The sequence below is a fragment of the Oratosquilla oratoria genome, chromosome 40 (genome assembly GCF_046742065.1).
Source record: "Oratosquilla oratoria isolate Oo_2021 chromosome 40, ASM4674206v1, whole genome shotgun sequence".
Lineage (NCBI taxonomy): Eukaryota > Metazoa > Arthropoda > Malacostraca > Stomatopoda > Squillidae > Oratosquilla > Oratosquilla oratoria.
This window is the reverse complement of record NC_134816.1, coordinates 41,462,190-41,534,278: the sequence shown is the minus strand read 5'-3', so window position 1 is coordinate 41,534,278 and position 72,089 is coordinate 41,462,190. Positions and strand designations below refer to the sequence as shown.

Sequence of the window (72,089 nt, the reverse complement as noted above, 5' to 3'; positions counted from 1 at the left end):
GGGATTGAATACAAGAGGAATGTCTGTTGAGCAAGGAAGAAAGAGTGCAAATGACAGGTACATACATATACCAAGGGCTCTTTCCCCCTTACAAGGGAGGTAGCCAAAGTCAAAGGCATAAATCCACTCCCACCCATTTCATCCCCACATACTCCACTCCCATCCACCACCTGTCCCTTCCTCCTTTCTTGGCTCCTCCTGGATGACAGGTCATTCCTGCATCTCGCTCACTGCCTTGGGTCAAATGAAATGATAGGTAAGAATGTAAAATGGTGATCCATGTAATTCATGTGTGGATAAGGAAGGGGAAGGGGGGGGGGATAAACCAGCTCCCACTGTCGGACTTGCTGTGAAGATACTGTGGGTTAACCCCTTTGGTAATTTTGAGGGTCATTTTGGCCAATTGTCCCGATTAGGTCACCACCTTAGCTACAGGTCGAGGGCCACCAGGGCTCTTGCGGATCGCACTTAGATACTGCTCAGGCTAAAAGTACGGGCGGCAACAGGCGGAAATGAGAGGGGAAAATTACACACAGACAAACAAATTTGGCTAGTCGCCACAACCTCGTCCTTGGGTCCAGGTTCCCCACGTCTACCTCGCTGTGGACGATTCTCTCCTTCTGGAGTAGGTTTGGGTCACCACCTCAGCTACAGGTCAAGGGCCACCAGGGCTCTTGCGGATCGCACTTAGATACTGCTCAGGCTAAAAGTACGGGCGCCAACAGGCGGAAATGAGAGGGGAAAATTACACAAAGACAAACAAATTTGGCTGGTCGCCACAACCTCGCCCTTGGGTCCAGGTTGCCCACGTCTACCTCGCTGTGCCCTGTGGACGACTCTCTCCCTCTGGAGTAAGTTTGGGCCAAATCGGAGACATGACGGTTTATGGCCAAATCCGTGGGTTAACCCCTTTGGTAATTTTGAGGGTCATTTTGGCCACTTGTCCCGATTGGGTCACCACCTCAGCTACAGGTCGAGGGCCACCAGGGCTCTTGCGGATCGGACTTAGATACTGCTCAGGCTAAAAGTACAAGAGGAATGTCTGTTGAGCAAGGAAGAAAGAGTGCAAATGACAGGCTCTTTCCCCCTTACAATGGAGGTAGCCAAAGTTAAAGACATAAATCCACTCCCACCCATTTCATCCCCACATACTCCACTCCCATCCACCACCTGTCCCTTCCTCCTTTCTTGGCTCCTCCTGGATGACAGGTCGTCCCTGTATCTTGCCCACTGCCTTGGGTCAAATGAAATAATAGGTAAGAATGTAAAATGGTGATCCATGTATTTCATGTGTTGATAAGGAAGGGGAAGGTGGGGGGATAAACCAGCTCCCACTGTCGGACTTTCTGTGAAGATACTGTTTAACATACAGTAAACCCTCGATATAACGGACAGTATGGGGACGGGTCTGTCGTTATATCCGAAGACCCGTTATAACCGAGGATCCCTTGCTATAACGGATGAAAATCTGTTATAGCGAGGGTTTGTCAGGTTGGATTTTTTTTTTGTCCATTATATGCGATATATCTAGATCCGTTATATCGAGGGTTTACATATATACATATACCAAGGCTTTTTTCCCCCTTACCATGGAGGTAGCCAAAAAGGACAAGGCATAAAATCATTCCCACCCATTCCATCCCCCGAAAACACTCCACACCCCTCCACCCTCCCTCCCATCTTAGCACCTCCTAGATGACGGGTCATCCCTGCACCCTGTCCACTGCCCTGGGTCAGAAGCAGTGTCAGGACACAACACATCCACAGCAAGGCCGCTTCATTATATCGGCGACCCCCCCTCTCTGTCCCCCCATATAAAGGAGAGGACGGGGAGAAATCCCTTCGGGCTGCGTCAAAACTTTTGCTCACACACACACTACCTCACCCCCCATTCCCCCGTCCAATCCACCTCATGCATCACAACATTTTCCATATACAACCATTCTCCATTCACCCGTCTTCTGTCCTCTCCCGTCCTTCCTCAACAGACATTCCCCTCTTCCCCAAAGCCCCCTTCACCCCATCCATCCACCTCATCCTAGGACGTCCCCTCATGTTCACTCCCTCCACATCTGCCTTCCATACCTCCTTTACTAGTCTTTCTTCACTCATTCTTTCCATGTGTCCAAACCATCCTAATACTCTTTCATCAACCCTATCTCCCAGCTCCCTTTCCACCCCTGTTCTCCTCCTCACCTCCTCATTTCTCACTATATCCAGCCTAGTAACCCCCATCATACTTCTCAGACACCTCATCTCAAACACATTCAAGTTCCTTCTCTCTTCCTCTCTTATGTTCCATGTTTCTGCTCCATACAGTGCTGTTGACATAATCACTCCTTCATACATTCTCCTCTTAGCATCCATTCCCAAATTTCTATTCCTCATTACACTTTTTAATCTCTCAATCTACATTCTACCTCCACCTTCACTCCACCCTTTCCTGCCACATTTGCACCCAAATATCTAAAACTATCCACTTCCTCCAGTTGCTCTCCCTTAACCCCTTCCATACGGTGCCGCATACGTAGGCGGCATGAGGAGTAACTGGATACGCGAGGCTGCCATATCGGCGTCTTGATTATATTTATTGTAGTTGCCCCTGCGTAATGACATACTCTCTAAACCAGTGGTTCCCAAACTTTTTTCTGTCATTTCCCCCTGCACCCAGGTCAACTATCCAGATTTCCCCCTTCATGTGTAGCAGGGAAAGAGTAGTTAAAATACACTGTGACTATTTACTAATTTATTTTTCAAATGTACAAATATACTGATAAACAGGCATTCTCTCTCTCTCTCTCTCTCTCTCTCTCTCTCTCTCTCTCTCTCTCTCTCTCAGACATGAGAAAATCCATCAGAGTTTTTTTTTAGTTAGTAGGTAGTGTAATTATTTCCCCCTGGTAGCTTCAAATTTCCCCCAGTTTGGGAACCACTGCTCTAAACTGTCTTCATCACATTTTCTATGGTTATCAATATTCACGGGTGAAAGAGAGAACGATCGATATAAGCGGTGACTATACTTTATGATGCGAGTATTATTACGACACATCGTACGTCTGGCAGGTAATGCTGCCCGTGAAATTTTGGTCTGTACTGAAGAGGTCACCTCAACCAACAAAGTTAGGAAAGGAGTTGGAGATTTAGTTATAGAGATATCTTTATAATATTTTCATGTTTGAGTATTTTTTTTAGAACAAGACAAAGTTTATGTAAATTTTGTCCAAGTAGTAGATGAACAAAAGGATGGCCCTAAGGTGGGTAACCAAGCAAGATTGCATTTTAGCTACATTGGTTTTAAGTAATATAGTGTTTGATGCAATAATTTAAAGTACAATTACTAATGAATGGGGAAGATTGGAATGGTAGGTTCTAAGGAGAAAGCAGAAGGAAGGAAAGATACTTGCTCTAAGATTTAACTAGTGGAGAATTTGGTAAATGGTTTGGTTACAAGTTTAGACTTGAAATATGTATTAGGATGGTTGATTTATGAAAATACAGCCTTCAGCAAATGTTATGGATCTGTGCTCTGTGCAAGTTAAATAACCTAAGATGGTAGATGATCTGCAGGAGGCAGTGAATAGTTGAATTTGCCCCATATTAAATTGACTGAGCTTTCTAGTACGAGTACTGATGAGAATCACAATACAAAGGTATTGAAAGACATTCCCATTATTGATACAAGGATTTCACAGATTGGCAACCTTGTGGTTGATTTTCCAAATGAGAAGTATACTGGTAGTGACATGTTTATATGCTTATGCATGCCTAAACATGTGTAGTGAAGTAATAAGATCAAATTGATAACTGATTAAACTGTAATAAGATACTGGTTCTATTCTAGTAGCACACTAATAAGTTTTTTTCATTAGTATCTTTTTTATTTTTTATTTTTTTTGAAAGATTATTTTTTTGTATGGAATTTCTTTTCAATATAATATTACCAATTATATATGATAATGATGCCATTTTATTCTAAAAATAGGTTAGGTTAAATATCTGCACTTGTGTGTTTCTGAAATTTTACAGCACATCCCTAGAAGAGCCACTTTTTTACATGGCAACCCCTCCCCTCCCTCCCTGTCCCCTCATGCAGAAAATAGAGAAAACAGGGCGAAATCCCTTAGGTTGCATAAAAAAAATCATTCATACACAACCATCCTCCACTCACCCATATACCTGCCTCCATCCTCCCTTGCTCAACAGCCATTCCTATCTTGCTCAAAGACCCTTTCATCCCATCCATTGATCTCATCCTTGGATGGGGTGAAAGGGTCATGAATGAAAAGATGATGAAATTAAAGATGATGTGATTTTAGGTATTTGTGGTAGCAACAAAATAAATAATTTTCGACACATAAATACATCAAGTGTATTTGAAGAGAGAAGTGTCACTTAATATATGCCAAATATTGTTAGTGTTTTCTAACAAACTAAAATCTAAAGTAGAGTCTAATTTATAAGTACTGTTAACAACAGAACTCCTGTAGACATGACCACAACCAATACATTCATCAATCAATCAATCTGTTGCTCCAGGTCTCTTGCAGGAGACACACAGCTCCTAGGTATCTGGCTTGGGTCACCAGGAAGGCCCATAATTCACTCAGGGAAGAAATATTGTGTTGTTGTTTAGGAATTGTTATTGTGGGGTGAGGTGCTCTGTGTCTTTTGTGTGGTGGATGCACATAGGACAATGGAAATAAGCTTACATGCTTTTTTGTGTTATCCTCTGCATTTGTAATTGTTACTTCGAACTATGTGTTCTTTTCATTATCTGCATTTCATGTATATTGATTCATTGCCAAATAAACTTTATTAATTATTACTATCATCATCAATTATCATTATCATTATCATTAATTATCATTATCATTAATTATCATTATCATCGTTATCTTTATCATCTTTATCTTTATCATGGAGGTAGCCAAAAAGGACAAGGCATAAAATCATTCCCACCCATTCCATCCCCCGAAAACACTCCACACCCCTCCACCCTCCCTCCCATCTTAGCACCTCCTAGATGACGGGTCATCCCTGCACCCTGTCCACTGCCCTGGGTCAGAAGCAGTGTCAGGACACAACACATCCACAGCAAGGCCGCTTCATTATATCGGCGACCCCCCCTCTCTGTCCCCCCATATAAAGGAGAGGACGGGGAGAAATCCCTTCGGGCTGCGTCAAAATTTTTGCTCACACACACTACCTCACCCCCCATTCCCCCGTCCAATCCACCTCATGCATCACAACATTTTCCATATACAACCATTCTCCATTCACCCGTCTTCTGTCCTCTCCCGTCCTTCCTCAACAGACATTCCCCTCTTCCCCAAAGCCCCCTTCACCCCATCCATCCACCTCATCCTAGGACGTCCCCTCATGTTCACTCCCTCCACATCTGCCTTCCATACCTCCTTTACTAGTCTTTCTTCACTCATTCTTTCCATGTGTCCAAACCATCCTAATACTCTTTCATCAACCCTATCTCCCAGCTCCCTTTCCACCCCTGTTCTCCTCCTCACCTCCTCATTTCTCACTATATCCAGCCTAGTAATCCCCATCATACTTCTCAGACACCTCATCTCAAACACATTCAAGTTCCTTCTCTCTTCCTCTCTTATGTTCCATGTTTCTGCTCCATACAGTGCTGTTGGCATAATCACTCCTTCATACATTCTCCTCTTAGCATCCATTCCCAAATTTCTATTCCTCATTACACTTTTTAATCTCTCAATCTACATTCTACCTCCACCTTCACTCCACCCTTTCCTGCCACATTTGCACCCAAATATCTAAAACTATCCACTTCCTCCAGTTGCTCTCCCTTAACCCCTTCCATACGGTGCCGCATACGTAGGCGACATGAGGAGTAAGTGGATACGCGAGGCTGCCATATCGGCGTCTTGATTATATTTATTGTAGTTGCCCCTGCGTAATGACATACTCTCTAAACCAGTGGTTCCCAAACTTTTTTCTGTCATTTCCCCCTGCACCCAGGTCAACTATCCAGATTTCCCCCTTCATGTGTAGCAGGGAAAGAGTAGTTAAAATACACTGTGACTATTTACTAATTTATTTTTCAAATGTACAAATATACTGATAAACAGGCATTCTCTCTCTCTTTCTCTCTTTCTCTCTCTCTCTCTCTCTCTCTCTCTCTCTCTCAGACATGAGAAAATCCATCAGAGTTTTTTTTTACTTAGTAGGTAGTGTAATTATTTCCCCCTGGTAGCTTCAAATTTCCCCCAGTTTGGGAACCACTGCTCTAAACTGTCTTCATCACATTTTCTATGGTTATCAATATTCACGGGTGAAAGAGAGAACGATCGATATAAGCGGTGACTATACTTTATGATGCGAGTATTATTACGACACATCGTACGTCTGGCAGGTAATGCTGCCCGTGAAATTTTGGTCTGTACTGAAGAGGTCACCTCAACCAACAAAGTTAGGAAAGGAGTTGGAGATTTAGTTATAGAGATATCTTTATAATATTTTCATGTTTGAGTATTTTTTTTAGAACAAGACAAAGTTTATGTAAATTTTGTCCAAGTAGTAGATGAACAAAAGGATGGCCCTAAGGTGGGTAACCAAGCAAGATTGCATTTTAGCTACATTGGTTTTAAGTAATATAGTGTTTGATGCAATAATTTAAAGTACAATTACTAATGAATGGGGAAGATTGGAATGGTAGGTTCTAAGGAGAAAGCAGAAGGAAGGAAAGATACTTGCTCTAAGATTTAACTAGTGGAGAATTTGATAAATGGTTTGGTTACAAGTTTAGACTTGAAATATGTATTAGGATGGTTGATTTATGAAAATACAGCCTTCAGCAAATGTTATGGATCTGTGCTCTGTGCAAGTTAAATAACCTAAGATGGTAGATGATCTGCAGGAGGCAGTGAATAGTTGAATTTGCCCCATATTAAATTGACTGAGCTTTCTAGTACGAGTACTGATGAGAATCACAATACAAAGGTATTGAAAGACATTCCCATTATTGATACAAGGATTTCACAGATTGGCAACCTTGTGGTTGATTTTCCAAATGAGAAGTATACTGGTAGTGACATGTTTATATGCTTATGCATGCCTAAACATGTGTAGTGAAGTAATAAGATCAAATTGATAACTGATTAAACTGTAATAAGATACTGGTTCTATTCTAGTAGCACACTAATAAGTTTTTTTCATTAGTATCTTTTTTATTTTTTATTTTTTTTGAAAGATTATTTTTTTGTATGGAATTTCTTTTCAATATAATATTACCAATTATATATGATAATGATGCCATTTTATTCTAAAAATAGGTTAGGTTAAATATCTGCACTTGTGTGTTTCTGAAATTTTACAGCACATCCCTAGCAGAGCCACTTTTTTACATGGCAACCCCTCCCCACCCACCCAGTCCCCACAAGCAGAAAATAGAGAAAAAAAGGGAGAAATCCCGTTTGGTTGCATAAAAAAAATCATTCATACACAACCATCCTCCACTCACCCATATACCTGCCTCCATCCTCCCTTGCTCAACAGCCATTCCTATCTTGCTCAAAGACCCTTTCATCCCATCCATTGATCTCATCCTTGGATGGGGTGAAAGGGTCATGAATGAAAAGATGATGAAATTAAAGATGATGTGATTTTAGGTATTTGTGGTAGCAACAAAATAAATAATTTTCGACACATAAATACATCAAGTGTATTTGAAGAGAGAAGTGTCACTTAATATATGCCAAATATTGTTAGTGTTTTCTAACAAACTAAAATCTAAAGTAGAGTCTAATTTATAAGTACTGTTAACAACAGAACTCCTGTAGACATGACCACAACCAATACATTCATCAATCAATCAATCTGTTGCTCCAGGTCTCTTGCAGGAGACACACAGCTCCTAGGTATCTGGCTTGGGTCACCAGGAAGGCCCATAATTCACTCAGGGAAGAAATATGTTGTTGTTGTTTAGGAATTGTTATTGTGGGGTGAGGTGCTCTGTGTCTTTTGTGTGGTGGATGCACATAGGACAATGGAAATAAGCTTACATGCTTTTTTGTGTTATCCTCTGCATTTGTAATTGTTACTTCGAACTATGTGTTCTTTTCATTATCTGCATTTCATGTATATTGATTCATTGCCAAATAAACTTTATTAATTATTACTATCATCATCAATTATCATCATCAATTATTATTATCATCAATTATCATTATCATTAATTATCATTATCGTTATCATTATCATCGTTATCTTTATCATCGTTATCTTTATCATCTTTATCATTGTTATCTTTATCATCGTTATCTTTATCATCGTTATCATTATCATCGTTATCATTATCATTGTTATCATCATCGTTATCATCATCATCGTTATCATCATCGTCGTCATCATCATCATTGTCATCATCATCATCATCATCGTCATTGTCGTCGTCATCATCATCATTATTAGTATTGTTATTGTTATTATTATGTGTTAGTACTGTTTTAATACTAGAAGGTGTCCTAAATGCCATATTATTTCTGCAGAGGTCTGCCATATGCCCTGTCATTTTTTCTATTCTAATTGAATTTACCTCATCAATTACACAACCTCTTGTTGACTGAAGATCTTCCATAAAGGTATGCTTTTTCTGACAAAGTATTTTTTGGTTGCATAATGTGTGTATGCTCCCCTTTTTCACTATATATGGTCACTTAATGATGATGGAAAGATGAGTAGCTGAAGTAAGTGTAGTATATTAATTTTGTTATAAACTAGTGCTCTTATTATTTATGTGGCAATATCTTCTGAACAAAAAAAAAAGTTTATATGAAAAATATCTTTAAAAAACAAAAATTAAAAAGTGAAAATACACGCGAGTTTTTCATCTTTTACATAGATTATGTTAGGTTGGGTTTGATTAGGGTAATTTATTTCTTACCCAAAAATGAGAGGAATCAGTATTTTGATTTCATTCATGCAATTCTGGTGATATTTCACTCATTCTTTCTGCCAACCCTGGGGGTTGGGGTGCAGGGCTACACTGTGAGGACATAATGCAAAACTATAGGCACACAGTGAATGCTTTTAAGTCTAATGTGTTTTCCTGGGGGAACCCCTGGTCCTATAGTATTTCATGTGATTCCAGTGATGCTGATATTCATTAAGATTGCAAACCATTATCTGGACACTCCTCTCCCCGTAACCTGACCATGTTTGTTCTTTGGAGTCTACCCCAGCCTCTGTGGAGGTGTGGGGGGGAAACATAAGGGAGAGTCTTGTATTTATTTAATTGTAGTATACAGGAAAGGAGCAACGCTCATTGGGTCCCATCTCCTATTTTCTAATTTTCTAACATCCCTAGACTCAAATTCATGTACAGTTCCAACTTAATCTATATCTTTGATTTCCAACTATATTTAGCTTTGAATTCATGTACTGTTTGAGCTTGGGCTATATCACCTTCTAAGCTATTCCACATATATATACATCTCTCTTCACATCTTTTATTAATTTACTCCCATGACCTCTTGAAGCCCTCTCATCTTTAATCAGATATCTTCTATCTTCTTTAATGACCTGAACACTGTAATTATGTCATCTCTTTCTCTTCGATCTTTCAAAGTTGGTAGGCCCAGTACTTTTAGTCATTCCTCATGGCTTATCTACCAGACTGAGGACCAGTTTGGTTGCTGGTTGTGTTGCCTTCTCCTTGTCTTTCACTATCATTTTGAGGATATGTCTCATAAGTGTACTTTATGTGAATCTTATTTTTTCAATATGAAGAAGTGAATTGTCATACAAGAATTCACATGGATGGTAAGTTTGTATTATGGTCTTGAGTCTCCAGTTATTACTTGGCCCCTAACATTGAAGAGAACTTGCACAAATGATCTTCATTGGTTTTCCCTAAGATCATATTGGTTATAAGTCTCATAAATGCATCTCATGTGACTTCATTTTCTCAAGATGGTGATTTGACCTAACCTAGCAACCCCCAAAAGTTGTGCCTTTTAACCCAGTATTGACTTTTGGGCCTCTGGCACCCATACCGTCGGCCTAAGTGGTGTCAAATTGAACTCCACGGTAACCCTGGCCGCATTCAACCTGTGGGTGAGGTGGCGGGTAAATCGGAGAAGGTGACCAAAATAACCCAAAATCCAAAAAATCTCAAATGAATTTTGCCGAAAATCCGAAGGTGACCGATTTGATCCAAACTTGCCCCACAGGGAGAGAGTCGGACGAAGTGCAAAGCAAGATAGACATGAGCAGCCTGAACCCAAGGACGTGGCGGTAGCAACCCTCCAAAGTTGGGCCTTTTAACCCAGTATTGACTTTTGGGCCCAAAACCGTCATGTCTCCGATTTGGCCCAAACTTACTCCAGAGGGAGAGAGTCGTCCACAGGGCACAGCGAGGTAGATGTGGGCAACCTGGACCCAAGGGCGAGGTTGTGGCGACCAGCCAAATTTGTTTGTGTGTAATTTTCCCCTCTCATTTCCGCCTGTTGGCGCCTGTACTTTTAGCCTGAGCAGTATCTAAGTGCGATCCGCAAGAGCCCTGGTGGCCCTCGACCTGTAGCTGAGGTGGCGACCCAATCGGGACAAGTGGCCAAAATGACCCTCAAAATTACCCAAAACCGTCATGTCTCCGATTTGGCCCAAACTTACTCCACAGGGAGAGAGTCGTCCACAGGGCACAGCGAGATAGACGTGGGCAACCTGGACCCAAGGGCGAGGTTGTGGCGACCAGCCAAATTTGTTTGTCTGTGTGTAATTTACCCATCTCATTTCCGCCTGTTGGTGCCCGTACTTTTAGCCTGAGCAGTATCTAAGTGCGATCCCCAAGAGCCCTGGTGGCCCTCGACCTGTAGCTGAGGTGGTGACCCAATCGGGACAAGTGGCCAAAATGACCCTCAAAATTACCAAAGGGGTACCCACGGATTTGGCCCAAAACCGTCATGTCTCCGATTTGGCCCAAACTTACTCCAGAGGGAGAGAGTCGTCCACAGGGCACAGCGAGGTAGACGTGGGCAACCTGGACCCAAGGGCGAGGTTGTGGCGACCAGCCAAATTTGTTTGTTTGTAATTTTCCCCTCTCATGTACGCCTGTTGGCTCCTGAGCACTATCTAAGTGCGATCCGCAAGAGCCCTGATGGCCCTCGACCTGTAGCTGAGGTGGTGACCCAATCGGGACAAGTGGCCAAAATGACCCTCAAAATTACCAGCACTTGAGCATGTTAAAAGTAAGGAGGTGGGCCACTGTGACTGAGCTCAAAATGAACCTAACTTAGGGTGTTCAACCTAAGCTCCACCACAGTCATGAAAGTCAAGCCCTCTAGCATGTTAAAAGTGTGGGGACGGGTCACTGTGACTGAGTTCAAAATGAATCTGACTTAGGGTATTCAACATAAGTTCCACCACAGTCATGATGGTCAAGCACTCTAGCATGTTAAAAATTAGGCGACGGGTCACTGTGACTGAGTTCAAAATGAACCTGACTTAAGGTATTCAACCTAAGCTCCACCACAGTCATGATGGTCAAGCACTTCAGCATGTTAAAAGTTAGTCGACGGGTCACTGTAACTGAGTTAAAAATGAACCTGACTTAGGGTATTCAATCTAAGCTCCACCACAGTCATGATGGTCAAGCACTTGAGCATGTTAAAAGTTAGGGGACGGGTCACTGTGACCGAGTTCAAAATGAACCTGACTTTCGAGAAGCTCCACCACAGTCATGATGGCCAAGCACTTTATCATGGTAAAAGTAAGGAAATGGGTCACTGTGACTGAGTTCAAAATTAACCTCACTTAGGGTATTCAAGCTAAGCTTGTCAGGGGGGTACAAATAATTATGTATGCTAGGTATTATTGAGAATTGGACGTGAGAGAAAAGAAACACCAAGGTAACACTAACACGTGTTTTTATCGTGGATCAACACAGAGCACTATCCTATCTATCTCTCAAATCACATATAATATAAATATCACCAGCGTGATGTCTACAAGACTACAAGATATATAACATGTATAATACACAAACCACTCCTCGCACTGCGGGCGCGAGGATGAATTCTCCTCGAGCGTCAATTCCTTCTTCAGACGAGTCCCCTGCCGACGAGTCCCCTGTGTCCTCCTTGGATGGGCGTACGTCTCCTCCTTGGTCTCCTCCTCCGACGAGTCCCCTGTGTCCCTCTTGGACGGGCGCACGTCTCCTCTTTGGTCTCCTCCGACGAGTCCCCTGTGTCCTCCTTGGACGGCGCACGTCTCCTCCTTGGTCTCCTGCTCCGACGAGTCCCTTGTGTCCTCCTTGGACGGGCGCACGTCTCCTCCTTGGTCTCCTGCTCCGACGAGTCCCTTGTGTCCTCCTTGGACTGGCGCACGTCTCCTCGTGGTCTCCTGCGTCCTGGTGCCCTCCCTCCGTTGAACTGGGAGGGGAGGGGGGGGGTCCGCCCTCAACGGCGAGCGGCCGACAAGTGTGTCCTCTTCATCTCCATGTCCTTCCCTCTTATACATCCGGGAGGGTGAGGGAGAGTGGGTGGTGGCGATCTGCGCATGCGCACAGCAGTAGTGACCTCGTATAGGGACAGTTGGCAGCACTGGAAGCCAAGCATGACCTCACGTTGACATTCCTTCGGCCGGTCAGGTGTGCTCGCTGACCAGCACCAAGCTCCAAGCTCCATCACGGGCCGAATCACGTGGTCAGCGGGGGGACGAAACGTCCGCGCCGACAGTCCTCCAAGCTCGTCACGTGACCCACGTGACAAAGCTCAACCACAGTCATAATGGCCAAGTAATTTAGCATGGTAAAAGTAGGGAAGTGGGTCACTGTGACTTAGTTCAAAATGAACCTGACTCGGGGTATTCAACCTAAGTTCCATCACAGTCATGATAGCCAAGCACTTTAGTATGGTGAAAGTAAGGAAGTGGCCCACTGTGACTGAGTTTAAAATTAACCTGACTTAGGGTATTCAACATAAGCTCCACCACAGTCATGATGGTCAAGCACTTTAGCATGTTAAAAGTTATGGGACGGGTCATTGTGACTGAGTTCAAAATGAACCTGACACTTGAGAAGCTCCTCCACAGTCCTGATGGCCAAGAACTTTTGCATGGTAAAAGTGAGGAAATAGGTCACTGTGATTGAGTTCAAAATGAACCTCACCTAGGTTATTCAACCTAAGGTCCATCACAGTCATGACGCCCAAGCACTTTAGCATGGTAAAAGTAGGGACGTGGGTCACTGTGACTTAGTTCAAAATAAACCTGATTTAAGGCATTCAGCCTAAGCTCCACCACAGTCATGATGGCAAAGCACTTTACCATGGTAAAAGTAGGGAAGTGGGTCACTGTGACTTAGCTCAAAATAAACCAGACTTAGGGTGTTAAACCTAAGGTCCACCAAAGTAATGGTGGCCAAGCACTTGAGCATATTAAAAGGAAGGAGGTGGGCCACTGTGACTGAGTTCAAAATGAAACTAACTTAGGGTATTCAACATAAGCTCCACCACAGTCATGATGGTCAAGCACTCTAGCATGTTAAAAATTAGGCGACGGGCCACTGTGACTGAGTTCAAAATGAACCTGACTTAAGGTATTCAACCTAACCTCCACCACAGTCATGATGGTCAAGCACTTTAGCATGTTAAAAGTTAGGCGACGGATCATTGTGACTGAGTTCCAAATGAACAGGGCAAAGCGAGGTAGACGTGGGGGAACCTGGACCCAAGGGCAAGGTTGTGGCGACCAGCCAAATTGGTTTGTGTTTGTATAATTTTCCGGTCTCATTTCCGCCTGTTGGCGCCCGTATTTTTAGCCTGAGCAGTATCTAAGTGCTATCCGCAAGAGCCCTGGTGGCCCCCGAGCTGTAGCTGAGGTGGTGACCCAATCGGGAAAAGTGGCCAAAATGACCCTCAAAATTACCAGAGGGGAACCCATGGATTTGGACAAAAACCGTCATGTCTCCGATTTGGCCCAAACTTACTCCAGAGGGAGAGAGTCGTCCACAGGTCACAGCGAGGTAGACGTGGGGAACCTGGACCCAAGGGCGAGGTTGTGGCGACCAGCCAAATTTCTTTGTGTTTGTGAAATTTCCCCCTCTCATTTCCGCCTGTTGGCGCCCGTACTTTTAGCCTGAGCAGTATCTAAGTGCGATCCGCAAGAGCCCTGGTGGCCCTCGACCTGTAGCTGAGGTGGTGACGCAATCGGGACAAGTGGCCAAAATGACCCTCAAAATTACCACGGATTTGGGCCAAAACCGTCATGTCTCCGATTTGGCCCAAACTTACTCCAGAGGGAGAGAGTCGTCCACAAGGCACAGCGAGGTAGACGTGGGCAACCTGGATCCAAGGGCGAGGTTGTGGCGACTATATACCTGATTTAAGGCATTCAGCCTAAGCTCCACCACAGTCATGATGGCAAAGCACTTTACCATGGTAAAAGTAGGGAAGTGGGTCACTGTGACTTAGCTCAAAATAAACCAGACTTAGGGTGTTAAACCTAAGGTCCTCCACAGTAATGGTGGCCAAGCACTTGATCATGTTAAAAGGAGGTGGGCCACTGTGACTGAGTTTAAAATGAAACTAACTTAGGGTATTCAACATAAGCTCCACCACAGTCATGTTAGTTTACCTTGCTGTGCACTTTGACCGACTCTCTCCCTGTGGGGCTAGTTTGGACCAAATCGGTCACCTTCGAATTTTCGGCTATATTCATGGGGTAACCTTTGAGATTTTTTGGATTTTGGGTCATTTTGGTCACCTGCTCCGATTTACCCGCCATCTCACCCACAGATCGAGGGCGGCTAGGGCTGCCGTGGAGTCCAATTTCACACCACTCAGGCCAACGGTATGGGTGCCAGAGGCCCAAAGGTGATTACTGGGTGAAAAGGCCCAAATTTGGAGGGGTGCCACTGCCACGCCCTTGGACTCATGCTGCTCATGTTTACCTCCCTGTGCACTTTGACTGACTCTCGCCCTGTGGGGCAAGTTTGGACCAAATCGGTCACCTTCGAATTTTCGGCTAAATTCATGGGGCTAAATCCTTTGAGATTTTTTGGATTTTGGGTCATGTTGGTCACTTGCTCCGATTTACCCAACATTTCACCCACAGGTCGAGGGCGGCTAGGGCTGCCATGGAGTCCAATTTGACATCACTCAGGCGAACGGTATGGGTGGGAGAGGCCAAAAGGTGATTACTGGGTGAAAAGGCCCACATTTGGAGGGGTGCCACTACCACGCCCTTGGACTCAGACTGCTCATGTTCACCTTGCTGTGCTCTTTGACCGACTCTCTCCCTGTGGGGCAAGTTTGGACCAAATCGGTGTCCCTCGAATTTTCGGGTAAATTGATGGGGTTAATTCTTTGAGATTTTTTGGATTTTGGGTCATTTTGGTCACCTGCACCCATTTACCTGCCATCTGACCCACAGACCGACATCACTTAGCCCGTTCGCGGGGTTCTACACCACGGTCAGCGGCGGGCTGGGGCACCTCGGCTGGAAGGTGCGGGCTAACCCCGCCCATCGTGGACCAGCAGTCGGCCGACATCATTTAGTCCGTCCGCGGTGTCCTCCGCCGGGTTGGGGGGCACCTGGCCTCCCGGCCGGGGATATCCACCCCCCATACCTTATACGCGAGATGCCAGAGTTGCGGATGTCGGGTCCCGGATTTCCCTTGCCGACTTCATGTGAACTAGAAATTCGCCTTTGCCTCGTCCTCAGTCACGCCGCGAAGTTGGGCTTAACTGTGCCTCCATGTCCCAAACTTGGTCAGTGGTCCCAAAATCTGGCCCAACATTTTTACGCTAGTTCAAGCACATTAGTTTTTGTGTACTAATGTAGTAGTACTAGTAGACTAGTGTAGCAAGGTCATCCCGTGAATTGTTTTCTGCAGAATTCGCACACCATAAGTCAATTTCTGTATTAATATTGTCACTCCGCTGAAACTTGCATTATGGAAGCATAACTTTATTTATACTATTATGTCCCACATATATATATGTAAATGACTGTAACTATTAGTGCAATTATTCCATAATGTCTAAATTGCAATACGTAAACCAAATTATTCGCGGTGCTCCTGAATGTGTAATATGTCATTTTTGCATAAAGAATTGTGTTTCGCCGACAAGACATCGGTATTACTCGCCTATACCACGCTTTTTAATTTCAGTAAACAAGTCCCAAGAGAATGGGAACATAACACTACATTAAAACACCGGGACACGTACCCTAGTACACGCACACTGGTACACGTATACCAATACACTAGTACATTAATTCACTACTGCTAGTTCACTGATACCAGTACACTTGTACTATTAATACGCTTGTAAACAAGTATTAGTACACTAGCACTGATGATGAAACGCTGGAGGACTTTGCTACGTACACAAACAACTTCTATCTGGAGTAATTCTTTATTATCCATTTTTTCTTAATGGAGAGAATAAATAACAACATCACAAATAAAGATGCCCTCATACCTTTGGCGTGGGTTGGCCGAGTCGACAGAGGGAGGGAGGGAGTGGCTGGGCGCAATTCTTTGCCTAAAAACTTCAGAGTAAACGTCTAGTTTGAGGAAGAGAAGGAGAAACAGGAGGAGGGCTGCTGGCTGTCTAGTTGGTAGAGGAACAAGTGGATGAGCAACAGCTGCCTGGTTAGTGGAAGAGGTGGAGCAGCAGCTGCCTGGGTAGTGGAGGAGCAGCTACCTGGTTAGTGGAGGTGGTGGAGCAGCTGTATGGTTAGTGGAGCAGCTGGTGCCTGGTTAGTGGAGGGAGTGGAGCAGCAGCTGCCTGGTTAGAGGAAGAGGAGCAGCAGCTGCCTGGTTAGTGGTGGAGCAGCTGGTGTTTGGTTAGTGGAGGAAGAAGAGCAGCAGCTGCCTGGTTAGTGGAGGAGGAAGTGGAGCAGCAGCTGCCTGGTTAGTGGAGAAGGAAGTGGAGCAGTTGGTTAGTGGAGAAGGAAGTGGAACAGCTGGTGCCTGGTTAGTGGAGGAGGAAGTGGAAGAGCAGCTGCCTGGTTAGTGGAGGAAGAGGAGCAGCAGCTGCCTGGTTAGTGGAGGAAGAGGAACAGCTGCCTGGTTAGTGGAGAAGTGGAGCAGTTGGTGCCTGGTTAGAGGAACAAGAGGATGAGCAGCAGCTGCCTGGTTAGTGGAGGAGGTGGAGCAGCAGCTGTATGGTTAGTGGAGGAAGTGGAGCACCTGGTGCCTGGGTAGTGGAGGAAGTGGAGCAGCAGCTGCTTGGTTAGAGGAACAAGAGGATGAGCAGCAGCTGCCTGATTAGTGGAGGAAGTGGAGCAGCAGCTGGCAGGGTAGTGGAGGTGGAGCAACAGCTGTATGGTTAGTGGAGGAAATGAAGTAGGTGGTGCCTGTTTAGTGGAGCAGCAGCTGCCTGGTTAGAAGAAGAGGAGCAGCAGCTGCCTGGTTAGTGGTGGAGCAGTTGGTGCCTGGTTAGTGGTGGAGCAGCTGGTGCCTGGTTAGTGGTGAAGCAGCTGGTGCCTGGTTAGTGGCGAAGCAGCTGGTGCCTGTTTAGTGGAGAAGCTGCCTTATTAGCGGAGAAGGAAGTGGAGCAACTGGTGCTTGGGTAGTGGAGGTGAAGCAGATGGTGCCTAGTTAGTGGAGGAGGAGCTGGTGCCTGGTTAGCGGAGAAGCAGCTGCCTGGATGGTGGAAGAGGTGGAGTAGCTGGTGCCTGGTTATTGGAGGATGTGGAGCAGCTGGTGCCTGGTTAGTGGAGGTGGAGCAGCCGGTGTCTGGTTAGTGGAGGTGGAGCAGCTGTTGCCTAGGTAGTGGAGGTGGAGCAGTAGCTGCCTGGTTAGTGGAGGTGGAGCAGCTAGTGCGTGGTTAGTGGAGGAAGAGGAGCAGAGGCTGCATGGTTAGTGGAGGTGGAGCAGCTGGTACCTGGTTAGTGAAGGAGCAGTAACAGCAGCTGCCTCGTTAGTGGAGGAGGAAGTGGAGGTGGAGCAGCAGTTGCCTGAGCAGTGGAGGAAGTGGAGCAGCTGATGCCTGAGTGGTGGAGGAAGTGGAGCAGCTGGTGCCTGAGTAGTGGTGGTGGAGCAGCTGGTGCCTGGGTAGTGGAGGTGGAGCAGTAGTTGCCCTGGTCGTGGAGGAGGTGGAGCAGCTGGTACCTGGTTAGTGGTGAAGGAGCTGGTGCCTGGGTAGTGGAGGTGGAGCAGGTGGTGCCTGGTTAGTGGAGGAGGTGGAGCAGTTGCTGCCTGGGTAGTGGAGGAGGAAGTGGAGCAGTTGGTGCATGGGTAGTGGAGGTGGAGGAGCTGGTGGCTGGATAGTGGAGGAATAGCAGTAGCTGCCTGGTTAGTGGAGGAGAAGTTGGTGCCTGGGTACTGGAGGAGCTGCAGCTGGTGCCTGGTTAGTGGAGGTGGAGCAGCTGGTGCCTGTTTAGTGGAGGTGGAGCAGCTAGTGCCTGGTTAGTGGAGGTGTAACAACTGGTGCATGGGTAGTGGAGGAAGTGGAGCAGCTGGTGCATGGGTAGTGGAGGTGGAGCAGATGGTGACTGGGTAGTGGAGGAGGTGGAGCAGCTGGTGACTGGGTAGTGGAGGACAAGTAGCAGCTGCCTGGTTAGTAGAGATGGAGCAGCTGGTGCTTGATTAGTGGGGGAGTTGGAGCTGGTCCCTGGTTAGTGGAGATGGAGCAGCTGGTGCCTGGTTAGTGGATTTGGAGCAGCTGCCTGGTTAGTGGAGGTGGAGCAGCTGATGCTTGGGTAGTGGAGGTGGAGCAGCTGGTGCCTGGGTAGTGGAGGAGGAGCAGCAGTAGCTGTCTGGTTAGTGGAGCAGCTGGGGCCTGGTTAGTGGAGGTGCTAACTGTATGGGTGCTAACTGTATGGGTGCCAGAGGCCCATAAGTGAATACTGGATGAAAGGTCCCAAATTTGGAGGGGCCCCACCGTCACGCCCTTGTGCTCAGGCTGCTCATGTCTACCTTTCCGTGCACTGTGTCCGACTCTCTCCCTGTGGGGCACGTTTGCATCAAATCAACCACCTTCGGATTTGCGGCTCAATTCATGAGGTTAAAATCCTTTGAGATTTTTTGGATTTTGGGATCATTTTGATCACCTGCTCCGATTTACCCGCCATCTCTCCCACAGGTCGAGGGCGGCTAGGGCTGCTGTGGAGTCCAATTTGACACCACTCAGGCCAACGGTATGGGTGGGAGAGGCCAAAAGGTGATTACTGGGTGAAAAGGCCCACATTTGGAGGGGTGCCACTACCACGCCCTTGGACTCAGGCTGCTCATGTTTACCTTGCTGTGCACTTTGACCGACTCTCTCCCTGTGAGGCAAATTTTGGGTCACCACCTCAGCTACAGGTCGAGGGCCACCAGGGCTCTTGCGGATCGCACTTAGATACTGCTCAGGCTAAAAGTACGGGCGCCAACAGGCGGAAATGAGAGGGGAAAATTACACAAAGACAAACAAATTTGGCTGGTCGCCACAACCTCGCCCTTGGGTCCAGGTTGCCCACGTCTACCTTGCTGTGCCCTGTGGACGACTCTCTCCCTCTGGAGTAAGTTTGGGCCAAATCGGAGACATGACGGTTTTTTAGGGTCATTTTGGCCACTTGTCCCGATTGGGTCACCACCTAAGCTACAGTATCTAAGTGCGATCCGGAAGAGCCCTGGTGGCCCACGATCTGTAGCTGAGGTGGTGACCCAGTCTGGCCAAGTGGCCAAAATGACCCTCAAAATTACCCACGGATTTGGCCAAAAACTGTCATGTCTCCGATTTGGTCCAATTTGACACCACTCAGGGATACGGTATGGGTGCCTCAGGCCCAAAAGTGAATACTGGGTGAAAAGGCCCAGTTTTGGATGGGTGCCACCGCGACGCCCTTGGGCTAAGACTATTCATGTCTACCTTACTTTGTAATTTGTCCGACTCTCTATCAGTGAGGCAAGTCAGGACCAAATCGGTCACCTTCGGATTTTGGGCAAAATTCATATGGTTCTCCTTTGAGATTTTTTGGATTTGGGGTCATTTTGATCACCAGCTCCGATTTACCAGCTATATCACCCACAGGTTGAGAGCGTCCAATTTGACACCACTCAGAGATACAGTATGGGTACCAGAGGCCCAGAAGTCAATACTGGGTTAAAAGGTCCGACTTTGGAGGGTTGCTACCGCCACGTCCTTGGGCTTAGGCTGCTCATGTCTACCTTGCTGTGCACTGTGTCCGACTCTCTCCCTGTGGGGCAAGTTTGGATCAAATCGGTCACCTTCGGATTTTCGGCAAAATTCATGGGGTGATTTTGGGTCATTTTGGTTACCTGCTCCGATTTACCCGCCATCTCACCCATAGGTAGCAGCTGGTCAGGGCTCTTGCGGGGTCCACTTGAACACAGCTCAAGCCAACAATACGGGCGTCAGAGGCCCAAAAGTAAAAAATGGGAGAAAAGGCCCAAATTTGGAGGGGTGCCACAGCCACGCCCTTGGGCCCTTGCTCCTCGCGTCTACTTCGCCGTCCACTGTGGTCGACTCTCTCCTTTTTGGCTTAATTAGGGCCAAATCGGGCGCCTTCTGCTTTTGGTCACCTGTTCCAATCTACCCGCCATCTTACCCCTGTGGCGGCGCTGGCTGGCGGAAGTGGTGGCTTCTCTGAAGTAGCGACGTTGTTCTTAGTCGATCGTGACGTCCAGTGTGCGTAAGAGGTCGTGCCTGGCGTTAGTGGGGCTGGGCGTCGTTGGTAGCGGTGGCGACATCATTGAAATAGTGATGTCGATCTGCGGCGATCGTGACATATGGTGCGGGGAAGGGGCCTTGAGCGACGTCAGTGGAAACGGGATATCCCTGGAGATGGCGCAGACAGCTAATTTTGAAAGCGGCGGCTTCACTGAAGTAGCGACGTCGATTTGCATCGATCGTGACGTCGAGCGAGGAGGCGGTCGTTACGTCGATTTCTAGCGATCGTGACGTCGAGCGAGGAGGCGATCATTACGACGAGCGAAGGGGCGGTCATGACGTCGAGCGAAGAGGCGGTCGTGACGTCGAGCGAAGGGGAGGCCGTGACGTCGAGTGAGGAAGCGGTCATGAGGGACGTCAGTGGAAGCGATAACCTCCTCGTCGGGGTGACGTTAGTGGTGTGTAGGGTGCAGCTGCCAGTCGTTGTCGGTCGTAGCGCGTCAAAACTCCCGGGGGGGGGGGGGGGTTAATAATGTAACAAGGCATGCATGTTATTTGGACTATGGTGATGAGGAAGTGAATGAAGCTCGAGTGGATTGCTGTATTTTATCCAGGTTAGTGCGAGTGTCGACCTAGGCTGGGTCGGCGCTCAGGCTCCGAGGCGAGCACCGCTGAGTACAAGTGCTATAGAGAACTGCCCATGGAGACCAAAGCCTGGCTCCTTATATACACATCTTGCGTACGCTACAGTAGCAAAGGACCCAGCCTCACTGAAACATGGCTTGGCAGGGCCTAGGTTGTGCTTTCATGAGGAGACAAATGCCTGTACTACAGGCGTAATATGGACTTAACCTACACAATAGTAAAACAAGGCCGAAGGCCAGCTGTTTCTACACACGTATACATACCTTGTCCATTCCATTTCTGCAGCGACCATACTATAAGCCAAAATGTCCTGTGGGGTCCTGTGGGGACTGTTCACCACAGGAGTGCCACAGCCACGCCCTTGGGCCCAGGCTCCTCGCGCCTACCTCCCTGTCCACTGTGGCTGACTCTCTCCCTCTGGGGTAAATTAGGGCCAAATCGGGCACCTGCCGATTTTGGCTAAAATCAATGGGCAAAACCCTTGCAGATTTTGAGGGGCCATTTTGGTCACCTACTCCAATCTACCCACCATCTCACCCACAGGTGGCGGCTGGTCAGGGCTCCTGTGGGCACTTGGACACCGCTCAAACCAACAGTAAGGGCGCCAGAGGCCCAAAAGTGATAAATGGGAGAAAAGGCCCAAATTTGGAGGGGTGCCACAGCCACACCCTTGGGCCCAGGCTCCTCGCGTCTACCTCGCCGTCCTATGGGGGCACCTGCCGATTTTAGCCAAAATCCATGGGCCCCCTTGCAGATTTTGAGGGGGCATTTTGGTTACCTGCTCCAATCTACCCAACATCTCACCCACAGGTCTCGGCTGGTCAGGACTCCTGTGGGGTCCACTTGGACACCGCTCAAGCCAACAGTACTGGTGTGGTACTCCCCAAGGTAGGCGTAGCTCCTCTTGGGGATCGGTGCCACCTGCGTAGAGCCGGTGGCCAGGGGTAGTTGCTGCCGTTTGGCCCCCAACTCTTGGGGTTGGGGGGTGGTCCCACGACGTAGACGCTGCAGCTCCATTCCTAAGCTACCAGAAGAGGCTGGATGACCGCGTTGTGAACAGCTGCCCAGGATGTAACACTTCACCCCATACCATACAACACATAATGGAAGACTGCATTATACACAATCATGCACGCAAACAACACAACATATGCTCTATAAAGGATTTGTGGGAAAACCCAGTTTCGGCTATGGCATTCCTTGGGGAGACGGGACTGCTCGGACAGACAGTCTAGGGAACGACAACAACAACAACAACAACAACAACAGTACTGGTGTGGTGAACAGTCCCCCACAAGAACATATTGAGGCATGTGGTGAGCATCCTCTTGGGAGAAAGTGTAAGGACAACTAGCCTTATGCGTCAGAGCATGCATGTTTGGGCTACGGCCATAATACTCTTGTAATATATTTGTAGGCTACCAAAAACACAATTCCGGGCTACGCCCGGCAACCCTGTCCCAGCCTGAGGGACGCTACTTTTCGGTACGCCCCGAGGGTACTTAAAGGCGTGCGAGATCAGGTCACGGTCAGTATTCTTTCAGACTCGGGCCTGCCAACATGCGTTTATGTGTGTATTCCAGTGTCCTTTCAATAAAGTACCTAACCTAAACCGACTCTCAATCTCTCTCTGTGTCACTAGCCCAGTAACAGCTCACTAGTTACACGGGCGCCAGAGGCCCAAAAGTAAAAAAATAGGAGAAAAGGCCCGAATTTGGAGGGGTGCCACAGCCACGCTCTTGGGCCCAGGCTCCTCACGCCTACCTCGCCGTCCACTGTGGCCGACTCTTTCCTTTGGGCTAAGTTAGGGCCAAATCGGGCACCTACCAATGTACACACCATCTCATCGACAGGTCACGGCTGGTCAGGGCTACTACAATGTCCACTTGGACACCGCTCAAACCAACAGTACGGGCGCCAGAGGCCCAAAAGTGAAAAATGGGAGAAAAGGCCCAAATTTGGAGGGTTGCAACAGCCACGCCGTTGGGTCCAAATCGGGCAACTGCCGATTTTGTGGGGTCATGTTGGTCACCTGCTCCAATCTACCCATCATCTCACCCACAAGTCGCGGCTGGTCAGGGCTCCTGTGGGGTCCACTTGGACACTGCTCAAGCCAACAGTACGGGCGCCAGAGGCCCAAAAGTGAAAAGGTGCAACTGTTGGCCTGAGCGGTGTCCAAGTGAACCCCACAGGAGCCCTGACCGCTTTGAGATGGTGGGTAAATCGGGGCAGGTGACCAAAATGACCCAAAATGGAAAAAAAAATTCAAAGAGACCCATGAATTTTGCCGAAAATTGGCAGGTGACCGATTTGGCCAAAACTTAGCCCAGCATGAGAGTTTGGCACAGTGCACGGCGAGGTTGACATAAGAAGCCTGGGTCCAATATTATCCTTCACCTACAAGGTTGTACCAATACTATCTGGGCTTTTTCCTATCCCCAACTTAATATACAAAATACATTACCACGCTACCCTAGGGTAGCGATGGGAGAGCAGATTAGAAATCTTTGTTCGAGGGTTGGAAAGTGAGAGCGAAAGAGAGAACCCCACGCCTTGAAGCTGGGGCACAGTGACTTCTCCTGAGTCAATTACCGATTGTCACCATTCTTAGTGACTACATCTATTTCCGACAGTTTACATACGAGTTAACACAAGAGTAAAATAACATAATATAGACAAGAATAACAATAAATAATTGACAATACCATAACTAGCTAAGCTAAAAAATTACATAAAATTTATACCAGTGGTAACCACTCGCGCATTCATTGAATCAATATACATGAAGTGCAGATAATGAAAAGAACACATAGTTCGAAATAACAATTACATTTGCTGAGGATAACACAAAAAAGCATGTATACTTATTTCCATTGTGGTCCTCATAAGGAGAAAGATTTGGGAGAGTTAATAAAAGACAACCTGTCAGTACGAGTCAAATTCTCATGAGCAGCATCAACTGCCATGTGAACAATGCATCACACTAATCACATTATAAAATAGTACACAGACTTGACCTATTACCCACATACAAAATCCTCAACAGAAAGCAAGCACATGAAAAAATATTACAAATAAACTCAAGGCAACAATTATTATTTTCAAAACATACATTGCACAAGTTAACTAGAAGCTACAGTACTTCTTTTCTTTCACTATAAGACTAATTTTTTCTTCTGGCATCTTTTTATTTACTAACGTTTTGGACTCATTTGAAAGAATTGTATAGAGGGCCAACTAATTCATTTAAAAATAATTACTCAAAGATATTTAGCAGCGCTCGGCAACATTTCTGAAGTTTTTCACATGTGATGCTCAAACTTCACAAGGGAAGAAGTCCAAACATTCAAAGTACAAGTTAAAGGACATTCATACACTCACTTATAACCATACAATTTTATTACATTAAAACAATAATACTTATAAATCACTATTGAGAATTTGCTCTTTTCAACATTTTTAAGACATTTTAGTGTAACATTCAATCAATCCATTACTCAATTCTCTCTTGCAGGAGATTCATGACACCCAAGAAATGGGCTACAGCAATCATTTAGCCCACAGACTACTTAAAAAGATTTTGTCAAGTCATCTGGAGTGATAGAGTGTAAGACTGTGTAATATAACTAGTGACATAATTGGAAATGTGCTGTTCTTGCATTCACTTAGTTGTGGGCTTAAGTCCTGCACTTCTCTCTGATTCCCAGAAGCGACTGTTACTTGCTCTAACTATCCAAGCACACAAGGCAAAGGGGATAGCTTTGGCCGCAACTATATGCCTACTGGTATAGGCTCCTCACCACCTGTCTTCCGTGTGGTGATTGCATCCTGAGCACTTAGTGTCTATTGGCATAGAGTACCATTATAAGGTTTAGTATTTGTGCAAATCTACAGATGCTTACTTAAATGCCCAGATAGAATGAAGATTCACATATAGAAGGCACACAATGGAAATAAGCATTGAGGAAAACAATGGAAATAAGCTTACATTCTTTTGTGTTATCCTCGGCAATTGTACATACTTTTGTGTGTTATCCTCGGCAATTTTAATTGTTATTTCGAACTATGTGTTCTTTCCATTATCCGCACTTCATGTATATTGATTCAGTGCCAAAATAAAAGATTATTATTATTACATTATTATCACCTGAGTGGGTACTCACATGGCAATTCAAATCTCCAAATCGAAAAAATGAAGATACACAAGTGTATTTGAGGCTTTTCACTAGTGTGACTTTTTCATATGAAGATTCAGATCACCATCTTAAAAAAATGAAGCCACATGAGATGCATTTATGAGACTTATAACCAATGTGATCTCTTGTATGCATCTTCATATTCTTAGAGAAAACCAATGAAGATCATTTGTGCAAGTTCTCTTCAAAGTTGGGGGCCAAGTACTATAACTGGAGACTCAAGAACATAATAAAAACTTACCACCCATGTGAATTCTTGTACGACAATTCAGTTCTTCAGATTGAAAAAATAAGATTCACATAAAGTACATTTATGAGACATATCATCAAAATGGTAGTGAAAGACAAAGAGAAGGCAACACAACCAGCAACCAAACTGGTCCTCAGTCTGGTAGATAAACCATGAGGAATGACTTAAAGTACTGGGCCTACCAACTTTGAAAGATCAAAGAGAAAGAGATGACATGATTATAGTGTTCAGGTCATTAAAGGGGATAGATTGCACTGATATCAGAGATCTGATTAAAGATGAGAGGGCTTTAAGAGGTCATGGAAGTAAATTGATAAAGGATGTGAAGAGAGATGGATATATATGTGGAATAGCTTAGAAGGTGATATAGCCCAAGCTCAAACAGTACATGAATTCAAAGCTAAATATAATTGGAAATCAAAGATATAGATTAAGTTGGAACTGTACATGAATTTGAGTCTAGGGATGTTAGAAAATTAGAAAATAGGAGATGGGACCCAATGAGCGTTGCTCCTTTCCTGTACACTACAATACCTCTGTACTATGATTCTCATCAGTACTCATACTAGAAAGCTCAGTCAATTTAAAACCAATGTAGCTAAAATGCAATCTTGCTTGGTTACCCACCTTAGGGCCATCCTTTTGTTCATCTACTACTTGGACAAAATTTACATAAACTTTGTCTTGTTCTAAAAAAAATACTCAAACATGAAAATATTATAAAGATATCTCTATAACTAAATCTCCAACTCCTTTCCTAACTTTGTTGGTTGAGGTGACCTCTTCAGTACAGACCAAAATTTCACGGGCAGCATTACCTGCCAGACGTACGATGTGTCGTAATAATACTAGCATCATAAAGTATAGTCACCGCTTATATCGATCGTTCTCTCTTTCACCCGTGAATATCGATAACCATAGAAAATGTGATGAAGACAGTTTAGAGCAGTGGTTCCCAAACTGGGGGAAATTTGAAGCTACCAGGGGGAAATAATTACACTACCTACTAACTAAAAAAAATCTCTGATGGATTTTCTCATGTCTGAGAGAGAGAGAGAGAGAGAGAGAGAGAGAGAATGCCTGTTTATCAGTATATTTGTACATTTGAAAAATAAATTAGTAAATAGTCACAGTGTATTTCAACTACTCTTTCCCTGCTACACATGAAGGGGGAAATCTGGATAGTTGACCTGGGTGCAGGGGGAAATGACAGAAAAAAGTTTGGGAACCACTGGTTTAGAGAGTATGTCATTACGCAGGGGCAACTACAATAAATATAATCAAGACGCCGATATGGCAGCCTCGCGTATCCACTTGCTCCTCATGCCACCTACGTATGCGGCACCGCATGGAAGGGGTTAATGCTCACTTCTAGATTACTGCCACTTTCACCCCTTGTACATCTCATCACCTTACTTTTACCCACATCTATCTTCAGCTTTCTTCTATCACACACTCTCCCAAACTCTGTCACCAACTTCCTCAATCCCTCCTCCGATCCTGCCACAAGCGCAGTGTCGTCCACAAACAACAGCTGACTCACCTCACACTTTTCTCCATTTTCCTTAACCATCTCCAATCTCTGACCCACTACCCTTGCATTCACCTCTCGCACCACCCCATCCATGTATAAGTTGAACAGCCAGGGTGACATAACGCATCCCTGACGAAGTCCCACCTTTACCTCAAACCACTCACTCTCTCCATTTCTAATCCTGACACAAGCTCTACTACTCTCATAAACTCTTGACAGCTACGAGAAGCTTTCCTCCTATTCCATATATCCGCATAACCTCCCACAGTGCCTTTCTGTCTACCCTATCGTAAGCCTTTTCCAGATCCATAAAGGCCCAGAAAACATCCATCCCCTTTCCTATAGCTTTCTCACATATCTGTCTTACCACAAAAATCTGATCTACACAACCTCTACCAGTCCTAAATCCACACTGTTCCTCACCAATTACTCCCTCTGTTCCTCTCCTAATCCTCTCAATCAAGATCCTCCCATAAGCCTTCCCGACTACACTTAACCCCTTCCATACGGTGCCGCACACGTAGGCGTCATGGGGAGCGAGTGTATTCGCGAGGCTGCCATATCGTCGTCTTGATTATATTTATTGTAGTCGCTCCTCCATAATGACATTCTTTCTAATTCTTTTGTAATCGCATTTTCTATGGTTATCAAAATTCACGGGTGAAGAGAGAACGATCGATATAAGCGGTGACTATATTTTATGATGCGAGTATTATTACGACACGTCGTACGGCTGGCATTGGCTGCTGCCACCGAGATCTAAGTCCATGACGCCTACGTGTGCGGCACCGTATGGAAGGGGTTAACAAGCTAATCCCTCTGAAACTACTACATTCACACTTGTCTCCCTTTCCCTTGTAAAGTGGAACTATACAAGCACTCCTCCAGTCCTCTGGCACTCTACCTTCTCTCCAGCAAACATTAAATAACCTCACCAACCAGTCCACCATCACTATACCTCCATTTTTAAGACATTCTGCATGGCATCCATCCATACCAGGTGCCTTACCTGCTTTCATCATCTTAACTGCTGCCTTCACTTCATCCTTCCTTATTTCTCCTCCATTTCCCTCACTCATCACTCATTTTCTTAGCATTTCCCACTGCAGCTCTCTTTCCCTCCCTACCCTCCTTCACATTAAGCAACTCCCTAAAACATTCTGCCCATCTTCCCCTTACTGCCTTCTCCTCCATTATCATCTCTCCATCTGCACCTTTTACCTTTTCTTCTCTACTTGATTCGCCTCCTCTTCCTCTCTTAATTTCTTTCCAAAACATCTTTTTATTACTTTCAAAATTTTCTGTCATACTCTTACCCCATTTTACATCTGCTCTCCTCTTTGCCTCCTTTACCTTTTTCTTTACTTCTCTTTTCTTTTCCCTGTACGTCTCATATGACTCGAGGGTTTACTGTAATGAAATGAACTGGAACATCTGTGATTGACCTTTGACAAAATTATTCATGACTCTGCAAGGACAGTGTCCACAGAACTTGGCCCCAAGAGTCTTACACTTGTCAGCTGTTGATTATTGATAGACACTGCACAAGACACAAAAAAAGGTGAACAATAGAAGATGCACCTCTATCCAGGTTCAGTGCTACTAAGGCACATTTGGCTTTCAAAATACGGTCTTAAAACTGAGGCACTGAAAGTGATTGTAATGTCTAGAGCAGCATTTCTCAACCAGGGTTCCCCGGAACCCTAAGGTTCTGCAAAAGGTTATTGTAATAATGAAAGATAGACATCATCCTACCTATTATTACAATGAAAATAAAATGAGAAAGATATGGTACATGTTTTTTTTTTCTTTCTTTTTTTTTTTGTGCAGGGGTTCCTTGAGACATGCAATTTATTTTAAAGGTTACGCAAGGATAAAAGGTTGAAAAACGCTGCGCTAGAGAATAGTGGTCAGTGCCACATATATCTCTATAACATGCATACATATACCAATGGCTTTTTCCCCCTTACAAGGCAGTTAGCCAAAAAACAAAGGCATAAAATCCACTCCCACCTATTCCATCCACATATCCTCCACTCATGGTGGATCTCTATAACACCTTACAGAATATATGTAAATCCTGACTACAAGATCTCTATAACACCTTACAGAATATATGTAAATCCTGACTGCAAGAGAAACGCATTGGAGACGGAACAATTGTCCCGGCCACACTGGCTTCTCTGGATAACTTTCTATTGTGAAATGTTCTACGATCAACCAGTAATTGCACGATGCCCACTTTTCCCATATCATACATATATACATACACCAAAGGCTTTTTCCCCCTACATGGGGGGTAGCCAAAAAGAGTCGTAAAAGGCGACAAAAAACGGGACGGGGATGGGATTAGGAGTCCTACTACCTGTAGCCCCGAAAGGGGACATTCCTAAAAAGAAAAGGCATAAGAGGGTCTGGGAGTTTTCTAACCAGTACCCTAAATGGAATGGGTGGGAGTGGTTTCTATGCCTTTTTCTTTTTGGCTACCCCTCCCCATATCACTCCGTATATTAATCCGCTGCCCAGGTCTTTCTTGCATAAGACCTGCAGCCTCTCTCCCTCCATATATTTAACTTATGATTAAATTATTGATATATGTATACTCTAAACCCACTGACAGATATAATATCAGAAGTGCAGGAGATCCGTATATTTCGACTACTACCTGTAGTCCTCTTCAGCAGATAGTTCAGACAGTAGTTGAAATATATGGATCTCCTGTACATCTGATATTACTTCTCTGATAGCGGGTTTAAAGTGTACATTTACAAATATGTTATAACATTACATTTTCGTACTGATAAATGTATTAGTCCATTTTGGTATATAAAAAGAATGATACAAAATTCTCTCTGTTAATGTATACAAGCTTAACTATGCACATTCAAATGCACTCATTAATGTATGCAGAATTAACTATGTACTTTCAAAAGCACCTACAGTGGATAGTCTGTAATGATTAAAAATTACATAGTTTTTGAGTTAGTATTTAGGTGAGTGCTTACTTTAAAATGTATCTATACAACACTTGTACTTGTTTAGGGGGAGAATGACTGAACGAGTACATACCTAAAAACTGAATGAGTACATACTTAAAAACTGATTTATATCACACTTGTACTTGATTAGAGATAGAGATAGAGAGAGAGAGAGAGCGAGAGCAAGAGAGCGAGAGAGAGTGTGTAATTGAATGAGTAAGTTTGGGTTTGCCATCCCAGAATTGATTGATTGATTAAAGGTTATCTGACGTCGTAACTGCTGAGGGCATAGATGCCGATGCCATCCCAGAAGAAAAATCATCAATCACTAAAATAAACTGATAACACTAAGCTACTGTACAGTACGCATGCTATATAGTTTGCAAACGGTGGAGCTAACGACCTGCCCAATTTTACGATTGGTCTTGGTACACTTGAGGTCGGCCAGAATCTGTTCACGGTTATTCTCGCTGCACGACTGAAGGGCCTTTTGCAAAGCTGCTGGAGTTCCGTACTGCAGAAAGAAACAGCTCATTAGGACAAGTTGACAAACATGTAATAATCTAACTTAGGGATCTACAACTTTCTCTGTTCCTTATCATTATATTTTTGTCTTTTAATTTTCCTGTTCCATCTAATGTTTCATGACAAAATCATAAATACATATACCAAAGGCTTTTTCCCCCTTACAAGGGAGGTAGCCAAAAAGAAAAAGGCATAAAAGGCATGACAAAATCATGCAACCAAAATTCCTAATGCATATGGCTCATTAGGACAAGTTAGTAAACATAATAATCTAACTTAGGATCTATAACTTTCTGTTCCTTATCATTATGGTTTTGTCTTTTAATTTTCCTGTTCCGTCTAATGTTTGACAACAATATCATGCAATAAAAATTCCTAATGCATATGGCTCATTAGGACATGCTGGCAAACAAGTAATAATCTAACTACGGGACCTAAAATTTCTCTGTTCCTTATCATTATGGTTTTCTCTTTTAATTTTCCTGTTCCGTCTAATGTTTGATGACAATATCATGCAATAAAAATTCCTAATGCGTATGCTCAATATCATGCAGTTATTCAGATTCCTTGTGTCACCTTGCATCCTACCACATCTATTTAACTTTCTGCTACAAAGTCCACTGTAAGGGGCACCGTCCTAGCCTTCCGATAGGGGAAGTTTGTGACATAAAACCAAATTATCATCATCAAATCACTAACAGGAATCTAAACACCAGGAGTTTCAAATTTTCACTATTTAACATTAACATGGATGAGACCAAGTACCTATTAGGCTTCATCTACTATGCACTGGAAGCCCTTTCCCCCTTCCAGGAGGGCGATAGAGTCCGAACATATGTCCACATCATAAACAAAATCTGACTCTCCTCTGCAGTTTTTATCACTTCCTTCCTGTATTAATGTTTACATAAAGAGAGAGGGGGGAGAGGAGAGAGAGAGAGAGAAGAGAGGGAGTAGAGAGAGGGGGAAGGGAGGGAGGAGAGAGAGATAGGAGAGAAAGATAGAGGAGAGAGAGAGAGAGTGAGGAAAGGAGGAAGGAGAGAAAGAGGAGAGGATGGAAAGAGAGTGTATCACAATCTAATTAATGTGATTTTTTTTTCTTTAAACTGTTCCTATCAATATTGTGTATCCCCTTCAATATACATCTCCAACATTTTCTCTCAGCTATAAAGCTTACACTAAGCAGTTCCATGTCCATTACTACCTATCATCCCAGAGCAAGCCCCCATGCAGCCACCCTTTCCATTTCAAACACCACTCCGCAGGATTGGTCGGGTTGTTCTAGCCACAAATTCTGTGGTAATGGACATGTAACTGCCGAGTGTAGGCCTTATGGTCTCTTGTAGTCTCCTTCATTATGTTCTTATGATTCCTATCTATTGACTTGTCTATTCTAGAAGCGAGATTCCTTAATGCCACTATATTTACGTTCTACTCAAAGGTCTTTACGTACTCGTTTAAATCGATCCTTACCTCATCGACGATCACCTTTGCCTTGACAGCGCTGAGGCCGTGCAGCTGCATAAGGTGCTTGGCAAACATCTCCCTCACGGTCAGCTGCCGATTCTTTACGGAAGAACTGTTCAGTTCTTCGAATGATACGAGTTTTGTGGTGCACCGCTTCATGTCCTCCGTCAAGTCGCTGTGTGCATAACACTCCAGTCTTTTGTTCTGTGGAAGTATGTAATCAATTTACTTTTGCTATAACAGCCCTGAAAAAAGTGTATGTTAATTATCGGAATATTTATGATTATTTAAAAGGTTCATTCCAGCTTCTGGTCAGCGAAAATCGTTAGCATATTTGTCGTAGAATGAAGAGGAACTGGAGGAACTGTAAGTGGAAGAACATACGATGCACAACTGTCAATAAAGACCCGTCTCTCTGTTGCCCTCTTGAATTCGACGACGTCTACGTATGCATTATGAACCGCAAATGGGGTATATGTGGATGACGGTATTGGCTTCCTGATTAAATTTATTTTGTAGTCTTAACTGAGTGAGCCCCGTTTTCTGTGAACAGATTTGATCGCATTTTCTGTGACATTATATCTATTCAGAGTGAAAGGGAACAAGTATGACAGCAGCAACTGTATTTTGTAATGTGCCTTTTTCTTTTTGGCTACCCCTCCATGTAAGGTGGAAAAAGCCTTTGGTATATGTATGTATGTATGTATGCCTTTGGTATATGCATGTACCCTTCAGGACAGAATCAATACTTTACAGCATAAATCTTTAGGCGAGACAAAACATACATACATATACATATACCAAGGCTTTTTCCCCCTTACAAGGGAGGTAGCCAAAAAGGACATGGCATAAAATCATTCCCACCCATTCCATCCCCGAAAACACTCCACACCCCTCCACCCTCCCTCCCATCTTAGCACCTCCTAGATGACGGGTCATCCCTGCACCCTGTCCAATGCCCTGGGTCAGAAGCAGTGTTGCAGGACAAAACATGCTGGGTATATTATTGTGTGCAAAGGGTTACAGTTGCATACATACACATACATATACCAAGGCTTTTCCCCCTTACAAGGGAGGTAGCCAAAAAGAAAAAGGCATAGAAACCACTCCCACCCATTCCATTTCCTATATATTCCACTCCCCTCCACCCTCCTCCCTCCCTCTTATCTTGGCACCTCCTGGATGATGGGTCATCCCTGCATCCTGTCCACTGCCCTGGGTCAGAAGCAGTTACATACAGTAACTAAAGTCCTTTTCCTCCTTATTTAGGAGGTGGCCAGCCAAACCATGTATCCACCATACACCCCTTTGCTTTCTGTTTTATCCAAGTTCTCTGTGGATGAAGGGCCATCCTTTACCCTCATCCACGGCTTGGGTTGGAAACAGTGCAACAAGACGCAATACAGGAGTAGGACAACTGTGTAACAAAAAATAAATAAATAAAAATGATACATACATACATATACCAAGGCTTTTTCCCCCTTCCAAGGGAGGTAGCCAAAAAGGGAAAGGCATAAAAACACTCCCACCCATTTCATCCCTGAATACACTCCACACCCCTCCCACCCTCCCTCTCATCTGAGCACCTCCTGGATGACGGGTCATCCCTGCACCCTGCCCACCGCCCTGGGTCAGAAGCAGTGTCGCAAGACACAGCACATCCACAGCAAGGCCGCTTCATTAAATCGGCGACCCCCCCTCTCCGTCCCCCCTTGCATATAAGGAGAGGACAGGGAGAAATCCCTTTGGGCTGCGTCAAAATTTACTCACACATACTACCCCACCCCCCCACCCATTCCTCCTCATGCAATCACAACATCATCCATATACAACCATTCTCCACTCACCTCTGTCTTCCGTCCTCTCCCTTCCTTCCTCAACAGACATTCCCCTCTTCCCCAAAGCCCCCTTCACCCCATCCATCTACCTCATCCTAGGACGTCCCCTCATGTTCACTCCCTCCACATCTGCCTTCCATACCTCTTTTACTAGTCTTTCTTCACTCATTCTTTCCATGTGTCCAAACCATCCTAATATTCTTTCATCAACCCTATCTCCCAAATCCTTTTTCACCCCTGTTCTCCTCCTCACCTCCTCATTTCTCACTCTATCCAGCCTAGTAACCCCCACCATACTTCTCAGACACCTCATCTCAAACACATTCAAACTCCTTCTCTTTTCTTCTCTTATGTTCCACGTTTCTGCCCCATACAGTGCTGTTGGCACAATCACTCCTTCATACAGTCTCCTCTTCACATCCATTCCCAAATGTCTATTCCTCATTACACTCTTTAATCCACCAAGGCATTTACTCGCTTCTCTCAATCTACATTCTACCTCCACCTTCACTCTACCTTTTCCTGCTACACTTGCACCCAAGTATCTAAAACTATCCACTTCCTCCAGTCGCTCTCCCTTAATGTTCACTTCCAGTCTACTGCCACTTTCACCCCTTGTACATCTCATCACCTTACTTTTACCCACATTTATCTTTAGCTTTCTTCTATCACATACTCTCCCAAACTCTGCCACCAGCTTCCTCAATCCCTCCTCTGACCCTGCCACAAGCGCAGTGTCGTCCGCAAACAACAGCTGGCTCACCTCCCACTTTTCTCCATTTTCTTTAACCATCTCCAATCCCTGACCCACTACCCTAGCATTCACCTCTCGCACCACCCCATCCATGTATAAGTTGAACAGCCAGGGCGACATAACGCATCCTTGACGAAGTCCCACCTTTACTTCAAACCACTCACTCTCTCCATTTCTAATCCTGACACAAGCTCTACTACTCTCATAAAATAAAGAGATGGCAGTAAGGGGAAGATGGGCAGAATATTTTAGGGAGTTGCTAAATGTGAAGGAGGATAGAGAAGGAAAGATAGCTGCAGTGGGAAATGCGAAGAAAATGAGAGTGATGAGTGAGGAGAATGGAGGAGAAATAAGGAAGGATGAGGTGAAGGCAGTTGTAAAGATGATGAAAGCAGGTAAGGCACCTGGTCTGGATGGATGCCATGCAGAATGTCTGAAAAAGGGAGGTTCAGTGATGGTGGACTGGTTGGTGAGGTTATTTAATGTTTGCTGGAGAGGGGGTAGAGTGCCGGAGGACTGGAGAAGTGCCTGTATAGTTCCTCTTTACAAGGGAAAAGGGGACAAGTGTGAATGTAGTAGTTTCAGAGGGATTAGCCTGTTAAGTGTAGTAGGGAAGGCTTATGGGAGGATCTTAATTGAGAGGATTAGGAGAGGAACAGAAGGAGTAATTGGTGAGGAACAGTGTGGATTTAGGACAGGTAGAGGTTGTGTAGATCAGATCTTTGTGGTAAGACAGATATGTGAGAAAGCTATAGGAAAGGGGAAGGATGTTTTTTGGGCTTTTATGGATCTGGAAAAGGCTTATGATAGGGTAGACAGAAAGGCACTGTGGGAGGTTATGCAGATTTATGGGATAGGAGGAAAGCTTTTGGGAGCTGTCAAGAGTTTTTATGAGAATAAAAATGATAAAATAAGTAAATAGAAAAATAAATGAAAATGAAAAAATAATTAAATAAAATATATAAATAAAAAAAAGTATGTAAAAAAATAAATAGATAAATAAAAATGAAAAAGAATAAGTAAATAAAAAATAAATAAACAAAAAATCTAAGCAACACCTTACATTTAATCTTTCATGGACATCAATAAGCACAGGGAAGGAAAGTGCTGGCCGATTACCACTACATAGAGTACTCCTTATACGGTAATTCTTTATCTGGTAAATTCACAGTTACGGTATTTGGTAATTACTACCCTCGATTCTATTTACAGTAAGAAAAATTCACAGATATGGTATCCGCTCGTATTTTGGAGGTTAAATTAGATATTTTGAAGAGGAAAGAGCAGGGAGAAGGTACGTCTGCCATTAGTCGAAACTTGGGTTTGGTATACGGTAATTTCAATTTGCAGTAAGGTTTTCAGGAATGCATATGTACCGTATACCAAGGACTCACTGTACTACTACTACTACTACAACTATTATTACTACTACTACCACCACTCTTACTACTGCTTACCTGGTATCTGCTCTGCAAATACCGAGTCATGATCGTCAAATAAGCGGCAGATTCTCTTTGATCTACGGTACATTTGACGGCAAATCCATCCACAATTTGGGTGTTTACTATTGCCTGCTCACATGTGCTCTCTGGTAAACTGAAAATTTGATGTAATGTTTAATTTTTTAACAATCTATATTGCAATACATATCACCTAAAAACTAGGATGCTAATAGTATTGGATTTGAACAAATTAATTCACTAATTTTAAATAAAATTGATTGAACCACTGAAGAAGATCAAGAGGAAGAAGGGCAAGGGGAAGAAGAAGAAAAGAAAGAAGAGGCAGAAGAAGTGAGAAGAGGAAGAGGAGAAAGAAAAAGAAGAGGAGGAAGAAGAAGAAGAGGAAGAAGGAGAAGAGGAAGAAGAAGAAAATGAAAAAGAGGAAGAGGAAGAAGAAGAAGATTCAGAGGAAGAAGGAGAAGTGGAAAAAGAAGAAGAAGAAGAAGTGGAAAAAGGAGAAGAGGAGGAAGAAGTGGAAAAAGAAAAAGAAGGGGAGAAAGAAAAAGAAGAAAAAAAAAGAAAAAAAAAAAAGGTAACACTGCATTTGCACTAATCATTACATTTGCCGCTAACTTGTGTATGACAAACTGCAGCCATTATCCTATTTTTGTAAACACGGTGCCACCTACCTTGAATTCTGGGTGCCATATGCCTCCACAAGATAAATGGGACAAGACAATCCAGTCTGTTTTAAGCGAAATTTTTGTTCCTTAAATCGGCCGTCCCTTATACTAGATGCCAGGTCGTCCATTCTTTTTCTTTCAATTATGTATGGCAATACAAGTTCCTTGGCCTGCAATGAATTAGTTTTTAGTACATACATACATACATATACCAAGGCTTTTTCCCCCTTCCAAGGGAGGTAGCCACAAAAGGAAAGGCATAAAAACACTCCCACCCATTTCATCCCTAAATACACTCCACACCCCTCCCACCCTTCCTCTCATCTGAGCACCTCCTGGATGACGGGTCATCCCTGAACCCTGCCCACCGCCCTGGGTCAGAAGCAGTGTCGCAAGACACAGTACATCCACAGCAAGGCCGCTTCATTTAATCGGCGACCCCCTCTCCGTCCCCCTTTGTTTTTAGTAACAATAATAAAAAATGGTGCCTTGAATTTCATAATTTCATGCATATAGATGAATTTCTTGTTTTTTATAATGAAAAAAAAAAAAAAAAAAAAGAGGTCGTTGTTAATGTGCATTAAGGTCCTAAAGAACTTTAGTCCTGGCTCACTTTTGGTGCCTGCAGTCTTCCCGGAACTGGTGCGACCTTCTCGCGACAGACCCAGAGGAAGTCCCCAATGTGCAGCTTCCGGACGTCAAAATTAACTCCATTTTTCTTCAGCTCTGTTATGATAATATCCTTCGTGCCTTTCTTGTGCCCAGCAAATCCTCCTGTCGTCTCGGCATTGTCAACGCAGAGTATAACTTCGTATTGCCCCGGAGACAGTGCAAATTTTGGTTTTGTTAATTCTTGGGATTTAGCTTTCACGGGCTCTGAAAAGTTGAATAATAAATCAATCTAATCAATCAATCTGTTGTCCATGTTGTTGCATTAAGAAATACTTCAAGCTGAAGAGGTTAATTACTTCGGTACAATAATGCCTACATAGGCATCACAAGGCACGAGTGGGTACATGAGGATGCAGGCATCGGCATCTTCATTATACAGTGAGGCCTCTCATTATTGGACATTAATTAGCTGTGTTTTTGTTGTTGTTTAGTGCATGCAATCACTATGCCACCCAAAAACCACTCCAAATCAATGGATTATTCACATCAACGGACACCGTTACTCCCCTTTTAGTCCATTAATGAGACATTAATTATTGGACATTAATTAGCTGTGTTTTTGTTGTTGTTTAGTGCATGCAATCACTATGCCACCCAAAAACCCCTCCAAATCAATGGATTATTCACATCAACGGACACCGTTACTCCCCTTTTAGTCCATTAATGAGACATTAATTATTGGACATTAATTAGCTGTGTTTTTGTTGTTGTTACAAAGGCAAAGCATGCCGACAGGAGACCTTTTGATCCATATCTAGGTCGGATGCAAAAAAAAAAAAAAAAAAAAAAAAAAAAAAAAAAATCATATTAATAATAAATTAAAACTATAACAATGTAAATAACAATTAAAATACATAAATAAATGCATTGGTATAGTTGAATAACAAACAAACAGGTAAATAGTAAATGATAATAAATTGACATATAACTAATAATAAATGAAAATCAGACAGACAAATTATAACAAAACAAAAACAAATAATATAACATAAATTATAATAATTACAGCATCTTAGTGCATGCAATCACTATGCCACCCAAAAACCCCTCCAAATCAACGGATTATTCACATCAAGGGACACCGTTTACCCCCTTTTAGTCCGTTAATGAGAGGTCAATCTGTATATTTTTTTTGTAGCTGTATACGTGTCACCCCTGGATTCTGTGAACTGGTTTGATCACGTTTTCTATGTTTATTATCACTCAGAGTAAAAGAGAATGAGTAATATAGCAGTGACTTTATGCGAGTAGTGTGATGCATTGTACATATGGCAGCCGATGCTGCGCACATGAGAATTTGAGTCATACTGAAGTGGTTAATGAGGAAAGAAAATTTGAGAATTCTGGCTGTTTGTGGTGGTTGCATCTGGAGCCTTGCGACACTGCCTCTGACCCAGGGTAGTGGACAAAGGTGCAGGGATGACCTGTCATCCAGGAGGTGCTAAGATAAGAGGGAGGGTGGAGTGGAGTGGAGTGTATTTAGGGATGGAATGGGTGGAAATGATTTTATGTCTTTTTCTTTTTGGCTACCTCCCTTGTAAGGGGGAAAGAGCCTTGGTATATGTATATATTATCAATCAGAGTAAAAGAGAATGAGTAATACAGAAGTGACTTTATATTTTATAATGCGAGTAGTGTGATGCATTGTACACATGGCAGCCAATGCTGCGCAGCAGAATTTGACTCGTACTGAAGTGGTTAATGATGGAGGAATAGTTGAGAATCATGGCTGTTTGTGGTGGTTGCATCTGGTCCAGTTTGTGTCTGTGGCCAGGCCTATTCCTTGTTGCGTAATTGTCTTAGTGCTGGATGGTGACTTGAATACAAGCATGCCAGTGTTTTTTTGTTTTGTTTTCCCTTGGGGGGGATTTTTTTGTGGGGCTGCTGTTTGGGAGAAGTGGGTTTGATGGTGCAGTGAAAAAAATCATGTGTTTTGTTAAGTAAAATATGACAAAGGAGAAAGATTGTGTCACAAAAAGAAAAGAAATTTGGGGTGTAGTTTAAAAAGAATAAATAAATAAATAAAAACAAATGAAAGGAAAAAAGTAGAAGAAAGAGGAGAGGAAAGTCTTTCACACCGCAACAAGATGAAATAATTGCTGACAAAAAAAGTTTAAAAAGTCAATTAGACATAAAATAAGAATACAAATTCAGATCAATATGAGAAGTTAATCTAGTCAACAGCTAAATAACACACAGGACTTACCAGGAACCATATCAGATTTCGTCTTTGACAATGCCTGACCATCCTTTCTAATACTCTCTGATACCAGGGTTTCAAGTTTGCTTACACCTTTGCTGAATATATCGCCATTCATTAGACTGGATTTATTTTTACCAATACTTTGTACACTTGTTTTAATGTCCATTTCAGGAGACTCCATTTTTCTTTTAAACTTTGAAGGCACCAAGTCTTCAAGTTTGTTTACATCTTTACTGAATACATCACTATTCATTTGACCAGATTTCTTTTTACTAATACTTTGTACACTTGTTTTAATGTCCGTCTCAGGAGATTCCATCTTTCTTTTTAAATTTGGAAGTTTCTTCTGCTTATCGAGAGTGAATCCATTTTGATTTGGGGAATTCTGTGATTCTTTCGTTTTATGAGGTGTGTGCAAACCAGGACACATTTCCGGGGCGTAACTGTCCGCAAGGTAAGCATAAACATAACCAATTGGGGCAGATCTGGAAAAGAAAAAGAATATTCAAAGTCATTATGATTTTTCCCCCTTCAATCTCAACTTCTCAACTACTCTTAAGGGTGCTGTCACCTCAACCTCCGCCACAAGTAGTGACGCTCCAACCCGCTCAGCCAGTGGATAATATTGGCAAAGGTTATACCATACATATATCAAAGGCTTTTTCCCCCTTACAAGGGAGGTAGCCAAACAACAAAGGCATAGAAACCACTCCCACCCATTCCATCACCTACATACTCCATCTCCCTCTACCCTCTTCCCTCCCTCTTATCTTGGTACCAAAAGGTTATACTAATAAACATTATTTGTTGATTTAGTTTAATATGATGAATTTTCCCCCATCAGGAGGCTTGGGTGGTGCCCCTTACAGAGGATTCTGTAGCACAGAATTTAATGAACCATGCCCTTGGTCCAACTCGCTGGCAGCAGAATTCAAAGTGCCATCACCCTGACCTCCGCCACAAGCAGTGACGCTCTAATCCGCTCACCCAGCAAGCATCAAACATTATTTAATAAACGTTATCTGTGTCTTTACCTTGTGTAGTCTGCGTGATACTCAACACCACTTCTTTCGAGGTCAGTCAGCCGACATTTAATCAGAAAACCCAAAAATCCGTCGTCTTCCACCGATGCCAAGGCTTTGTCCTTTAAAGGTGTCTCAATATCCCTCCCGTCAACATAGCTGAAGACAAATTTTGAACCTGGAAAAAAAAAAATAATAAAATAAAATAAAATAAATAAATAATGATATGGTTTAACATCACACACTCCCCCCTATCAGGAGGCTAGGATGGTGCCCCTCACAGAGGTCTCATTATTATTATTCTATTTTATTTATTTATTTTTTTAAATAATAATAAAAATAAATAAATAAAAAATACAAAAGACCTTTTCCTTTTTTTAATGGAGTTGGCTAAGTCAAGACATACAACAACAATCAGACAGTCTAGGGAACAACATTAGAATGAAGGAGACTGCAAGAGACCATAAGGCCTACATTAGGCAGTTCCATGTCCATTACCACTTGTAATCCCCATCCATAAAGTTGTCTAAACATTTCTTAAAACAACCAATAGTTTCAGTGCTCACTAACTACATGGTTACTAAGTCAATATATCTATATATCTATATATTATTATTATTTTTTTTATTATTATTATTAATTTCTTTTTAAGAGAAACATGTGGCAATTTACCTTTTGTGGCTTCTGTTGGTGAACCTTCATCACACGAAGGAGGATTGCGAAGAGGCGACGACTTTTGAGGTTCTGTATCACACTGAGGTGGAGGGGAAGAATCAAAACGTAACGGACTATGAATCAAGGGCAAAAGTGGTGACGTAGGTGAAGATGGAGACAGAGGTGAGGGAGGCGGCAAGGGTGACGGCGACCGACTATGGGGCGGAGAATTGCTATCGAGAGTAAAACACTGAGGCGAAGACGGCATACGAGGTTTGCACGGTGACGGAGAATTCCAAGGCGAAAGGCACAAAGGAGACGGGGGATCCCATGGGGGCGATTCAACCTCCGGTTGCACTGGCGAATGAACTGGAGAAAGACCGACCGAAGATGAAGGACGAGAGGGGGAAAAACGGCGGGGAGGGGATAAATCATGTGATGATGGGCTTCGGTTAACTGTTGGTTTTTTCTCTGTCAAGTCGAAGGGACTATTGCTTCTCGAGCTTACGAGCACCACCTCTTCGGGAGAATCGCTCCTTTTGCGCTGCCACAAGGAACTGGATGAGGACAGTGTCGACGAAGAACTTGGATTGGAAGGAGCGGAGGTAGGAACTGACTCAGAATTAACTTCAACACCGAGTAGTCTCTCGGCTAACTCCTTCCCTTCTTCTGTCAGACGGAACCTGTAAACATAACAATGTTATGGTTTTTTGTAATTCTGACCCTGTAGATCAACGTTTCTCAACCAGGTTCCACGGATCCCTAAGGTTCCGCAAAAGGTTATTGTAATGATGTAATATAGACGTCATCCTATCTAACCTATTATTACAATGAAAATAAAATGAGAAAGATATGGTATATATATATATATTTTTTTTTTTTACAGGGGTTCCTTGAGACATGCAATTTATTCTAAAGGTTATGGAAGGGTAAAAGGTTGAGAAACGCTGCTGTAGATACTTTCTCCCAAAGCACACCACCACTTTTTTTTTTTTTTTTTTTTTAATACAAGAATTCTTCCCCAATTTCATTTTTGGCCATCAAAGAATGACCTCAGACACAGAACAACCCTGGCCACATATTCAAACTGCCCTTGGTGCAAACCACCACACAAAAGACACAGAACAGCTCATACTACTTTACCCCAGAGAGGATCGCAATATCTCTTCTCGAAGTGACTTACAATCCCACCTGGAGGCTCTTCCTGACTTCCTGGAGGCTGACAGTCTTCTACAAGGGTGACCAGGGGGCAACGGATTGATTGATTGATCATGATCTTTGCATCATCTATTCTATTCTATTCATTGCATTGCAATCTGCTGGTGCCAGTACCAAGTCTTGTGGTACCCTGCTAGTCACCTTCTGCTCTTCATTTTTCACTACTGTGTCAAGTTCCGTGATGCGTCATGATACAAATAGACACGGGTGCGGCACTGTAGTTTACGTAAGTGTTAGGCGGTTCAGACCCTGCCACCGGTGAAGTTGAACCAAGGGCGTGGTTCATTAAATTCCATGCTACAAAGTCGTCTGTGAGGGGCACCGTCCTAGCTACCGATAGGGGGGGGAGTTTGTAACGTTAAACCATATCATCATATACTGTATAACTTGGTCCCACATTTTCCAATAATATGATATGGCTCTTGTAATTCATTCCCCCCAAAAAGCTCCTATTAATGTTAAATTCAACCAACTAGTACATATACCAAAGGCTTTTTCCCCCTTACACGGGGGTAGCCAAAAAGAAAAAGGCATAGAAACCACTCCCACCCATTCCATCCCCTACATATTCCACTCTCCTCCCTCTCTCTTATCTTGGCACCTCCTGGATGACGGGTCATTCCTGCATCTCGCCCATCACCCTGGGTCAGGAGCAATGCAGCAAGGCACAGCACATCCACAACAGCAAGGGCATTTCATTTAATTCATGTCTGAATCCAATAACCTTAAAAATATTCAACTTAAAAAGAGTAAATCTTACTTTGCTGGATTACTCTCTTTTGTAACGAGTCCTTTACTAACGAGGGTACTCATTGACGACCAGGCAGTGTAATATGTTCCTTCTGAATGTGTAAATGAACAATCCGCCAAGGGCTCGGCGGCTTCAATCAACTGGGCCTTGGTCATAAACTCTGAAACAGAATATATACATACATCCATGAGGAGCTAAGTTGAGAGGGGGGAAAGGGCGGTGGTTGGGAGTGAATTGGGGAAAAAGCAAATAAATAAATAAATAAATAAATAAATATATATATATATATATATATATATATATATAAATAAATAAATATATATATATATATATATATGCAAGGTTGACCACGGAGAATAACTATTAAAGCAGAGCGCTTTTGTGTATTCACATCTTCAGTGCAAATAATACATAGTGAAGATGTGAATACACAAAAGTGCTCTGATTTAATACTTTTTCTCTGTGGTCAACCTTGTATTTTCAAGAACACACACTTCCAGTGTTTTTCCTGCACACACACACACACACACACACTTCAACGAACGGACGGCTTAGAAGACGTTCTGAAGAAAATTGAAGTTTTTGGATCCCAACGCAAAGAGAAGTGCCTATTGTATTTACAGGGTGGGGGGAAATTGCTCGTGGAGTAGTAGGAAAGTAGGGAAAGAGGAAAAGGGGAGGGATTACTGAGGGAAATGGAAGGAAATGAGGAAGGAGTAGACTTGGCCCAGGCAGACAGGCGAAAGGTAAACAAAAGGCCCCCGACGACGATGAAATGTCTAATAAAAATGTAAAGATTAGAAGTATAGATAAGAGCAATACAGTAGAAAGTGATGAGAATATTTTCCAGGGATTTAAAGAGGGTGGGGGGGACACAAACCCCCCCCGACTGACAAGACTAGAAGAGAAGGTCGATAAGATGATCGAGGACTTGGAGCGTAGGTTCGGTCATGTTAACAATATTATACGGAGAGTTGAATAATTGGAAGAACTAGAGAAGGCGAACAAAAACTTAACTAAGGAAATTGAAGAATTAAAAAAACAGTTAAAAGAAGTAAAAGATGAGAATAAAGTCTTAAAGGAGAATAATAAGGAGAACAAGGAGGGTTGGAAAAAAATTCAAGAAAATAGCAAAGTTGCATTCACTGACATAATCAGACAGCAAATGAATGAACAAACTGAAAACTCAGTTATTAAAATGATGAGACAGAAGGAGAATATAGTAAGAGACTTAGCAGACAAAAAGAAATGTATAATTATATTAGGAATGGAAGAGAAACATAACCCAGATAGAACCACAAGAATCAAAGAGGAAAATGAAAAAGTAAGAAATTTACTAGAATTAGTTCAGGAAGATGAACCAGAAATAATGAAACTAATCGAAGAGAAATTCAGGCTAGGGAAATATAGTACAGACAAGACCAGACCAATTAAGATTAAATTCAGGTCACAAACTACGGCTGAGAATATCTTATCCAAAACAGGGAAACTAGCAACAAGTGAACAATATAAAAAGGTATGGATAAAAAGGGAAATGAATAAAGAGGAAAGAGAGGAAGAAAAACAGAAAAGACTTGAAGCAAAGGAAAAAAACGAGATAAGAACGGAGTCAGAAAAAGAGAGATCCTATTGGAGAGTAGTGAATATGAAACTAAAGAAAGTCGACATACAAGAGAAAAACAAAAGGGAAACAGAGAACACAATGGAAGTGGCAGAAAACTAAGAGTGTCTTACACAAATATAGATGGATTAATAACAGGATTGAATGAGCTGAATGATTATTTGAAAGAAAAAGAACCAGACATAATGGGAATTGTAGAAACAAAATTAAAAGGTCCACTACCACCCAACAGTGTAGGACATGATGCATATAATTATTGGATTAGAAACAGAGTGAAAAAGGAAGGGGGTGGAGTTATGTTCCTGACTAAGAAGGATATAAACGTGAAGTGTGTCACATATGGAAAGAATACAGTAGAGATGATAATGATGGAAGTAGAAGACAGAGATAAGAAGAGCAGAAAGTTTGTGATAAATTATGTGCCCCCGAAAACAGCCTCATGGGAAAAGAGTGAACATAAAAGTATGTTAGAGGACACAAAGATAACATTAAACAAGATAATGGAAGAGGGAGGAAAAATAGTTATAATGGGCGACTTTAATTGCAAAGAAATCTGCTGGGAAGAAATGACAGTAAAGGGTGGAGACGGCTCATGGGGAAACGCTCTACTTGAGATGGTTACTGACCATACAATAACACAATGGATACAGGAGAACACTAGGTATAGAAATGAAGAAGAGCCATCGAGACTAGACCTAGTAATTACATCCGAACCTAGAATAGTGGACAAAATTGAATATAAAACACCAATAAGTAAAAGTGACCACATATTGATTGAACTGGAACTTAATGAAGAAAAATATATGAAAAGAAATGAACAATACAGAAAAGGAAGAATGATGTATGAAAAAACAAACTTTGATAAAATAAGAGAATTCTTTCAAAAGGAAAACTGGGAAGAAATATACAAAGAAGAAACAACAGTAGAAGAGAAATGGAATATTTTGACAAAAATTTACAAAAAAGGAGTGGAAAAGTATGTCCCAAGACAAAAACAAGAAAAAGAATATGTAAAATGCTGGTACAACAAAAGCTGTAGGGAGTTAAAAGACAAAAGAGACAAAGCCTGGACCAGATGGAAAAAAGACAGACCTGAAAAATGGAAAATATATACCTGTTATAGAAATGAATATGTACAAATGTGCAGAGAGGAAAAGAGAAAATATGAAAAAGATATCATAGAAAAGTGTAAAGATCAACCAAAACTATTCTACAGATTTGTAAACAATAAACTGAAAAAACAAACAAGACTTGGAGAAATTAAGACAGGAGGGAGTTGAATACACTGAGGAAATGGAAATGGCGGAAATTACGAACAAACATTTTAAATCAGTGTTTACAAGGGAGAACATACAACCTGAAGAGAATGAATGGAAAGAGAAAGTCCCCCCTATGGAAGAAATAGAAGTAACAAAGAATGAAATATTAACACACTTGAGTAATCTTGATGTCAGAAAATCGCATGGACCAGATGAAATAGCAAACTGGATACTGAAAGAATGCAGGAATGAACTGGCAGACAAAATACATAGCATACTAAATAGTTCCTTGAAAGAAGGAAAAGTTCCAGAAGATTGGAAAAAAGCAAATATAGTACCTATATATAAAGGAGGAAATAAAGAAGAACCTACCAACTATAGACCAGTCTCTCTAACAAGTACAATAGCAAAAATTTGTGAAAGAATTATCAAAAGTAGATGGGTAAAATATTTAGAAAAAACAAAGTGTTAAATCCAAGGCAATTTGGATTCAGACAAGGACGATCATGCGTCACCAATTTAATATGTTTCTATTCAAGGCTAATAGATATAATACAAGAAAGAGATGGATGGGCAGACTGTGCATTTTTAGATCTAAAGAAAGCTTTTGACAAAGTACCACATAAGAAGTTGCTTAAGAAATTAGAAACTGAAGGAGGAATACAGGGCAAACTACTAAATTGGATGGAGGACTTTTTGCAAGAAAGAAAAATAAGAGTAGTGATAAGAAACCAGCACTCAAAATGGGATGAAGTAATAAGCGGTGTTCCGCAGGGAACAGTTCTGGCCCCAATAATGTTTGCTATATATATTAATGATATGGATGAAGGAATAGAAAGCTATATGAGCTTCTTTGCAGATGATGCAAAACTACTGAAAAGAGTGAAAACTGAAGAAGATTGTGAATCACTACAGAGAGATCTAAATAAAGTACAAGAATGGAGTAGGAAGTGGGAGATGGAGTTCAATACAAAAAAGTGTAGTATAATGGAATTTGGAAAAAGCAAAAAACAGAATAACAGGAGCATATAAATTGGGAGAAGAAGGAATAAAAAAAGTAGAAAATGAGAAGGACCTGGGAGTCATTGTTATGAATAATATGTCACCTGAGAAACATATAAATAAGATTTTTGGAGAAACTTATAATCTAATAAGAACAATCAAAGTTGCATTTACATACCTGGATGAAGAAATGGTGAAGAAAATCCTAATCACCCTGATAAGACCAAGATTGGAATACGCAGCAACGATATGGTCACCAAGTACAAAAAAATGTATAAAAAAACTTGAAAGAATACAAAGAGCAATTACAAAATTGGCACCAACACTCAAAACTATCATATGAAGAGAGACTAGAAAAACTTGAACTACAGACACTAGAGCAAAGAAGAGAGAGAGGAGATTTGATAGCTATTTACAGAATCATGAAAGGCATAGAAATTACTGACAGAGAGAATCTGATAAAATGGGATGACAGAAATACTAGAGGACACGGAAAGAAAATAAAAAAAGACAGCTATAGAAGAGATTTGAAAAAGAACAGCTTTCCTCACAGAGTAATAGACAGTTGGAACAAGTTAGATGAGAAAGTGGTGTGTGCAAAAACAATACATGAATTTAAAAATAGTTTAGATAAAATGAGATATGAAGACGGGACCCCACGAGCATAGCTCCCCTTCCCGTAAAATACAACTAGGTAAATACAACTAGGTAAATACACACACACATATATATATACATATTTATGCATGAGAAATCACATGAACTCGTGATATTAAATATGCAGAAAAACCACAAGGGGAAATAATAAAATGATGGCCGAAAGCTTTTGTTTATTTAGACATGTACCCTGAAGATATCTAGATGGACAAAAGCGATCAATCATTACTTTATTACTTTCCTTGGTGATTTTTCTACATATATATATATATATATATATATATATATATATATATATATATATATATAGACACACACACACATATACCAAAACCCATTTTCTCATTATAAGAGGGTAGCTGAATCAAAGAACACACCCACAGTGTACACATTAACACATGTTGCTCCCCTAATCTCAGCACCTTGTGAACGGAGACTTGTCCATACCCCTGCTACACCGCTTGTGTCAAAGGTCATCAAAGGTCATACATGTACCTTTGACCCAAGCAAAGCCAATGCAGTGAAAAACTGTGCTTCCCTGCAGGGCCGAAGATCTGGCTTACTCCCATCCTCTATGGCAACTTCCCTCTTCATCCACTCAGAAATAAACTAAAATTCTTCTACATACATATACCAAAGCTTCTTCCCCTTTACAAGGGAGGTAGCCAAAAAGAAAAAGGCATAAAATTATTTCCACCCATTCCATCCCTGAATACACTCCACACCCCTCCACCCTCCCTCTTATCTTAGCACCTCCTGGATGACGGGTCATCCCTGCACCTTGTCACTGCCCTGGGTCAGAAGCAGTGTCGCAAGACACAGCACATCCACAGCAAGGCCGCTTCATTAAATCGGCGACCCCCCCCTCTCCGTCCCCCCATGCATACAAAGAGAAGACAGGGAGAAATCCATTCAGGCTGCGTCAAATTTTGCTCACACATACTACCTCACCCCCCATCCACCCGCCCATTCCACCTCATGCATCACAACATCATCCATATACAACCATTCTCCATTCACCCCTGTCTTCTGTCCTCTCCCATCCTTCCTCAACAGACATTCCCCTCTTCCACAAAGCCCCCTTCACCCCATCCATCCACCTCATCCTAGGACGTCCCCTCATGTTCACTCCCTCCACATCTGCCTTCCACACCTCTTTTACTAGTCTTTCTTCACTCATTCTTTCCATGTGTCCAAACCATCCTAATACTCTTTCATCAACCCCATCTCCCAGCTCCCTTTCCACCCCCGTTCTCCTCCTCACCTCATTTCTCACTCTATCTAGCCTAGTAGCCCCCATCATACTTCTCAGACACCTCATCTCAAACACATTCAAACTCCTCTCTTATGTTCCATGTTTCTGCCCCATACAGTGCTGTTGGCACAATCACTCCTTCATACAGTCTCCTCTTAGCATCCATTCCCAAATGTCTATTCCTTGTTTCACTCTTCAATCCACCAAGGCATTTACTCGCTTCTCTCAATCTACATTCTACCTCCACCTCCTCTCCACCTTTTCCTGCCACATTTACACCCAAGTATCTAAAATTATCCACTTCCTCCAGTTGCTCTCCCGCTCACTTCCAGTCTGCTGGCACTTTCACCCTTTGTACATCTCATCACCTTATTTTTACCCACATTTATCTTCAGCTTTCTTCTTTCACACTCTCCCAAACTGTCACCAACTTCCTCAATCCCTCCGATCCTGCCACGAGCGCAGTGTCGTCAGCAAACAACAGCTAGCTCACCTCCCACTTTTCTCCATTTTCTTTAACCATCTCCAATCCCTGACCCACTACCCTTGCATTTACCTCTCGCACTACCCTATCCATGTATATGTTGAACAGCCAGGGCGACATAACGCATCCTTGACGAAGTCCCACCTTTACCTCGAACCACTCACTCTCTCCATTTCTAATCCTGACACAAGCTCTACTACTCTCATAAAAACTCTTGACAGCTCCTAGAAGCTTTCCTCCTATCCCATATATCTGCATAACCTCCCACAGTGCCTTTCTGTTTACCCTATTGTAAGCCTTTTCCAGATCCATAAAAGCCCAAAAAACATCCTTCCCCTTTCCTATAGCTTTCTCACATATTTGTCTTAACACAAAGATCTGATCTACACAACCTCTACCCGTCCTAAATCCACACTGTTCCTCACCAATTACTCCTTCTGTTCCTCTCCTAATCCTCTCAATCAAGATCCTCCCATAAGCCTTCCCAACTACACTTAACAAGCTAATCCCTCTGAAACTACTACATTCACACTTGTCCCCTTTTCCCTTGTAAAGTGGAACTATACAGGCACTCCTCCAATCCTCTGGTACTCTACCCTCTCTCCAGCAAACATTAAATAACCTCACCATCCAGTCCACCAACACTGTACCTCCTTTTTTTAAACATTCTGCATGGCATCTATCCAGCCCAGGTGCCTTACCTGCTTTCATTATCTTAACAACTGCCTGCACTTCATCCTTCCTTATTTCTCCTCCATTTTCCTCACTCATCACTCTCATTTTCTTAGCATTTCCCACTACAACTATCTTTCCCTCCCTATCCTCCTTCACATTTAGCAACTCCCTAAAATATTCTGCCCATCTTCCCCTTACTGCCTTCTCTTCCATTATCATCTCTCAATCTGCACCTTTTACCTTTTCTTCTCTACTTGATTCGCCTCCTCTTCCTCTCTTAATTTCTTTCCAAAACACCTTTTTATTACTTTCAAAATTTTCTGTCATACTCTTACCCCACTTCACATCCGCTCTCCTCTTTGCCTCCTTTACCTTTTTCTTTACTTCTCTTTTCTTTGTACTTCTCATATGACTCCCTCGTCCTATTTTGTAACCAAACTGTGAAAGCTCGCTTCTTCTCTTCTATTTGAAATTATGTAAAAGGTGACATTATATTGAACTCATTTATTGAACTCTGGAGGTTTAATTTCATTAAAGTAATAAATTATGTATATTTAAATTATAGGATAAAATCTGAATAATTAATCATTTTAATAATCAATTACTACTAATAATTTGTAGTCTATTGAAAAATTTAAATATTTGAAAAAAATACCAAAAATTCTGGTCGGTGAAAAGGTAAACAAAGGTCGAGTAAAATATAGATATTGCTTACTGTTAGTGGCCGGCTTCATTCAAATCTCTGATTCTGAGAAATCAAGACGCTGAGAATTTGTGTCAACTAAAATAACTGTAAATCAATTTCGGAGGAACATTTACTCCCAACTGTAAAGAGAAACCTCTCTTTAAAACAAAAGAGGATTACATCACAATTTAATATAACAGTTGGATAGGCTCAATAAGGCGAAAGAGAGTACCGTAAGTACAAAACTTGGCCGAGTTAAAACCAGTCTCTCGAAAAGTCTTCGCCTTTTCAATAAATTACATCTAAATATCAAGAAGAAGGTGAGATTGAACTTTCTTATTTTGAATTAGTCTAACTAAAGTAATAAATTGTTTGTTTGGATGAGGAAAACAGATCCTTTTCCAATACTTCTACAACCTTCTTTGTTTCCTCATCCCACCATTCACTACCCTTCCTTCTATTTCCTCCTGTCCTTCTTGTTCCACACACCATCCTTGCACACTTTGTGACTCCCTCCTTGAACCATCCCCATTCCTCCTCCACACCTAACTACCATATCCTTCACTCCCTCCCACTCCTCCTTCTTCTAAAAAACATAAAAATGGCAATTATCTAATGAAACACAAACACAACACTCCTCTGTAGCATATTTGCATATAAATATATATATATATATTTCATTAAAATGAATGGCAAGCTTGTTATGACAGAGCTTCTTGTCGTATTTTTCTCTCTTTCTTAGAGTAATCTTGCCTTCTGTAGGCAGTAACCTTAATAAATCTCCGTATGTCATGTTGTGGAATACATACATACATATACCATGGCTTTTTCCCCCTTACTAGGGAGGTAGCCAAAAAGGAAAAGGCATAAAATCATTCCCACCCATTCCATCACCGAAAACACTCCACACCCCTTCACCCTCCCTCCCATCTTAGCACCTCCTAGATGACGGGTCATCCCTGCACCCTGTCCACTGCCCTGGGTCAGAAGCAGTGTCGCAAGACACAGCACATCCACAGCAAGGCCGCTTCATTAAATCGGCGACCCCCCCTCTAAAGGAGAGGACGGGGAGAAATCCCTTCGGGCTGCATCAAAATTTTGCTCACACACACTACCTCACCCCCCATCACAACATCTTCCATATACAACCATTCTCCATTCACCCCTGTCTTCTGACCTCTCCCGTCCTTCCTCAACAGACATTCCCCTCTTCCCCAAAGCCCCCTTCACCCCATCCATCCATCTCATCCTAGGACGTCCCCTCATGTTCACTCCCTCCACATCTGCCTTCCATACCTTCTTTACTAGTCTTTCTTCACTCATTCTTTCCATGTGTCCAAACCATCCTAATACTCTTTCATCAACCCTATCTCCCAACTCCCTTTCCACCCCTGTTCTCCTCCTCACCTCCTCATTTCTCACTCTATCTAGCCTAGTAACCACCATCATACTTCTCAGACACTTCATCTCAAACACATTCAAACTCCTTCTCTCTTCCTCTCTTATGTTCAATGTTTCTGCCCCATACAGTGCTGTTGGCACAATCACTCCTTCATACAGTCTCCTCTTTGCATCCATTCCCAAATGTCTATTCCTCATTACACTTTTTAATCCACCAAGGCATTTACTCGCTTCTCTCAATCTACATTCTACCTCCACCTTTTCCTGCCACATTTGCACCCAAGTATCTAAAACTATCCACTTCCTCCAGTTGCTCTCCCTTAATGCTCACTTCCAGATTACTGCCACTTTCACCCCTTGTACATCTCATCACCTTACTTTTACCCACATTCATCTTCAGCTTTCTTCTATCACACACTCTCCCAAACTCTGTCACCAACTTCCTCAGTCCCTCCTCCGATCCTGCCACAAGCGCAGTGTCGTCCACAAACAACAGCTGGCTCACCTCCCACTTTTCTCCATTTTCTTTAACCATCTCCAATCCCTGACCCACTACCCTTGCATTTACCTCTCGCACTACCTCATCCATGTATAAGTTGAACAGCCAGGGTGACATAACACATCCTTGACGAAGTCCCACCTTTACCTCAAACCACTCACTCTCTCCATTTCTAATCCTAACACAAGCTCTACTACTCTCATAAAAACTCTTGACAGCTCCGAGAAGCTTTCCTCCTATCCCGTATATCCGCTGATTTAATTTCCTCGTACCAATTTTCCATTATCTACACCAAAGCTAGCAACTCCGGACATTGCCTTAACGGACTGAGTGAATGCCCACAAAAGTATAAGATCTCGACAATTAGTGCATATGTACGAAGATCCCATAGCCATTGTAGTAGCTGGAAAAATGTGCGCCTAGAGCTAGAAAGAGCATCACAAGTCCTAATTAACAACAGTTTTAGCAATAGAGACATTGAAAAAGTGACCAAGAAAATAATGGAAAATTGGTATAAGGAAATTAAATCAGCAAATGGACTAGACAATCCAGCGCAGAACGTTATAGATATATACTACAAATCCTTCTTCTCCACTGCTTATAAGGAGGATGAGAGAGTGATGCAACAAAGCATAAAGAGAAACATCAAGCCCACTGAATCTAGCTCCAAAATCAATTTCATTATTTACTATCAAAACAAAAAAACCTCGAACCTACTCCTAAGAAACAACACCAGGCAGATCGTCGATGAACTTCAAAAATCTCATGTCATATATAGGTACACATGCAAACATGGGAACTGTGCGACCCATCCTACTACCTATATCGGCATGACCACCATGAGGCTCTCGCGACGTCTGTCATACCACCTAAACTCAGGAGCACCTAAAAATCACCATAGCGAAGTCCATCAAGCAAAGTTAAGAAGAGAAGACCTAACCCAGAATACGGAGATTATAGATCACAACAAAGACCCACGACGCTTACCCATATTAGAGGCTTTATATATTAAGGATCTATCCCCTGGAATGAATACCCAACTAGAGGACTTAAAAATCCTACCAAGTGTGAGAAGATCATTCCCCAATGAAAACGAGACAAAAAACACAGATACACGCCACCCTCCAACCTACAGGACGACACGGAGCTCCGGCGACGCCAACCAGACAAATTCCCACATCGACAACCAGACAAAATCCCGCACCGACGACTAGACAAATTCCCACAGCCTGTCCCATATATACCCACACACACCAGCCAAGCCCTTAGATTCGTACCTGCCATTGAGGAAGCACCAAGAGGTGTGAAAATGCGTTTTTTTTTTTTATTTTTTTTTTATAAATTATGTATGTTATTCCACAGGGCTTTGGGGAAGAGGGGAATGTCTGTTGAGGAAGGAAGGGAGAGGACGGAAGACATAGATGAGTGGAGAATGGTTGTATATGGATGATGTTGTGATTGCATGAGGAGGAATGGGCGGGGGGGTGGGGGGTGGGGTAGTATGTGTGAGTAAATTTTGACGCAGCCCGAAGGGAATTCTCCCCGTCCTCTCCTTATATGCAAGGGGGGACGGAGAGGGGGGGTCGCCGATTAAATGAAGCGGCCTTGCTGTGGATGTGCTGTGTCTTGCGACACTGCTTCTGACCCAGGGCGGTGGGCAGGGTGCAGGGATGACCCGTCATCCAGGAGGTGCTCAGATGAGAGGGAGGGTGGGAGGGGTGTGGAGTGTATTTAGGAATGAAATGGGTGGGAGTGTTTTTATGCCTTTCCTTTTTTGGCTACCTCCCTTGGAAGGGGGAAAAAGCCTTGGTATATGTATGTATGTATTCCACAGCATGACATACGGAGATTTATTAAGGTTACTGCCTACAGAAGGCAAGATTACTCTAAGAAAGAGAGAAAAATACATCAAGAAGCTCTGTCATAACAAGCTTGCCATTCATTTTAATGAAGTATGCTTGAGGGAAAACCTCCTGCCCATTTACACTATGAATATATATATATATATATATACACTGTATATGCAAATATGCTGTATAATACAGCAATAACTATCTCAACTCAAAAACGACAACCAAAGAAAGGCCTGTACACACCCAGTGAGTCGTCTTCCGTTCCTTGGTACAGAGCAACGAGCAAAGCATAAGCCCCGGACCTGACGGCTGGGACGTAGGGACGATTTTGCTTCTTTCTTCCTTTCGCCTGCTGAGGGAGAATCAAAGAAAAAATGTGAAGAAATATCTAATGATGGGAGAGATGACAGGATGGGGAGGACGTGAAGGAAAGGAGGCAAGAAAAGGAGGTGGTGTATCATGACAATAAAAGGACTGAAAGCAGGAGGAGAAAGGGAAGGAAAAGGAGGGACAGGAGGAAGAAAAGGAGGAGGAGGAGGTAAAGGGAGAAAGAGGAAAAGGGAGAGGGGGACAGAGATGGTACAAGAAACCCTTGTAAATCACGTACTGAACATAAAGGCAATGACAGACAACAACTGTCAGTTACTTGTCATACTATCTTGATAAATGGAGGAGGAGGAGGGGGAGGAAAAGGAGAAAAAGGTGGAGGAAAAGGGAGAGGAGGACGGAAATGGTAAATGTAACCCTTGTAAATCACATATTGATCATAAAGCTCATGACAGACAACAACTGTCACTTACTTATCACAATATCTTGACATAAAGTACATTCTGTTTCGTCTATCACCAAATAAAGTAATCTTTAAATTCCTCACCTGTGACTCGTCAGTGTTTGAATCCTCTGCACTCACTCGTGACCTGCTACTCTCAGTTCCCGACTGGGACCCCGACTTTCCTCCAGCATTTTGTTGACTTGATTTACTCTTCGTTGTTTTCTTGTATCTATTTTCAACAACCTGAGGAATTTTTTTTCATTTCCAATATAAAATGTACCTTCATATATGTTCACAACAGCAGATTAAGTCTATGTATTACAAAGCACTCTGTGAGGGGCACCATCCTAGCCTCCTGATAGGGGGGGGGAGTGTGTGACATTAAACCATATCATTACAACAATAATCATACCCACTCTCATATCTATTTTCAACAACATGAAGAATTTGTTTTCATTTCTAATATTAAATGTACCTTCATATATATTCACAACAATGGGTTTACTCTATGTATTACAACAATAATCATAACCACTCTCATATCTATTTTCAACAACATGAAGAATTTGTTTTCATTTCTAATATTAAATGTACCTTCATATATATTCACAACAACGGGTTAAGTCTATGTATTACAACAATAATCATAACCACTCTCATATCTATTTTCAACATGAAGAATTTGTTTTCATTTCTAATATTAAATGTACCTTCATATATATTCACAACAAAGGATTAAATCTATGTATTACAACAATAATCATACCCACTCTCATATCTATTTTCAACATGAAGAATTTGTTTTCATTTCTAATATTAAATGTACCTTCATATATATTCACAACAAAGGATTAAATCTATGTATTACAACAATAATCATACCCACTCATATCTATTTTCAACAACCTGAAGAACTTGTTTTCATTTTTGATATTAAATGTATCTTTGTATGTGTTCACAACAGCTGATTAAGTCTATGTATTACAACAATAATCATACTCACTGTCAAAGGCAAATGAAAATTAACAATGGATTTTAATATTATTCTGTCAATGCAATACTACGTTGTTCTTTCCTTTTCTATATTACATTATTTACCAGCTAAAAATTAATTCCAATATGAAACTACAAATCTTGCTACATACATACATATACCAAGGCTTTTTCCCCTTTACAAGGGAGATAGGCAAAAAGGAAAAGGCATAAAATCATTTCCACCCATTCCATCCCTAAATACACTCCACATCCCTACAAATCTATAAAAATAACAACAAATACTCACCTGAATGTGATCCTCCCAAACAATTGGCCCGTTATCTTCTTTATATTTCTCTAACTTTTTGTCCAACATGCTACAAATCTTGTCCCCAAAGTGTGCTAAAATTTTACAGTCCTTTCCACTTTCCAATGGCAATGGAAACTGTCTGAGTGATTTTAATGCCTAAAAAAAAAAAAAAAAAAAAAAAAAAAATAAATAAATAAATAAATAAATAAAATAAATAAATAAATCCAAGCTTAGATATGAGGGCACTGAAGGTCATGCCATAAAATATGGCTCAATGTAATCAAACAGAAACCTAACTAAATAAAAATAAGCTCATTCATTATCATCATTCTTACCCGCTGGAAATTATATTTCATATTTGACTGCCGTTGTGCAGCTTCTTCCTTCCATTCCAAAAGCCACTTTTCGAAAAGAGGATTAGGATGTTTGTATGTTCTCTTGATTCTCCACATCTTCTTGGTATCCTTTGATGGCCTCTTTCTTTCCATTGTGTTCTATACAAAAGTAAAGAAATAAAATCTCACCCTATAACATTACCATTAGTAAGTAAAATTATCAATTGCCTCCAACCTCTGCTGGAAACCCACATTCCTAAGCACAAGTGTACCAATGGCTTTTGCTTCCATGGCTGGAAAAATTCCGTTGGTAGAATCAATCAATCCATCTATTCCCCCTGGTCTCTCTTGCAGAAGATCTGCCTCTAGAAAACTAATAACAACCCCAGAGCAGGACCATAAGTTAATTAGTGGAGAGATATTGTGTTGGTATTCTTATTCAATCCAGGTAATGACTAATGTTAGTCCTGGGTGAAGTAGTATAAGATGTTCTGTGTCTCCTGTGTGATAGTTGGGTTGGGGGTATTTTGAATCTATGGCCAGGCCTATTCTGTGTTGGTTCTGTCATAATGCCGCATAGCATACGCCAAAAAGAAATTAAAGAACAGATCAGTAGTTGGGCCTCTCTACGATCTGAATGGTGTACTAAGTGGAGAACCCAAGTAAATGGCAAATATACTTAAGTCACAGTATGAGAGTGTCTTCAGTGACCCAAAGAAAGAGAAGGTGGTAGAAGATGCAAAAACTTTCTTTACAGACTCCCCAAACAGCCCCCAAATACTCTCATGAATCAAGATCAGTGAACAGGACATAATGGAGGCAGCGGGACCGGACGGTTTCCACGCACAACTACTAAGAAACTGAGGACAGGAGCTTGCAAAACCACTTCAGATGCTTTGGGACATATCAATAAAATCTGGCACAGTTCCTACTACGCTGAAGACTTCCATCATCACACCCATACATAAGGGAGGTAGTAGAGGTCAGGCAAGCAAATACAGACCAGTAGCCTTAACTTCTCACCTTGTGAAATTATTCGAAAGGATCATAAGGAAGAGGATGGTGGAGTTCCTGGAAACTAAGGAAGCCTTCAATGATGGACAGCACGGTTTCAGGCAGGGTCGATCGTATCTGTCCCAGTTACTCAAACACCATGAGGAGGATCCTTGAAAGCACACAAGATGGCTGGAATGCTGACATGATCTACCTTGACTTCGCCAAGGCTTTTGACAAGGTAGATCATGGCATTCTCCTACATAAACTACAAAATCACGGAATAATGGGCTCACTTGGAAGATGGTTGCACAGTTTTCTAACAGGTAGAACTCAACAAGTATCTGTCCAAGGCAAACTGTCCGAGCCCAGTAGAGTAAAAAGTGGTGTACCACAAGGATCAGTGCTAGGGCCACTCCTCTTCATTATCCATGTAGAAGATATTGATGAGAAACTGAAGTATACTGAAGCATCCTCTTTTGCTGATGACACCAGGCTGAAAAGGCAGATAACATGCCCAGAAGATGCAGCAAATACTCAGAAGGACCTCAACGAAATACAAATTTGGGCAGCTTCAAACAACATGGCATTGAATGGTGAGAAATTTGAACTTGTACGCTGAGAGAAATGAAGACCTCAAAAACTCCACAAGCTACAAGTATAACAGCCAACTCATCATTGAAAAAGAGCATGTCAAAGACCTGGGAGTATACATGAGCGATGATGCAACATTCTCACACCACATCAATAAAGTAATAGAAGCAGGAAGAAACTTGAGTGGGTGGGTGCTCAGAACTTTCAACTCCAGAGAAGGGCAGTGCCTGAAGACCCTATGGAAGTGTCTGGTAGTCCCAAGGCTCGAGTACTGCTGCCAGCTATGGTCTCCATACAAAGTACAAGAAATAGCCAACCTAGAAGCTATCCAGCGTTCCTTCACTGCAAAAATTCAGGGAGTACAGCACCTAAACTATTGGGAAAGACTAAGCCAGTTAAAACTGTACTCTCTGCAGAGGAGAAGGGAACGGTATATAATTATTTATGTGTGGAAAATCCTGAAGGGCAGAGTGCCAAATGTGGGGATAGTGTCAAACTATCATCCGAGAAAAGGAAGACTCTGCTACATAAAGGGTACTGTAGGCTCCATACAAAGAGTGAGGACAATAAAACACAACTCCTTCACTCACAATGGACCTCATTTGTTCAACTGCCTCCCAAGAGATCTCCGGGACCAGACAGATACTAGCCCGGAGACTTTCAAGAGAAAGCTGGACAAATGGCTGGATGGGTTACCAGACCATCCACTGATACCAGGATACCCCTACAGCCACCACAACACCCTGCCAGAAGCAGTACAGAACCAAGGACAACTTGGAACGTGCGGAAGCCGACTTCAGCCGTGTCATTAACAGACAAAATTACCGAAAGTATACCGAGAGTAAGTGTAGTTCTTGTCAGGTGTGAGACCAAGAGGGAGAGGGATTTCTCTGTGGGGCTTATCTGGGGGTTGCTGTTGAATGATTGAGTTTAGCAGTCTTTCTGTTGCGGAAAGAAGTTCAGTGTGTGTGTTTGTGTGTGTGTGAAATGCACACCATTAGCATGAAACCCAACAACACATTGCTTGAACCAAGACTTTTCAGGAGTTCTCAGCTCAGTCAGGCTAAGGCTAAGACACTAGACAGCAACAGATAACAGTGAATCTCTTCAATTAATTATTTATGGACTGAACCTATGATGGCGATGGCTAGTTTCCTTGGGGTACTACATTTCTCACATGAGAAAAGTAAGGCATCGAATAGATAGAATGAACTTTGTTGAGGATGATAAAGATGACATGCTCTGTCATGATTTTTTTTTTTCAATCTAAAAATGAAAATATGTTTATCATAATTTTTTCCTTACGATTTATGGTTGAGAACAATATCCTTATGAAAAAAATACTTATGAGCAAAGTTGAGAAATAGAAGGATTAACATTTCTATCCTACCTGAGCTACGTTATATTTACTAGATTCAAGTTTTGTAAACAACTACTGGTGCGAAAGTAAGGATTGCCACATTCGCAAGTGTGAAGTGTCGTATAGAATAAAAACAAATCTTCGTGTTTACGTTGGTAGATTTTAATAAGGTTCCCCTGTCATAATTTCAATCTTATACACTTTTTAAACATTTATTTTCCTCTGAGACACAACGAAAATTGAATCTCATTTTCGTATCCGTTGATGCGTCGACAGACAACGCATTAAGCATTACTCGAATTAAAATAAAATTAGATTAAATTACATGCACCATAAAGTCGTACAATATTTGTGACTTTTCTTCCTTCTCTGATCCTAATTCTGATATTATATATCACGCCATTTTACGCTCCCGGGTCATATAGAATATATTAATCACAACTCTACTGCATTTCATGTTTCTTAGTAGTTTGATGTGATAGGAGAAAGTATTATTATAACAAACTTGGGCACAACCAATCACAATTTGATGCTTAGAAAGAAATCACTCATTTCACCAACTCTGGCAAGATTTATCGTCGCGTGACACCATACTTTCAAGACAGATAATTTACATTATATAGTAAAAATTGCTGTATTTGTGACAAGTCCGGACAAAGAAATTTATAGAAATATGAAACTAACCATTCATCTGTTTGCTGTCACATTTTTTTAATGTTTGTAAATAAGCGAACTGGCAATGTAGCGAAACGACCTGTATTCCTAATAATTTTTTATTCTTGATAGATACTACGAAAATAAATTCTTATCCTAAATAAAGGTTATGAACGTAATTATTTAATTATCAAAAGTAAAATTATGCTAAATCAAGGATGAAAACACAACCTAGTTATATATTTCAAATTAGAATATTTTTATTTCTATTTTTCGATGAAATGTGTATATCGATGAACTGAGCGTGTCGATGAATTGTTGTCGGTGAATTCGCCGGATGCCAAAATATATATTATTATTTTCATTATTTTGTATTTCTTATCGTTAAGGGAATTTTCGTTACAAATAGTTTGATCTTTTAATAATTGTCGTCAAACTTGCGTAGCATCTAGGTGCAGACTTGCAAATCCAATATGGCTGACCTCCAGGAAGGTTATCACACTGGGCTATTTTTCCTCGATTCTCATATTGGGAAAGACGTCATTAATCCCACAATGCACCGCGCTCCATTGCCGTCATTATTTTCGTGACGTCGATAGAAAACGCAATTTTTGTATATATATATGTATATATTAAGTTTCCTGATTATCTCCATCGAGTTTTTGGTCCCCAAAATACAGAAATATGTCTTCATCGCCAAAATCAAGGAAAAAGTTGCATACGCGCAATGACTATACACAAGGACCGAAAAATCTTCCCGCGCTCTGATGCCGACGTTATGACGTCACGTCGCATCAAAATCCATCATATTTTCTATATATTTTTAAAACATCTTTCTCTCCACGTGTTTAAAAAATTCTCAGAATATTTCGTTCAACACAATTGTCAAAATTCATCGTCTTTTCTGTATTTTTAAAACGCTTCTCTCTGCATGTATTTAGGATTTTCTCAGTTTCGCTCAGTTTTAATAAGAACACAATTGTCAAAATTTATCGTCTTTTCTATATTCTTAAAACTTTTTTCTCTACACGGCTTTCTCAGAATGTTTCGTTCAGTGTTACGTAAGGCCACGTGCTGACCTGAAAATTTCGCTCACTGATACCATGACAACATCTTGATTTCCCTATCAAGTCGTCTTAAACTAGGCAAAATCACCGTCGATTTCCATCTTCACACTAGGCAAAAATACCGTCGATTTCCTCCTTCACACAGGGCAAAAATACCGTCGATTGCCATCTTCACACAAGGCAAAAATGCCGTCGATTTCCTCCTTCACACAGGGCAAAAATACAGTCGATTTCCATCTACACACTAGGCAAAAATACCGTCGATTTCCATCTTTACACTAGGCAAAACTACCGTCGATTTGCATCTTCACACTAGACAAAAATGCCGTCGATTTCCTTCTTCACACAGGGCAAAAATGCCGTCGATTCCCATCTACACACTAGGCAAAAATACCGTCGGATTTCATGTACACACTAGGCAAACTGCCGTCGATTTCCTTCTTCACACTAGGCAAAAATACCGTCGATTACTATATTCACACTAGGCAAAAATACCGTCGATTTTCTCCTTCACACAGGGCAAAAATGCCGTCGATTTCCATCTACACACAAGGCAAAATACCGTTGATCTCCTTCACACTAGGCAAAAATGCCGTCGATTTCCATCTTCACACTAGGCAAAATGCCGTCGATTTTGGTTTTCTATGTCGATGTCTTCCTTCACATTTGGCAGAAAAATAGTTTATTTTTTGTTTTATTCGCCATGACCATACACAAGGACCGAAAAATCTTCCCGCGCTCTGATGCCGACATTATGACGTCACGTCGCATCAAAATCCATTATATTTTCTATATCATCTTTCTCTCCACTTGTTTCAAAATTTCTCAGAATGTTTCCTTCAACACAATTGTCAAAATTCATCATCTTTTTTAAAACGTTTCTCTCCACATGTATTTAAGGATTTTCTCAGAATGTTTCGCTCAGAACACAATTGTCAAAATTCATCGTCTTTTCTATATTCTTTTTTATACATTTTTAAACATTTTTCTCTACACGGCTTTCTCAAAATGTTTCGTTCAATTTCACTCCAGGTTACCATGACTTCTTGATTTCCCTTTCAAGTCGTCTTAAACTAGTCAAAAACACAGTCGAATTCCATCTTCACACTAGGCAAAAATACCGGCGATTTCCTCCTTCACACAGGGCAAAAATACCGTCGATTTCCATGTACACACTAGGCAAAAATACCGTCGATTTCCATCTTCACACTAGACAAAAATGCCGTAGATTTCCTCCTTCACACAGGGCAAAACTGCCGTCGATTTCCATCTACACACTAGGCAAAAATACCTTTGATTTCCATGTACACACTAGGCAAAACTGCCGTCGATTTTCAGCTTCACACTAGGCAAACCTGCCGTTGATTTTAATGTTCACACTAAGCAAAAATACCGTCAATTTTCATCTTCACACTAGGCAAAACTGTCGTTGATTTTGAGCTTCACACTAGGCAAAACTGCCGTTGATTTTCATGTTCACACTAAGCAAAAATACCGTCGATTTTCATCTTCACACTAGGCAAAACTGCCGTCGATTTTGAGCTTCACACTAGGCAAAACTACCGTTGATTTTCATGTTCACACTAAGCAAAAATACCGTCGATTTTCATCTTCACACTAGGCAAAATTACCGTCGATTTTCATGTTCACACTAAGCAAAAATACCGTCGATTTTCATCTTCACACTAGGCAAAACTGCCGTCGATTTTGAGCTTCACACTAGGCAAAATTACCGTCGATTTTCATGTTCACACTAGGCAAAAATACCGTCGATTTTCATCTTCACACTAGGCAAAATTACCGTCGATTTTCATGTACACACTAGGCAAAAATGCCGTCGATTTCCATCTTCACATTAGGCAAAATGCCGTCGATTTTGGTTTTCTATGTCGACGTCTTGCTTCACATTTATTTTTTGTTTTATTCGCCATGACCATACACAAGGACCGAAAAATCTTCCCGCGCTCTGATGCCGACGTTATGACGTCACGTCGCATCAAAATCCATCATCTTTTTTTCCACGTGTTTAAAAAATTTCTCAGAATGTTTCGTTCAACACAATTGTCAAAATTCATCGTCTCTTCTATATTTTTAAAACGTTTCTCTCTACATGTATCTAAGGATTTTCTCAGAATGTTTAGCTCAGTTTAAATGAGAACACAATTGTCAACATTCATCGTCTTTTCTTCTTAAAACATTTTTCTCTGCAAGGCTTTCTCAGAATGTTTCGTTCAGTGTTACGTAAGGCCACGTGCTGCCTGAAAATTTCGCTCCCTGATACCATGACATCTTTACCTTGCATGTCGTCTTGAACTAGGCAAAAACACCGTCGATTTCCATCTTCACACAAGGCAAAAATACCGTCGATTTCCTCCTTCACACAGGGCAAAAAGCCGTCAAAAATGCCGTCGTTTTCCTCCTTTGATTTCCATCTACAAACTAAGCAAAATTACCGTCGATTTTCATGTAAATCAACGGCAAAAATGCTGTCGATTTCCATCTTCACACTAGGCAAAATGCCGTCGATTTTGGTTTTATATGTCGATGTTTTCCTTCACATTTGGCAGAAAAATCGTTAATTTTTGTTCTATTCGTGTCTTATAAAAAAGAAGAAAAAAAAATCCCACATTGAGTTCCTTTAACGGGAAAGAAATACTGTAGTAATTTCCTCACATCGACTTAAATACAGTCGATATTTCCCCCCAAAAACCCGTAAAGGTGTTTTTGTCTCTTGAGAATATAAATAATAACAATAAAAAAACACATGAAAATACAAATATAATTGATAAAGACAAAATAAAGGAATTAATAAAAATCAAAACACATAAAATAATATGTAAATAAGTAAATAAATAAATAAAATGATTAAATGAAATAAACTTGATAAAACAAATTGCATTCATAAGATATACAGTATATGTACATCAATCAAAAACAAAAATATATAGAATATAGATCGAAATTAATATAGATTAATATAGATAGATATTACTAACAAAAAAGTACATAGAAACTTTACGTTATCATTTGTTATTTATCATTTATTATTTCATTTATTAATTCTAAGAGACCAATGAGGAAGTGGGTAGAGTGGAGAATCTACTTCGACCTTTTTATCTAAATAAATGAATAAATAATTTGATAAATAGATAGATTAATAAATAAATAAAGATAATTAGAGAAATAAGTAAATAAATGAAATCGATAAATAAACAAATAGTATATAAATAAATTATAGATAAATAGACAATTAAAATATATATAATAAACATATAGATAAATAAAATAAGTAAATAAACAAATAATAGATAAATAAATTATAAATAGAAAAACAAATAAATAAATAAGAATAAATAAATAATAAACATATGAATAAATGAAAAACAAACAAATAATAAAAAGTAAATAGATAAATACATGAATAACAGTACGTACTAAAATGCCTATTCCCCCTTGATATCAGGGGGGTAGCCGTGTCATTGCATATATACAAACATTCGTTGTCCCTTCCTTTCTTAGGTCATCCCCGTCTCCTGACACATGGTTCAGGTTAGAGGTAATTTAGAACGATTGTAATAATAATGATAAAAACAGTGATAATGACAATAATGATAAATATAATAATAATAGCAATAGTAATAACAATAATGATAATAATGATAATAATGATAATAATAATAATAATAATAATAATAATAATAATAATAATAATAATAATAATAATAATAATAATAATAATAATAATAATAATAATAATAATAATAATAATATTAAAATTAATAATAATAATAATAATAATGATAATAATAATAATAATAATAATAATAATAATAATAATAATAATGATAATAATAATAATAATAATGATAATAATAATAATAATAATAATAATAATAATAATAATAATAATAATAATAATAATAATAATAATAATAATAATAATAATAATAATAATGATAATAATAATAATCATAATCATCATCATCATCATCATCATCATCATCATCATAATCATCATCATCATCGTCGTCGTCGCCGTCGCCGTCGTCGTCGTCGTCGTCATCATCATCATCATCATCATCATCATCATCATCATCATCATCATCACCACCGTCGTCGTCATCATCATCATCATCATCATCATCATCATCATCATCATCATCATCATCATCATCATCATCATCATCATCATCATCATCATCATCATCACCACCGTCATCATCATCATCATCATCATCATCATCATCATCATCATCATCATCATCACCATCATCATCACCACCACCGTCATCATCATCATCATCATCACTATTCTGGAGTTGAATTATTCTTTGGGTTGTTTGTGTTTATTAAAGTTTTTATTTTTTGTTTTTGTGTAGTAGCCCAGCGGAGTCTGTCGAACTCCCGCTGTGGGCTATGTCACGTTGGTTCCCGACAGCCCTGGCCAGGCGGGGAGGCGACCCAACGTCGATCTAAAAATCTCCATTGGTATTCTGCAACTGACAGGGATTCGGTCTGTCAGGGGTTTTTCACTTCCCATTGGGTGGGAGTGGGGTGGTGACTTGAGAAAAGTTGATCGAAGAAATTGATCAAAGTTGATCAAAGTTAATCTTAGTCTACTTTGGAAGCACAGGAATTGTTGAGTTGATTCGACTTTGAGACGGGGAAGAAGTTTGCAAGGGAAGACTTATAGGAGGAATGGGCAGACTGTCCACATTAAGGGGAGGGTAGCCGAAAGGAGAATCTGATCTGGGGAAGTTATTTAACTTCAGTTCGAGTCAAATTCTCGTGCGAATTATCGGCTGTCATATGTACCAAGGTCTAAGTAAACAGGTCTAACCGCTGGAGCAGTTCTGCGCAGCTTCTGACGTCATTTGGATGCGTCCGTTTTCTCTTTGTGGAACACCGAAGAAAACTGTGAAACGCTAAGGAAGACTGGAATTATTATATTCCCCCCCTCCCGTTATCTCTCTCTAGCTCATTGCTATTATCAGTGTGTATTTACCTAGTTGTATTTTACGGGAAGGGGAGCTATGCTCGTGAAGTCCCGTCTTCATATCTCATTTTATCTAAACTGTTTTGAAATTCATGTATTGTTTCTACTTTCCATTGTGTTGTTCTTATCTATATTTTAACCTTAATGCTTTTACTGATATTTTCGATTTCCCCTGTGTCGTTAGCAGACCTCTTGTTTATATTTTTCTGCTGTCAGGGGGAGCTCGTTCGTCTCCCTCCTCATTTCCTTCCATTCCCCCCCCCCCTTCTCCCCTTTCTACACCATGAGCTTTCCCCTTCCCTACTAATACAAAAAGTTATTTCCTCGTAGTTGAAATTCACGAAAACTGCGTTTTTTTTTTCCGGCGTTCCAATCTTCGCCGTCAAACCGACGATTGTGTGGGTGTGTGTTATATACCTGTCGCTGCTGGGACTCATAAAAAAAATTGTGATGCATTAGTATGTGCGTGTGGCCAAAAGGGATTTAAGAAATGCAATAGTAGTACCAAACCTCACATATGCAATTGAAACATGGCTTTGGAATAAGAGTCAGGTGTAGAGTGCATGCAGTGGAAATGAGTTAAGTGAGAAGTGCTTGTGGTGTAAGTAGAATGGATAGAATGAGTAATAAAAGTGTGCATGAGATTTTTCCAATGGGTCTCAAAGGCGAGGGGAAGAAATGTTGTGGTTGAAGACAAGGTCTTTTTTTTTTATACGACCTTGGTTGAAGAGGTAGAGATAGACGTTAAAGTGGTTTGGCCAAATGGAGCGAATGGAAGAGAGTAGGATGACCAAGAGGGTGTATGTGAGATAGAGGGGGGGGGGGATGTTAAAGGGTGACCTCCAGTAAAACGATGGAGGGATAGGGTGCAGGAGTATGTCAGTGACTGAGAGGTGTGAAAGATCATTGAGAGATCTTGAGCAGGCAAGGAGAGTGTGTTTGGATAGAGATGGAAGCTCTTCTGCCATGGTCATCTCATTGTGGGAGCTCCTGGGAGCAGGCGTCAAAGATGATGATAATGATTAGTGTGTGCTTGTACGTAAACATTCTCTCTCTCTTTCTCTCTCGCACACATACAATGGAATATCAAAACCGAAATGACGGGTACATACATATACCAAGGCTTTTTCCCCCTTCCAAGGGAGGTAGCCAAAAAGGGAAAGGCATAAAAACACTCCCACCCATTTCATCCCTAAATACACTCCACACCCCTCCCACCCTTCCTCTCATCTGAGCACCTCCTGGATGACGGGTCATCCCTGCACCCTGCCCACCGCCCTGGGTCAGAAGCAGTGTCGCAAGACACAGTACATCCACAGCGAGGCCGCTTCATTTAATCGGCGACCCCCCCCCTCTCCGTCCCCCTTTGCATATAAGGCGAGGACGGGGAGAAATCCCTTCGGGCTGCGTCAAAATTTACTCACACATACTACCCCACCCCCCACTTCCCCGCCCATTCCTCCTCATGCAGTCACAACATCATCCATATACAACCATTCTCCACTCACCTCTGTCTTCCGTCCTCTCCCTTCCTTCCTCAACAGACATTCCCCTCTTCCCCAAAGCCCCCTTCACCCCATCCATCCACCTCATCCTAGGACGTCCCCTCATGTTCACTCCCTCCACATCTGCCTTCCATACCTCTTTTACTAGTCTTTCTTCACTCATTCTTTCCATGTGTCCAAACCATCCTAATATTCTTTCATCAACCCTATCTCCCAAATCCTTTTTCACCCCTGTTCTCCTCCTCACCTCCTCATTTCTCACTCTATCTAGCCTAGTAACCCCCACCATACTTCTCAGACACCTCATCTCAAACACATTCAAACTCCTTCTCTCTTCTTCTCTTATGTTCCACGTTTCTGCCCCATACAGTGCTGTTGGCACAATCACTCCTTCATACAGTCTCCTCTTCGCATCCATTCCCAAATGTCTATTCCTCATTACACTCTTTAAATGACAGGTAATAACTTTTATTTGACTACAAAGGATTACAAAGGCGGAGCATGCCAACAGGAGACCTTTTGGTCCATATCTAGGTCGGATGCGGAAAAAAATCATAATAATAAATTGATAAATAAAAACTATAATAATGTAAATAACAAATAAGATACATAAATAAATGCTATAGTTAGATGATAAACAAACAGGTAAATAGTAAATAATAATGAATTGAAATATAACTGATAATAAATGAAAATCAAAACAGACAAATGATAACAAAACAAAAACAAATGATATGAAATAAAGTATAATCATTACAGCATCTTGCTTAGGTGTTTATCTAAACAATTCTTAAAGCTTCAAACTGAACTGCATTGCACTACCTCAGCAAGAAATTTAATTATTCCATTCATTAACTACATGGTTGGCAAAGTTGTTTCTACCTACTTCCAAATTGAATCTATTTCCGGAGTTTGAGACCATTGTTTCTTGTCTGATTCTCATTCAATGTGAAAATTGTCACTTTTGATGTTGTCAATTCCCTTTAGAATGTTGAAGACCTGTATCAAGTCACCTCTGAGTCTACGCTTTTTTAGGGAAAACAGATTTATATGTTTTAGTCGATTTTTGTATGATTTATTTTTGATAATTGGAATCAGTTTTGTGGCTCACCGTTGTACTTTTTCCAGTCTGTCAATGTTTTTAATGAGATTCGGTGACCATATGGAAACAGCATATTCCAAATGTGGACGAACTAACAATTTATATAGCTTGTTAATGAATGATGGACTTTTGAAATCAAAAGATCGTGCAATCAGTCCTAGAATCTTATTTGCTTTCTCAGAGGCTGAAATACACTGCTTGGATAGATAGATAGACTTTATTTGGCAATGAATCAATGTACATGAAGTGCAAATAATGACAAGAACACATAGTTCGAAATAATAAATGTAAATTGCCGAGATAACACAAAAAGCATGTACCCTTATTTCCATTGTGGTCCTCATCAGGTTATTATTCTACACTAAGTCACACGGACAACATACATAGGAGGTTGAGGGGACCAGAGACACTCATGAGTAATACCAGTCAGTACACATATGACACATAAACATTGTTATAGTTTTGCTAATATTACTGAAATGTTTGTACACATAGGAACATTGAGTCCAAAACTTTGAGCACCATCCAAAAGGAACATTGCATTAAGCAAAGGAACAACAAAATTATGTTAAACTGTAACAAAACAGTATGAGTGAGTACTATATTGGGGTAGTACCATTAATAATATACTGCATGAGTAATACCAGTCAGTACACATATGACACATAAACATTGTTATAGTTTTGCTAATATTACTGAAATGTTTGTACACATAGGAACATTGAGTCCAAAAATTTGAGCACCATCCAAAAGGAACATTGCATTAACTGCAAAGGAACAACAAAATAATGTTAAACTGTAACAAAACAATATGAGTGAGTACTATATTGGGATAGTACCATTAATAATATACTGCATGAGTAATACCAGTCAGTACACATATGACACATAAACATTGTTATAGTTTTGCTAATATTACTGAAATGTTTGTACACATAGGAACATTGAGTCCAAAAATTTGAGCACCATCCAAAAGGAACATTGCATTAACTGCAAAGGAACAACAAAATAATGTTAAACTGTAACAAAACAGTACGAGTGAGTACTATATCGGGGTAGTACCATTGATAATATACTGCATGAGTAATACCAGTCAATACACATATGACACAAACATTGTTATAGTTTTGCTAATATTACTGAAATGTTTGTACACATAGGAACATTGAGTCCAAAAATTAGAGCACCATCCAAAAGGAACATTGCATTAAGCAAAGGAACAACAAAATAATGTTAAACTGTAACAAAACAGTATGAGTGAGTACTATATCGGGGTAGTACCATCAATAATATACTGCATGAGTAAAACAACAAAATAATGTTAAACTGTAACAAAACAGTATGAGTGAGTACTATATCGGGGTAGTACCATTAATGATATACTGCATTTTTCTACATCTGTATCAACATGTATGAGTGAGTACTATATCAGAGTAGGACCATTAATGATATACTACAATATTCTACATCTGTAACATGTAGTTATAGTGAATCCATCTAGAAGTTTTTCCATTTAAAACAACTCTGTGTTTTCCATCATTCAACCAATTTCTAGTCCTACATTCATTTTTTGTCCATTTGTTTGGGTTAACTCAACGCACAAAATATCATATGCATCCTGTTTCACTTTCTCTAAAACACTAGTTTAGAATATTTCCTTTTTTCACTCTTGTGAAGCCTTAGATTTCTATTTAGGTTACGCATTCTAAAAAACATGCGTGTCCTTACAAAAAAATGAATAACCTCTTGAGGCAATGTCACATATGTACAGATTTGCGCTGTTAATTTCTCTGTGGAGTTTGTTCCTGGTGTTAGTGATTTCTGGCCATGGTAACATAAGAACATGTGTTCCATTTTCTCAAGATCACACAAAAAACTCTCACTTGGTGTCATTAAACCACCAGACTTCCAACTAGCTATAGCATTCCTTGAATTATTGTGTGATGTTACATGTGATCCAAGAAATTCATATTGTGGAAATTTGAAAGCAATGTATCCACCAAAATAGCACAATCCTTCTTTTTTCATTTCACTTCCCAAATATAAAAATGGAATGCTATCATCAGGAAAATCTAGATTTTTTCTCTCAGAAATGTATGGATCATCAATATCATCAATATGCAAGTTAGTTGATATCATTGCTGATAAGCTTAATTCATTTTGCAATGAATCAGTCACACTATTCTCCTGATCAGAATTGCTTATGTCTTTGGTGAATGAATCACTCATCATGGGTACATTATTTTCAGGTATTACGTTGTACTTGCTCCCCATCAATTTGCTATCTTTGCCAAGAAGATGGGCTCTTATTCTATATTTGAAAGCAAGAGGTGATGGATGATCATATGTAGAACCCATTTGCCTGATGTAGCCAAAGAAATGTTCCAGCCCATCTTGGTTTAGCCTGTATGTCAGTATGTATGTAAGACCATACTTTTCTTTGACCATTTCATATAAGTTCTGCAAAGACTGAGATGAGACAACTAGACCTCTCTGAAATTGATAAAGGTGATTTCTTCCAGTGATTTTGATACTCTTTGCAATGGTGATCATTTCCTCCAGTACACTGTCTTGATGAGCAAGTTGAATACCATAAGCATTCC

At 41.5% G+C, this 72,089-nt stretch overlaps 2 protein-coding genes across 4 annotated transcripts; one reads left to right on the top strand and one right to left on the bottom strand.

Moving 5' to 3' along the window:
* Positions 1–27,775: 27,775 nt before the first annotated feature.
* On the bottom strand, positions 27,776–60,260 carry mus81 (mus81 structure-specific endonuclease subunit). 3 transcript variants are annotated; one of them, XR_012965941.1, is made up of 15 exons: positions 60,193–60,260; positions 57,216–57,374; positions 56,878–57,036; positions 55,698–55,838; positions 55,067–55,175; positions 43,442–43,592; positions 41,482–42,146; positions 40,822–40,987; positions 39,791–40,272; positions 37,526–37,788; positions 36,919–37,082; positions 36,245–36,383; positions 32,202–32,399; positions 29,330–30,717; positions 27,776–29,284 (listed from the first exon to the last, which is right to left on the bottom strand). XR_012965941.1 is itself a non-coding variant. In XM_076177590.1 (14 exons), the coding sequence occupies exons 2-14, from the start codon at positions 57,366–57,368 to the stop codon at positions 30,556–30,558; spliced, it is 2,952 nt and encodes a 983-aa protein (XP_076033705.1). In that variant the 5' UTR covers positions 57,369–57,374; positions 60,193–60,260; the 3' UTR covers positions 27,776–30,555. The 3 variants fall into 3 exon arrangements, 2 of the variants coding, with proteins under 2 accessions (XP_076033705.1, XP_076033706.1); XM_076177590.1 differs by having other exon boundaries at positions 27,776–30,717; XM_076177591.1 differs by having other exon boundaries at positions 27,776–30,717; positions 55,067–55,172.
* Positions 58,369–58,830, top strand: LOC143020541 (uncharacterized). Its single transcript, XM_076176972.1, has one exon. It carries the CDS (start codon positions 58,369–58,371, stop codon positions 58,828–58,830), a length of 462 nt encoding a protein of 153 aa, XP_076033087.1.
* Positions 60,261–72,089: the final 11,829 nt, after the last annotated feature.

Bases quoted from the DNA above. Each gene is read 5' to 3' on its own strand.
- mus81 (XM_076177590.1), bottom strand. From the start codon at position 57,368: ATGGAAAGAAAGAGGCCATCAAAGGATACCAAGAAGATGTGGAGAATC. The intron at 55,839-56,877 runs GTGAGTATTTGT...AAAATTCCTCAG, and splicing joins TTTGGGAGGATCACATTCAG to GTTGTTGAAAATAGATACAA. The intron at 30,718-32,201 runs GTAAGGATCGAT...TTCTTTCTGCAG, and splicing joins CAAAGGTGATCGTCGATGAG to TACGGAACTCCAGCAGCTTT.
- LOC143020541 (XM_076176972.1), top strand. From the start codon at position 58,369: ATGAGGAGGATCCTTGAAAGCACACAAGATGGCTGGAATGCTGACATG.